Below are 72,089 nucleotides of genomic sequence, written 5' to 3'. Positions count from 1 at the left end.
GCACTGAGTACTCATTTAGGATCGTATCATACACTGCAACTGGCGATTTAGGTCACTCAGAGGCCAAGTGTTTCACTGGGAGTGTAGAGTTACTTCACAAGAACCCTAACGATGCTACAGTTCCTCATGACGAAGGGACCTCTGGTGCAAAAGACGTTGAATCCGACTCGGGATTCAAAGTTCGAGACCTCGGGAAGATCCTCCGTTTAGCTTGGGTCGAAAAACGCGGTTACCTGGAAGATATTTCAGGTGCAGAGATGAATGGGATTAGTCAAATGGTCAACCCCGAAACAATAAAACCTGATGTGTTGCCATCTACTTCTCGTGGTCTTGACTTGAATGTGGCTACAGTGCCTGATTTGAACGAAGAGTTAGCTCCACCAAACGAATCCTCTAAGGATGAAAACAATGGCGATGCAGATCATGGTAGTGGTGGATCTGAAAACTGGGCCCATCATGGGCCCAATGGGGAAGTGCCAGCTGTTGATTCCCAGGCTGAGATGTCACGAAAGAGGCCTGCTAGTACAGAGACCCATGATTCTGATAGCGCATTAATAAACATCTCATCACCTTTTACTACCCATAAAGGTGGGCCCGGTAGCTTGGATGAAAACTTTGAATATTGTGTGAAGATGATACGTTGGCTCGAGTGTGAAGGCTACATCAAGCAAGAATTTAGATTAAAACTGCTAACATGGTTTAGTTTGAGGTCAACTGAACAGGAACGTAGAGTGGTTAACACCTTCATTCAAACACTCATAGATGATCCGAGTAGCTTAGCTGGACAGTTGGTTGACTCTTTTGGTGATATTATAAACAACAAGAGGCCTAGAAATGGCTTCTGCAGTAAGCTGTGGCATTAAACAAGAGGACGTAGATGTCATTTCAACTTTTATCGTGTTCGAGCTCGTTTATTGGTATATGCATTTTTTTTACCCTCACTGGTAGAGCAGCTGGACCTCAAGAGGGCATCTTATTATCGTAGCCAATTTAATCAATTCATGAACTTATTTCATCATTTAATATTTCAAAGTTATCGAATTATTTCATACATTTATGTAGCAGACATAAGTTTATTATTTCTGAATGAATGCCCAATTTCTTTAGTAAGTTGCTCTTGTTCTTTTTAAATGTGTTTTGTCATGGTTATTTAGGAATGCTTGTTTTATTGAATTGGATCATATATTAAAAACGGTGATATTTCTACATTTTCAACCTCAAAAAATGAAACAATGTGATTACAAACTAAACTCAACTGTGGGTCACTGATTACAAACTAGTCAATTTAGTGCTTAGAACTTAGAAGGGTACGTGATTGAAAAACGGTTGTGATTGAAAAACGGTTATAATTAAGGTATAAGTTGACACCTTGTAATTTCTTTTACTACCTTTATTGGGAAAATGTGACTTTTAATATAATTTAATCTTGAATAATTGTTTATAAGTATCATTATCTAGGAAAATAATCAGTAAGTCCATAATTTAGTTACAGTATAGTAAAATGATCACAAGTTTGAAATTCAAAGAAAAGTACCCAAACTGCATGTCAAATTTGTGGATACTTTTGCCTTTTGGTCTATTTTTATGTTAAAGTACTTCATCTTTCTATACTATTAAACTCGCACCCCATTTTTACTCTTATCCATATTTACAACATATCTGTTTGTATAACATTTAAAAAGACGATTGATTGATACATTACACTTTTATCCATTTACCGGTAAGTTAGTAAATTTTGATATTATAATATCAACACTTTTAAATGAGTTTATAAATTTGATATTTAATTATTGACTTGAATTCATATTTTTATATTTTTTCAAATCAACCATTAATTTTTTCTAAAGACGTCAAATATTATCCAATATATAGAAGGAGATTATTACCGTTCACTTTGGATAATTCTATTAGCCAGGATAATAACAAGTCTCTATTAAGATGAGTCGTTAATATTGTAGGCTACCTAAAGGTATAGCTTAGGTTCGAATCTCACTTCTGAATATTTATTATTTATTTTTTATTTTTTATTTTTTAGCCCTCTCATTTTCTTTTTTCATTTTCAGCCCTCTCACAATTAAATTTTATAACTCTTTTCTCAACCTTTAATTTCACTTCTACCTCTTCTACTTTCTAGTTTTTCAATTTCTACCCTGAATTTTTTTTTTTTCATTTCTTAAAAAAAACAATACCAATGACTCGCTATTCTATTCCAAGTGCTTACAGCAAAACACGATTAACCATCCGCTTGTTATTAATCAAACATGAGAAAACCGTAACAAAAAACAATCCTCGTGCACTGAGCCATTCGAAGGTAGTCAAAATGATAATGAGCAAATCAATAAACAAACACAACCACGAGCAATAAAAAACAAGTTAAAAATAGAGTATTGAATGCATGATCAATGAGGAAACTACCTTCAACACAAAAACTACATGAATTAAAGCGGAAAGCTGCAGTCGTAGATGATATGGGCCAAGTCAATATGAACTCGTGTTTATCAACCATTGGTGTCACAACTATAGATTTTAACTCTAACAATTAATTTTATTTTAAGCACTGATTTGGTAGTTGGTAATGCAAAGAAAATTTACCTTTATATTCTTATTATTGTATTAATATTAATATTAATTATAATACTTATTATTAGTTATTACTCGTATTAATTATTGATTCTACAAACATTGAATTGTAGCTCAGCTGGTAGTGACATGTCTCTATGAGCGAGAGTTCAGGAGTTCGACTCTGCTGCCTGCAACATTGCACTTAATGTTATCTCTGACCTGGATTATCCACTCAGGTCGCCTTTCGCTTAGTGCGGGAGCAGCGGGGATGGGGGTTTTACCGGCCATGTCCTCAGATTGGTCAAGGTTTTTTTCCATGACAGTAGTTGGGGCGGGTTATGAAACTACGGAAAATGAACGCGTGAGTAATTATGTCCCTCTGATTAACCCCAAACTAATGTCCAAAAAAATTAATTATTGATTCTACAGAGTCGCATGTTAAAAACTACACAACAACAACAACAACAAAACCCAATACCACATGAGTGGTGTATGGAGGAGGTGATATGTAGATGATGTGCGAGCGGAGGGATACGAAATACTATTATTTTTATTGCGAAATATTATACAAGTTTTATTATTTTATTTACAGATGGGATATACCTAAACCTTGCTACAACACTATAGGCAGTGTACCTAATCGTAGAGTAGTATAGTTTTTAGTAAGTTCGGTTCGTTTCACAGGGAGCGGACTTATTGTACACTATATTTTAATTAACTATATTTGTACAAAATATTTATAATTATATATAATAATATATAAAAGGGGGTTTACCGTTTAATGACCGGTTTGTCGATTTTAAAACTTTAGTCGCAGTTAAAACCTAATGTAAAATATTAAATAAATAAAAGACTTAATTTAAAGCGTAAAATAAATAACGATAATGAAATTGCAATAAATAAAAGTGCGATGAAATAAAATTGCGATAATTAAAAATGTGATAATTAGAAGTGCAATTAAAAATGAAAATAAAGGAATTATGCTTATTTAAACTTCCGTAATCATGATGTTTGACGTGTTGATTTTATTTTATTCCCATGGGTTAATTGTTCTTTGTCCTGGATTATTCAATATGTCCGTCTGGTTTTTGTCCATAACAGTCCATCAGTCATAAATATAAAGTGCGAGTGTCCTCGTCAAATTATCCTTATACCCGAAGTCAAATATTCCAACTAATTGGGGACTTAAACTGTAACAAGGTCTTAATACTTTGTTTAATAATTACACCAGGATATCGACTGAGTGTAACCCAAGGTTTTAATACTTTGTTATCAATTATGCCAAGTGTCCTTGTACATAATTTCACCCCTGTTTTAATAATTCTAGTGGCTATTAATCCATTCCCGTGTCCGGTTAAATAAACTATTATTCGTACATATAAATACCCCGCCCATCGTGTCCGATTTGAGTGTATATGGTTATTTATAGGTACGTCCAATTGTAAATCTTTATATTAAAATTAACAAACTATCATTTAGTTAAACAAATATAAAGCCCATTAATAGCCCATAGTCTAATTTCCACAAGTGTCGTTCTTTTGTCCAAACCCCAATTATGGTACAAAATCCAATTACCCAATTTTAATATTTTTAGCCCAACATCATGATTACTTCGTCTTAAATAAGCATAATAATAACTTAAGTACGAGACATCAATTTAAAAAGGAGAACATAGCTTACATTGATTATTTATCGCGTAGTGTTACACGGATAGAGCTTCGACTTTAAAACCCGTAAAATAACCTTTACATAACCCAAACTAATCTAATATAAAACTACCCTATAATATATATATATATATATATATATATATATATATATATATATATATATATATATATATATATATATATATATATTTATTATTATTATTAGAGGAGTATTATATATATATATATATATATATATATATATATATATTTTACTCGTCGAATTCGTTGGTTATTTATAGATGTGGCCAGGATTTTGGCCCCATGCGATCGCATGGCTTTTTGCCTTCCAGGCCATGCGATCGCATGGCCAGCTGGATCCAGCCACATTTGCTTGTTTTCTTCTTTGTCTACATAATATATAAATATATATAATTTATATAATTATATATATATATTATATTATATTCTTGTGCATAGTAGACTCATAATTTTTGGTCCGTTGCGTCGCGCGTTGATAGTTGGCTCGGGTACCGGTTCCGGATTTTCGAACGTCCTTTCGTATAATTTAATATCTTGTACTTTGCATTTCGCGATTTGTAACTTTGCACAAAAATTATTTTCCTTAACTTCCAAAATCCGTGCGAGTCTTTTACTCACTTTTTAGTGGCACTTTTGAGTGCACTATGGCTTTAGTGGCACTTTTCCAGCTTTAGTGGCACTTTTTCTCCAATTCTTTAATCTTCATGCTTTTCGTTTCGTAACTTGCACTCTTGTCAATTTTAGACGTTTCTCATCATTAAATTGAACCACTTGGATTGTATCTTGTACATTTGAGCTTTTTGGACATTTGCGTCTTCAATTCTTCGTTTTCGCCTTTTGTCTTCGCACTTATTTAATATAAACGATTACAACTTAAAATAGGACAATTACAACGAAATAATTTACATATTGGGAGGATATTGCTACTAAATATATGTTCATTTGGAGCACTATCAAATATCCCCACACCTGAACGTTGCTTGTCCTCAAGCAATACAGAACTTGAAATTAAATCACACTAATCACTTCTTTATTCTTCACACTTTATACATTAGTGATTTTGATACGGCGGTATAAACAATGATAGTAACGATGTGGTTTACAGTCCCACATGACTATAAAAATTTAGATCCTTAAGGAAATTGGATCTTTATGAAAACATTTGATCTTTTGAAAATTCATTCTAGCTTTTACCCTAGATAAGTTTTCCGGAATAACCCTTCACCGGTGTTTGCAAAATATTTTTGTGAGTTTTGTGGGTTTCAGATTTTAAAATTTTAGCTCAGAACTTACGGTTTTGTGTCACCCACTTGCTAACCTTATATTAGGAAAGCAACACGTCCAGTATACTTGCTCCGTATATTACCTTTCGGCAAACTACCGTCCGGTTGTAAAGGAAAGCGTTGAACAAGCAACTGTTAAGGCAATGTCTAATGACATGCATTTGTTCATGGCCTAAAACGTGTCGGATGCAATTACTATCCTTTGTAGGAGCAATAGTAAAGATCATCCTATGATTTTTCGGTCTGGCACAAGGTCCTGTCTCCGACCATGCTATGCAACCACCGTTCTTACGGTTGACACCCGATTTGGTTCAGGTGACCTAATGAATTCCAGGTGAATTCCTAGGATTTTACGTTCAATGGTAATGAACGCATTGAAAATGGGTTTTAAGAAAATAAATCGGTTTGTAATTTTGATCAAAATATTTTCTCGTTCAAGCTCGAGTTTAGATATCATTGAATTCCATGAGTTTTTAATTCTCAATCTTTAAGGTCAATCTCTAGGATTGAGTAATATCAGGCTTAAAAGCTGATTTTTGATCTTTTAAGGAGATTATCCTTTCTGGGGATCTGATTTATTAGTATTATCAAGCTAATTTGCACGGTGCCCCCCATTGTACGAGATAAATCCTTCTCATGGTTAGGATAAATCTGACCACTTGGCGACCCTGTTTTATGCTGAGGTCCGTGGATTTTCTGCTGATTTTAGAGATGACTTTTCTAGATTTTTCATCAACCTACAGCTAGTCTGGACGACAACTTCATGACCTAAATCAAGAAGCGCGTGTCTTTTTCGAAAGACTTTACTTCCTTTTAACGATGGAATTGATTCATCGTGTAGATCCATCTTTTCTTTCAAAAGTATTACAATAAATCGGGTAAAACAGTTAATTTAGTCCAAAACAAAAGCACCTGCAATAAACTTTACAGAAACATGTGATAGATAGTTTTTAATTGAATAACTTGGTACATTCTCCCCACACTTGGCTTTTTTCATGCGTCTTTTTATATCTTAATAAATAAATTCAAGCGTTTTAGTTGTTTCTCAATTTATGTCATTTCCGAGGTAACAATAATTTCGGCATTAACACCTAGTTTTATCGTTCATAAATATGTATAAACATAATTTTTAATTCATTTAGTTGAAAATTTTTCAAATTTTCATAAAATTTAGAAAATAAGCCAAGTATAAACCCGAGAGAATTTATAACCCTTCCCCACACTTGAGATCATGCAATGCCCTCATTTGCATGAAATCAGACTCTAATTATAAATTCATAAGGGTGATTAGTGTAGAAAAGTGATTAATAATACCCAGTTTGTAATTACAAAGCTCGTCGAATGATAGATGGTGCACCTCATCGTTCATTCCTTCTTGTTTTATCACACATATTTTTCTTCAAAAACGGTTGCTTTTCTGAACTGTTTGCTAATTTTTGAAAATGCGTCTTTTACCCTAATCGTGCATTTTTATTAACGAGTTATGCACTAACCCGATGAAATGTCCCGTTCTTATTGATTAAAAACGTTCCATATTAATTGATTTCGTTGCGAGGTTTTGACCTCTATATGAGACGTTTTTCAAAGACTGCATTCATTTTTAAACAAACCATAACCTTTATTTCATCAATAAAGGTTTAAAAAGCTTTACGTAGATTATCAAATAATGATAATCTAAAATATCCTGTTTACACACGACCATTACATAATGGTTTACAATACAAATATGTTACAACAAAATAAGTTTCTTGAATGCAGTTTTTACACAATATCATACAAGCATGGACTCCAAATCTTGTCCTTATTTAAGTATGCGACAGCGGAAGCTCTTAATAATCACCTGAGAATAAACATGCTTAAAACGTCAACAAAAATGTTGGTGAGTTATAGGTTTAACCTATATATATCAAATCGTAACAATAGACCACAAGATTTCATATTTCAATACACATCCCATACATAGAGATAAAAATCATTCATATGGTGAACACCTGGTAACCGACAATAACAAGATGCATATATAAGAATATCCCCATCATTCCGGGACACCCTTCGGATATGATATAAATTTCGAAGTACTAAAGCATCCGGTACTTTGGATGGGGTTTGTTAGGCCCAATAGATCTATCTTTAGGATTCGCGTCAATTAGGGTGTCTGTTCCCTAATTCTTAGATTACCAGACTTAATAAAAAGGGGCATATTCGATTTCGATAATTCAACCATAGAATGTAGTTTCACGTACTTGTGTCTATCTTGTAAATCATTTATAAAACCTGCATGTATTCTCATCCCAAAAATATTAGATTTTAAAAGTGGGACTATAACTCACTTTCACAGATTTTTACTTCGTCGGGAAGTAAGACTTGGCCACTGGTTGATTCACGAACCTATAACAATATATACATATATATCAAAGTATGTTCAAAATATATTTACAACACTTTTAATATATTTTGATGTTTTAAGTTTATTAAGTCAGCTGTCCTCGTTAGTAACCTACAACTAGTTGTCCACAGTTAGATGTACAGAAATAAATCGATAAATATTATCTTGAATCAATCCACGACCCAGTGTATACGTATCTCAGTATTGATCACAACTCAAACTATATATATTTTGGAATCAACCTCAACCCTGTATAGCTAACTCCAACATTCACATATAGAGTGTCTATGGTTGTTCCGAAATATATATAGATGTGTCGACATGATAGGTCGAAACATTGTATACGTGTCTATGGTATCTCAAGATTACATAATATATAATACAAGTTGATTAAGTTATGGTTGGAATAGATTTGTTACCAATTTTCACGTAGCTAAAATGAGAAAAATTATCCAATCTTGTTTTACCCATAACTTCTTCATTTTAAATCCGTTTTGAGTGAATCAAATTGCTATGGTTTCATATTGAACTCTATTTTATGAATCTAAACAAAAAAAGTATAGGTTTCTAGTCGGAAAAATAAGTTACAAGTCGTTTTTGTAAAGGTAGTCATTTCAGTCGAAAGAACGACGTCTAGATGACCATTTTAGAAAACATACTTCCACTTTGAGTTTAACCATAATTTTTGGATATAGTTTCATGTTCATAATAAAAATCATTTTCTCAGAATAACAACTTTTAAATCAAAGTTTATCATAGTTTTTAATTAACTAACCCAAAACAGCCCGCGGTGTTACTACGACGGCGTAAATCCGGTTTTACGGTGTTTTTCGTGTTTCCAGGTTTTAAATCATTAAGTTAGCATATCATATAGATATAGAACATGTGTTTAGTTGATTTTAAAAGTCAAGTTAGAAGGATTAACTTTTGTTTGCGAACAAGTTTAGAATTAACTAAACTATGTTCTAGTGATTACAAGTTTAAACCTTCGAATAAGATAGCTTTATATGTATGAATCGAATGATGTTATGAACATCATTACTACCTTAAGTTCCTTGGATGAACCTACTGGAAAAGAGAAAAATGGATCTAGCTTCAATGGATCCTTGGATGGCTCAAAGTTCTTGAAGCAAAATCATGACACGAAAACAAGTTCAAGTAAGATCATCACTTGAAATAAGATTGTTATAGTTATAGAAATTGAACCAAAGTTTGAATATGATTATTACCTTGTATTGGAATGATAACCTACTGTAAGAAACAAAGATTTCTTGAGGTTGGATGATCACCTTACAAGATTGGAAGTGAGCTAGCAAACTTGAAAGTATTCTTGATTTTATGAAACTAGAACTTTTGGAATTTATGAAGAACACTTAGAACTTGAAGATAGAACTTGAGAGAGTTCAATTAGATGAAGAAAATTGAAGAATGAAAGTGTTTGTAGGTGTTTTTGGTCGTTGGTGTATGGATTAGATATAAAGGATATGTAATTTTGTTTTCATGTAAATAAGTCATGAATGATTACTCATATTTTTGTAATCTTATGAGATATTTCATGCTAGTTGCCAAATGATGGTTCCCACATGTGTTAGGTGACTCACATGGGCTGCTAAGAGCTGATCATTGGAGTGTATATACCAATAGTACATACATCTAAAAGCTGTGTATTGTACGAGTACGAATACGGGTGCATACGAGTAGAATTGTTGATGAAACTGAACGAGAATGTAATTGTAAGCATTTTTGTTAAGTAGAAGTATTTTGATAAGTGTATTGAAGTCTTTCAAAAGTGTATAAATACATATTAAAACACTACATGTATATACATTTTAACTGAGTCGTTAAGTCATCGTTAGTCGTTACATGTAAGTGTTGTTTTGAAACCTTTAGGTTAACGATCTTGTTAAATGTTGTTAACCCAATGTTTATAATAACAAAAGAGATTTTAAATTATTATATTATCATGATATTATGATGTACAAATATCTCTTAATATGATATATATACATTAAATGTCGTTACAACGATAAACGTTACATATATGTCTCGTTTCAAAATCATTAAGTTAGTAGTCTTGTTTTTACATATGTAGTTCATTGTTAATATAATTAATGATATGTTTACTTATCATAATATCATGTTAACTATATATATAACCATATATATGTCATCATATAGTTTTTTTACAAGTTTTAACGTTCGTGAATCACCGGTCAACTTGGGTGGTCAATTGTCTATATGAAACCTATTTCAATTAATCAAGTCTTAACAAGTTTGATTGCTTAACATGTTGGAAACATTTAATCATGTAAACATCAATCTCAATTAATATATATAAACATGGAAAAGTTCGGGTCACTACAGTACCTACCCGTTAAATAAATTTCGTCCCGAAATTTTAAGCTGTTGAAGGTGTTGACGAATCTTCTGGAAATAGATGCGGGTATTTCTTCTTCATCTGATCTTCACGCTCCCAGGTGAACTCGGGTCCTCTACGAGCATTCCATCGAACCTTAACAATTGGTATCTTGTTTTGCTTAAGTCTTTTAACCTCACGATCCATTATTTCGACGGGTTCTTCGATGAATTGGAGTTTTTCGTTGATTTGGATTTCATCTAACGGAATAGTGAGATCTTCTTTAGCAAAACATTTCTTCAAATTCGAGACGTGGAAAGTGTTATGTACAGCCGCGAGTTGTTGAGGTAACTCAAGTCGGTAAGCTACTGGTCCGACACGATCAATAATCTTGAATGGTCCAATATACCTTGGATTTAATTTCCCTCGTTTACCAAATCGAACAACGCCTTTCCAAGGTGAAACTTTAAGCATGACCATCTCTCCAATTTCAAATTCTATATCTTTTCTTTTAATGTCAGCGTAGCTCTTTTGTCGACTTTGGGCGGTTTTCAACCGTTGTTGAATTTGGATGATCTTCTCGGTAGTTTCTTGTATAATCTCCGGACCCGTAATCTGTCTATCCCCCACATCACTCCAACAAATCGGAGACCTGCACTTTCTACCATAAAGTGCTTCAAATGGCGCCATCTCAATGCTTGAATGGTAGCTGTTGTTGTAGGAAAATTCTGCTAACGGTAGATGTCGATCCCAACTGTTTCCGAAATCAATAACACATGCTCGTAGCATGTCTTCAAGCGTTTGTATCGTCCTTTCGCTCTGCCCATCAGTTTGTGGATGATAGGCAGTACTCATGTCTAGACGAGTTCCTAATGCTTGCTGTAATGTCTGCCAGAATCTTGAAATAAATCTGCCATCCCTATCAGAGATAATAGAGATTGGTATTCCATGTCTGGAGATGACTTCCTTCAAATACAGTCGTGCTAACTTCTCCATCTTGTCATCTTCTCTTATTGGTAGGAAGTGTGCTGATTTGGTGAGACGATCAACTATTACCCAAATAGTATCAAAACCACTTGCAGTCCTTGGCAATTTAGTAATGAAATCCATGGTAATGTTTTCCCATTTCCATTCCGGGATTTCGGGTTGTTGAAGTAGACCTGATGGTTTCTGATGCTCAGCTTTGACCTTAGAACACGTCAAACATTCTCCTACGTATTTAGCAACATCGGCTTTCATACCCGGCCACCAAAAATGTTTCTTGAGATCCTTGTACATCTTCCCCGTTCCAGGATGTATTGAGTATCTGGTTTTATGAGCTTCTCTAAGTACCATTTCTCTCATATCTCCAAATTTTGGTACCCAAATCCTTTCAGCCCTATACCGGGTTCCGTCTTCCCGAATATTAAGATGCTTCTCCGATCCTTTGGGTATTTCATCCTTTAAATTTCCCTCTTTTAAAACTCCTTGTTGCGCCTCCTTTATTTGAGTAGTAATGTTATTATGAATCATTATATTCATAGATTTTACTCGAATGGGTTCTCTATCCTTCCTGCTCAAGGCATCGGCTACCACATTTGCCTTCCCCGGGTGGTAACGAATCTCAAAATCATAATCATTCAATAATTCAATCCACCTACGCTGCCTCATATTCAGTTGTTTCTGATTAAATATGTGTTGAAGACTTTTGTGGTCGGTATATATAATACTTTTGACCCCATATAAGTAGTGCCTCCAAGTCTTTAATGCAAAAACAACCGCGCCTAATTCCAAATCATGCGTCGTATAATTTTGTTCGTGAATCTTCAATTGTCTAGACGCATAAGCAATCACCTTCGTTCGTTGCATTAATACACAACCGAGACCTTGCTTTGATGCGTCACAATAAATCACAAAATCATCATTCCCTTCAGGCAATGACAATATAGGTGCCGTAGTTAGCTTTTTCTTCAATAACTGAAACGCTTTCTCTTGTTCATCATTCCATTCAAATTTCTTCCCTTTATGCGTTAATGCAGTCAAGGGTTTTGCTATTCTGGAAAAGTCTTGGATGAACCTTCTGTAGTAACCAGCTAGTCCTAAAAACTGGCGTATGTGTTTCGGAGTTTTCGGGGTTTCCCACTTTTCAACAGTTTCTATCTTTGCCGGATCCACCTTAATACCTTCTTTGTTCACTATGTGACCGAGGAATTGAACTTCTTCCAACCAAAATGCACACTTTGAAAACTTAGCGTACAATTTTTCCTTCCTCAATACTTCTAACACCTTTCTCAAATGTTCACCGTGTTCTTGGTCATTCTTTGAGTAAATAAGTATGTCATCAATGAAAACAATGACAAACTTGTCAAGGTATGGTCCACACACTCGGTTCATAAGGTCCATGAACACAGCTGGTGCATTAGTTAAACCAAACGGCATGACCATAAACTCATAATGACCGTAACGTGTTCTGAAAGCAGTCTTTGGAATATCATCTTCTTTCACCCGCATTTGATGATACCCGGAACGTAAGTCAATCTTTGAATAAACAGACGAGCCTTGTAGTTGATCAAATAAGTCGTCGATTCTCGGTAGTGGGTAGCAGTTCTTGATGGTAAGTTTGTTCAACTCTCGGTAGTCGATACACAACCTGAATGTACCATCTTTCTTCTTGACAAACAAAACAGGAGCTCCCCACGGTGATGTGCTTGGTCGAATGAAACCACGCTCTAAAAGTTCTTGTAATTGGCTTTGCAGTTCTTTCATCTCGCTGGGTGCGAGTCTGTAAGGAGCACGAGCTATTGGTGCAGCTCCTGGTACAAGATCTATTTGAAATTCAACGGATCGATGTGGGGGTAATCCCGGTAATTCTTTCGGAAATACATCGGGAAATTCTTTTGCAATGGGAACATCATTGATGCTCTTTTCTTCAGTTTGTACTTTCTCGACGTGTGCTAGAACAGCATAGCAACCTTTTCTTATTAGTTTTTGTGCCTTCAAATTACTAATAAGATGTAGCTTCGTGTTTCCCTTTTCTCCGTACACCATTAAGGGTTTTCCTTTTTCTCGTATAATGCGAATTGCATTTTTGTAACAAACGATCTCCGCTTTCACTTCTTTCAACCAGTCCATACCGATTATCACATCAAAACTCCCTAACTCTACTGGTATCAAATCAATCTTAAATGTTTCGCTAACCAGTTTAATTTCTCGATTCCGACATATATTATCTGCTGAAATTAATTTACCATTTGCTAATTCGAGTAAAAATTTACTATCCAAAGGCGTCAATGGACAACTTAATTTAGCACAAAAATCTCTACTCATATAGCTTCTATCCGCACCCGAATCAAATAAAACGTAAGCAGATTTATTGTCAATAAGAAACGTACCCGTAACAAGCTCCGGGTCTTCCTGTGCCTCTACCGCATTAATATTGAAAACTCTTCCACGGCCTTGTCCATTCGTGTTCTCCTGGTTCGGGCAATTTCTAATAATGTGGCCTGGTTTTCCACATTTATAACAAACTACATTGGCATAACTTGCTCCGACACTACTTGCTCCGCCATTACTCGTTCCGACACCATTTGTTCCTTTCGTTCTATTAACCCCTGGTCCGTAGACCTCACACTTCGCCGCGCTATGACCATTTCTTTTACACTTGTTGCAAAATTTGGTGCAGAACCCCGAGTGATTCTTTTCACACCTTTGGCATAGTTGCTTCTGATTGTTGTTGTTGTTGCGGTTATTATTGTTGTTGGGATGATTGTTGTAGTTGCTGTTGTTGTTGTTGTTGTTGTTGTTAGGCCGTTTGTTGTAGTTACGATTGATGTTGCGATTGTTGGGATAATTGTTGCGATTATTGTTGTAATTGCTGTTGTTGTTGTATTGGTGATTCTTATCACCGTTTTCCTCCCACTTTCTTTTGACTTGCTTCACATTGGCCTCTTCAGCAGTCTGTTCTTTAATTCTTTCTTCAATCTGGTTCACTAGTTTGTGAGCCATTCTACATGCCTGTTGTATGGAGGCGGGCTCGTGTGAACTTATATCTTCTTGGATTCTTTCCGGTAATCCTTTCACAAACGCGTCGATCTTCTCTTCCTCATCTTCGAATGCTCCCGGACACAATAGGCACAATTCTGTGAATCGTCTTTCGTACGTGGTAATATCAAATCCTTGGGTTCGTAACCCTCTAAGTTCTGTCTTGAGCTTATTGACCTCGGTTCTGGGACGGTACTTCTCGTTCATCAAGTGCTTGAATGCTGACCACGGTAGTGCGTACGCATCATCTTGTCCCACTTGCTCTAGATAGGTATTCCACCATGTTAACGCAGAACCTGTGAAGGTATGCGTAGCGTACTTCACTTTGTCCTCTTCAGTACACTTACTTATGGCAAACACCGATTCAACCTTCTCGGTCCACCGTTTCAATCCGATCGGTCCTTCGGTTCCATCAAATTCCAAAGGTTTGCAGGCAGTGAATTCTTTGTAGGTGCATCCTACACGATTTCCTGTACTGCTAGATCCAAGGTTATTGTTGGTATGTAGCGCAGCCTGTACTGCGGCTATGTTTGAAGCTAGAAAAGTACGGAATTCCTCTTCATTCATATTCACGGTGTGTCGAGTAGTCGGTGCCATTTCCTTCAAAATAGTTAAATGGAACAAGTTAATCATACAGAATATTAAGAGTAGTTAATAGTATTTCGTAGCATAATATGAACTCATTTATAAAAGCTTTTTCTTCATATTAGCGTTTTATAAGTTTAAATTCGGGTAGTACCTACCCGTTAAGTTCATACTTAGTAGCTAATATACAATTCAACTACTACAATTCTATATGAAAAACTGATTATAATAATATTTCGCGTTCAAACTTTTATACAATATTTTACAAACTTACAATACCGCTTATTTTACATAAAGCATGAAATATAGCACACAATAACTTTGATACAAGATAGTTGTGAAGACAATTCTAGCTAGTACACAAGTCGTTCAGCAAAGGCAATAAAGACACGTAATTCATACGTCCAGAAACAAGTCATGCATTCTGGTTTTACTAGGACTACTTCCCATCCTTGGTCTTGTGCAACATAACCGTTATGGCCGTTGATAAGACAGCGTGTTGTAACGTCATCAAAGGGACGAGGGTTACGTAATGTCCAACAGTCCCGTAATAATCTAAAAACCTCATTTCTTACCCCAATTACCGACTCCGTCACTTGTGGAAACGTTTTGTTTAATAGTTGTAGCCCGATGTTCTTGTTCTCACTTTGGTGAGAAGCGAACATTACTAATCCGTAAGCATAACATGCTTCTTTATGTTGCATGTTAGCCGCTTTTTCTAAATCACGAAGTCCAATATTCGGATATATTGAGTCAAAATAATTTCTTAACCCGTTGCGTAAAATAGCATTTGGGTTCCCCGCAATATATGCGTCAAAGTAAACACATCGTAACTTATGGGTTTCCCAATGTGATATCCCCCATCTTTCAAACGAAAGTCTCTTATAAACCAAGACATTCTTGGAACGTTCTTCGAATGTCTTACAAACTGATCTCGCCTTAAATAGTTGTGCCGAAGAATTCTGGCCGACTCTAGACAAGATTTCATCAATCATGTCTCCGGGTAGGTCTCTTAAAATATTGGGTTGTCTATCCATTTTGTGTTTTTAAACTGTAAAATAGACAAGAGTTAGATTCATAAAAAAAATACTTATTAATACAAGCAATTTTTACATATATCATAAAGCATAAGAACACTATATTCCATATATTACACCACACGAATACAACTATCTTATTCCGACTCGCTCGTTTCTTCTTCTTCGGTTTTGGTTCGTTTTGCCAAGTTTCTAGGGATATATGATGTTCCCCTAATACGAGCCGTCGTTGTCCACATTGGTTTAGAAAAACCTGGTGGTTTAGAGGTTCCCGGGTCATTGTTACAACTTAAGGACTTCGGGGGTTGACGATACATATAAAGTTCATCGGGGTTGGAATTAGATTTCTCTATTTTTATGCCCTTTCCCTTATTATTTTCTTTTGCCTTTTTAAATTCAGTTGGGGTAATTTCTATAACATCATCGGAATTCTCGTCGGAATCCGATTCATCGGAGAATTGGTAATCCTCCCAATATTTTGCTTCCTTGGCGGAAACACCATTGACCATAATTAACTTTGGTCGGTTGGTTGAGGATTTTCTTTTACTTAACCGTTTTATTATTTCCCCCACCGGTTCTATTTCTTCATCCGGTTCCGATTCTTCTTCCGGTTCCGATTCTTCTTCCGGTTCCGACTCTTCTTCCGGTTCCTCTTCGGGAACTTGTGAATCAGTCCACAAATCATTCCAATTTACATTTGACTCTTCATTATTATTAGGTGAGTCAATGGGACTTGTTCTAGAGGTAGACATCTATCACATAATATCAAACACGTTAAGAGATTAATATATCACATAATATTCATATGTTAAAAATATATAGTTTCCAGCAATCATTTTTAAAGAAAATACGGTCGAAGTCCAGACTCACTAATGCATCCTAACAAACTCGATAAGACACACTAATGCAAATTTTCTGGTTCTCTAAGACCAACGCTCGGATACCAACTGAAATGTCCCGTTCTTATTGATTAAAAACGTTCCATATTAATTGATTTCGTTGCGAGGTTTTGACCTCTATATGAGACGTTTTTCAAAGACTGCATTCATTTTTAAACAAACCATAACCTTTATTTCATCAATAAAGGTTTAAAAAGCTTTACGTAGATTATCAAATAATGATAATCTAAAATATCCTGTTTACACACGACCATTACATAATGGTTTACAATACAAATATGTTACAACAAAATAAGTTTCTTGAATGCAGTTTTTACACAATATCATACAAGCATGGACTCCAAATCTTGTCCTTATTTAAGTATGCGACAGCGGAAGCTCTTAATAATCACCTGAGAATAAACATGCTTAAAACGTCAACAAAAATGTTGGTGAGTTATAGGTTTAACCTATATATATCAAATCGTAACAATAGACCACAAGATTTCATATTTCAATACACATCCCATACATAGAGATAAAAATCATTCATATGGTGAACACCTGGTAACCGACAATAACAAGATGCATATATAAGAATATCCCCATCATTCCGGGACACCCTTCGGATATGATATAAATTTCGAAGTACTAAAGCATCCGGTACTTTGGATGGGGTTTGTTAGGCCCAATAGATCTATCTTTAGGATTCGCGTCAATTAGGGTGTCTGTTCCCTAATTCTTAGATTACCAGACTTAATAAAAAGGGGCATATTCGATTTCGATAATTCAACCATAGAATGTAGTTTCACGTACTTGTGTCTATCTTGTAAATCATTTATAAAACCTGCATGTATTCTCATCCCAAAAATATTAGATTTTAAAAGTGGGACTATAACTCACTTTCACAGATTTTTACTTCGTCGGGAAGTAAGACTTGGCCACTGGTTGATTCACGAACCTATAACAATATATACATATATATCAAAGTATGTTCAAAATATATTTACAACACTTTTAATATATTTTGATGTTTTAAGTTTATTAAGTCAGCTGTCCTCGTTAGTAACCTACAACTAGTTGTCCACAGTTAGATGTACAGAAATAAATCGATAAATATTATCTTGAATCAATCCACGACCCAGTGTATACGTATCTCAGTATTGATCACAACTCAAACTATATATATTTTGGAATCAACCTCAACCCTGTATAGCTAACTCCAACATTCACATATAGAGTGTCTATGGTTGTTCCGAAATATATATAGATGTGTCGACATGATAGGTCGAAACATTGTATACGTGTCTATGGTATCTCAAGATTACATAATATATAATACAAGTTGATTAAGTTATGGTTGGAATAGATTTGTTACCAATTTTCACGTAGCTAAAATGAGAAAAATTATCCAATCTTGTTTTACCCATAACTTCTTCATTTTAAATCCGTTTTGAGTGAATCAAATTGCTATGGTTTCATATTGAACTCTATTTTATGAATCTAAACAAAAAAAGTATAGGTTTCTAGTCGGAAAAATAAGTTACAAGTCGTTTTTGTAAAGGTAGTCATTTCAGTCGAAAGAACGACGTCTAGATGACCATTTTAGAAAACATACTTCCACTTTGAGTTTAACCATAATTTTTGGATATAGTTTCATGTTCATAATAAAAATCATTTTCTCAGAATAACAACTTTTAAATCAAAGTTTATCATAGTTTTTAATTAACTAACCCAAAACAGCCCGCGGTGTTACTACGACGGCGTAAATCCGGTTTTACGGTGTTTTTCGTGTTTCCAGGTTTTAAATCATTAAGTTAGCATATCATATAGATATAGAACATGTGTTTAGTTGATTTTAAAAGTCAAGTTAGAAGGATTAACTTTTGTTTGCGAACAAGTTTAGAATTAACTAAACTATGTTCTAGTGATTACAAGTTTAAACCTTCGAATAAGATAGCTTTATATGTATGAATCGAATGATGTTATGAACATCATTACTACCTTAAGTTCCTTGGATGAACCTACTGGAAAAGAGAAAAATGGATCTAGCTTCAATGGATCCTTGGATGGCTCAAAGTTCTTGAAGCAAAATCATGACACGAAAACAAGTTCAAGTAAGATCATCACTTGAAATAAGATTGTTATAGTTATAGAAATTGAACCAAAGTTTGAATATGATTATTACCTTGTATTGGAATGATAACCTACTGTAAGAAACAAAGATTTCTTGAGGTTGGATGATCACCTTACAAGATTGGAAGTGAGCTAGCAAACTTGAAAGTATTCTTGATTTTATGAAACTAGAACTTTTGGAATTTATGAAGAACACTTAGAACTTGAAGATAGAACTTGAGAGAGTTCAATTAGATGAAGAAAATTGAAGAATGAAAGTGTTTGTAGGTGTTTTTGGTCGTTGGTGTATGGATTAGATATAAAGGATATGTAATTTTGTTTTCATGTAAATAAGTCATGAATGATTACTCATATTTTTGTAATCTTATGAGATATTTCATGCTAGTTGCCAAATGATGGTTCCCACATGTGTTAGGTGACTCACATGGGCTGCTAAGAGCTGATCATTGGAGTGTATATACCAATAGTACATACATCTAAAAGCTGTGTATTGTACGAGTACGAATACGGGTGCATACGAGTAGAATTGTTGATGAAACTGAACGAGAATGTAATTGTAAGCATTTTTGTTAAGTAGAAGTATTTTGATAAGTGTATTGAAGTCTTTCAAAAGTGTATAAATACATATTAAAACACTACATGTATATACATTTTAACTGAGTCGTTAAGTCATCGTTAGTCGTTACATGTAAGTGTTGTTTTGAAACCTTTAGGTTAACGATCTTGTTAAATGTTGTTAACCCAATGTTTATAATAACAAAAGAGATTTTAAATTATTATATTATCATGATATTATGATGTACAAATATCTCTTAATATGATATATATACATTAAATGTCGTTACAACGATAAACGTTACATATATGTCTCGTTTCAAAATCATTAAGTTAGTAGTCTTGTTTTTACATATGTAGTTCATTGTTAATATAATTAATGATATGTTTACTTATCATAATATCATGTTAACTATATATATAACCATATATATGTCATCATATAGTTTTTTTACAAGTTTTAACGTTCGTGAATCACCGGTCAACTTGGGTGGTCAATTGTCTATATGAAACCTATTTCAATTAATCAAGTCTTAACAAGTTTGATTGCTTAACATGTTGGAAACATTTAATCATGTAAACATCAATCTCAATTAATATATATAAACATGGAAAAGTTCGGGTCACTACACCCGAACCCCTAATTTAACGTTAAGTGGGGTTAGACTTCCCCACACTTAGCTGACGACATGTGTAGTCGGTAGAATAAGTTCCACGAATTAGAATAGTGAGCCAGTTATTTACATCTCGGGTGGTGTATAATATATCAATGGGTTTAAAGTTTAGAACCACCCGATCGTCACTACTTAATTCTTTTTTTAGTATAGCTTTTAGTAAATGGAAATGTCTCTTTTCTGGTTCTTGGTCAAATGGATCGATATACACCGACATACTTATTTCTATAGGGTGGACAATTCCTAAAATTTCTTTCCGTTCATTCTCGGGATCAAAGGTTTCACCTCTATTACCCAATTGGGTGAAATCCGAGGTGTCATTATCTATTACAGCTCGTAGTTCATCTTCAGTAGATGACTCGTCTATTGAGAATATTAGATTGTAAGGTTGTGGAATGGTGAATTTCGGGATCGAAGCAAATTCTTCTTCATTAATGGTACTTATCGGTCCCACCACTTTGGTCTCGGGAGTAAAATTTTTAACGTTATCGTTTTTCCAAGAGTACCAATTTGTCACCCTTACTTCTTCTTCATTTATTGATTGATTGATGATTTCGTTGGTAGAGGCTAATGTGTCGATATGTTGTGAAATTGGTAAAGCTGAATAAAAAGTATCATCGGGATAATTGGTGATTTCGGAGCTCTCGAATTCATCAAAATTCGATGATATGAGATTTTCTTGCACAATACTCCTCAGATCAACAGGTGTGTAATCTGATAGAGTTTCAGCTTGCCGATTTACAAACTCTCTCATTTGTTCATTTTGAGCATCGAGTTCTTCGAGTTTGATTTTCATATAATCTAAAGAATTTTCAGGCACATAATTTTCCTCGTCTTCTGGTTGTTGAGTTTGGATATATTCTTGGGAATAATCCCAATTTAAATTGTATTCTTCATAATCATTCCATTCAGGTTTCATGGGTGCATAATTTTCCATAGGAACGTAATAATAACATTCCCATGTTGAGTGATAATCTCCACAGATTTCACAACCAGTTATTGTTTCGTCATTCGTGATCCAAGATTGACCGAACGAATTGTCATCAACACTCGGTTGAGAGTATTGATTTCGTATGTCGTAAAGAGTTTCCAAAATATCTTCGAGACTTTTCATAATGCGCTTATTACCAAATTTTAATTATCCTATTAGTTATAAATATAAAAATTATATAAGTTATCAAATTAATAGACTTTTCTGCTTTTGCCCACGTTTCGAATAGCCAATAGATGCAGCAGGGAGCCAGAACCCTTTAAATCGGAAGCTCACAACTCAGCCACTAACAAATCCAACTATTACTACGAAGTAGAAAATTTGGATGTCTATCAATTTAACCGCTTAAAATAATTTTTCGTTTTGAATTATTAGAGAAGAAATAGAGAAAATTCTAAGTCCTAAAAACTAGAATGGCGAGAAATAAGAAAGAAAAAGAGCGCGTCAAAAAATGTTGACAAATAAAAATAAGAAAATAGCGCGTCGTAACTTAAAAGTCTAAAAATTAAATCTAAAAAGTTACGCCTAAAGGTATTAAAGCTTAAAGGAATTCAATATCCAAAACGGCAATAACTTAATTAGGCACTAAGATCTAAAAACGGCGTCGCAAAATTCTAAAGCATCTAAATCTTAGTCTAAAGAAAAAGCACTTAAGGGATTTTACGGCAATGCCTAAAAATCTAGAAGTAAAAATAACTACGGCAAAAACTAAGTTTAAAACTAAGTACGAGCGATAAAATACAAATATTACGCTAAAACAAACAAAAAGATACAAAATATAAAAATAATTTTAAAGTTGTAAAAAGTACAATTTTTATAAAAATATTATTTTTATATTATTATTTTTATAAAAGTATTAATTTTATAATTTATAAAACTAATTAAACTTAAAAATACAAATTAAATAAATAAAACTAAAGTAATTAATATTAATTAACTAATACACCCTAATTAGGGTTTTAATAATAATAATTAAAATATACTCCGTAATTAATGCAGTTGCAGAGTCAAACCTGGCGTGTCAGTTGGCTTCATGCGATCGCATGGTTTTACGGCACCCGGCTCATGCGATCGCATGGGTCTGGGTTCCAGGTTTTTTTTTTTTTTTTAAATTTTATATTGTTTTTCTAAAAATGAAATATAAATATATGTATACAAATATATATTAAAAATATAGCGTTTCGCCGAGTCCCCGGCAGCGGCGCCAAAAACTTGATGTGCGAGCGGAGGGATACGAAATACTATTATTTTTATTGCGAAATATTATACAAGTTTTATTATTTTATTTACAGATGGGATATACCTAAACCTTGCTACAACACTATAGGCAGTGTACCTAATCGTAGAGTAGTATAGTTTTTAGTAAGTTCGGTTCGTTTCACAGGGAGCGGGCTTATTGTACACTATATTTTAATTAACTATATTTGTACAAAATATTTATAATTATATATAATAATATATAAAAGGGGGTTTACCGTTTAATGACCGGTTTGTCGATTTTAAAACTTTAGTCGCAGTTAAAACCTAATGTAAAATATTAAATAAATAAAAGACTTAATTTAAAGCGTAAAATAAATAACGATAATGAAATTGCAATAAATAAAAGTGCGATGAAATAAAATTGCGATAATTAAAAATGTGATAATTAGAAGTGCAATTAAAAATGAAAATAAAGGAATTATGCTTATTTAAACTTCCGTAATCATGATGTTTGACGTGTTGATTTTATTTTATTCCCATGGGTTAATTGTTCTTTGTCCTGGATTATTCAATATGTCCGTCTGGTTTTTGTCCATAACAGTCCATCAGTCATAAATATAAAGTGCGAGTGTCCTCGTCAAATTATCCTTATACCCGAAGTCAAATATTCCAACTAATTGGGGACTTAAACTGTAACAAGGTCTTAATACTTTGTTTAATAATTACACCAGGATATCGACTGAGTGTAACCCAAGGTTTTAATACTTTGTTATCAATTATGCCAAGTGTCCTTGTACATAATTTCACCCCTGTTTTAATAATTCTAGTGGCTATTAATCCATTCCCGTGTCCGGTTAAATAAACTATTATTCGTACATATAAATACCCCGCACATCGTGTCCGATTTGAGTGTATATGGTTATTTATAGGTACGTCCAATTGTAAATCTTTATATTAAAATTAACAAACTATCATTTAGTTAAACAAATATAAAGCCCATTAATAGCCCATAGTCTAATTTTCACAAGTGTCGTTCTTTTGTCCAAACCCCAATTATAGTACAAAATCCAATTACCCAATTTTAATATTTTTAGCCCAACATCATGACTACTTCGTCTTAAATAAGCATAATAATAACTTAAGTACGAGACATCAATTTAAAAAGGAGAACATAGCTTACATTGATTATTTATCGCGTAGTGTTACACGGACAGAGCTTCGACTTTAAAACCCGTAAAATAACCTTTACATAACCCAAACTAATCTAATATAAAACTACCCTATAATATATATATATATATATATATATATATATATATATATATATATGTGTGTTTATTATTATTATTAGAGGAGTATTATATATATATATATATATATATATATATTTTACTCGTCGAATTCGTTGGTTATTTATAGATGTGGCCAGGATTTTGGCCCCATGCGATCGCATGGCTTTTTGCCTTCCAGGCCATGCGATCGCATGGCCAGCTAGATCCAGCCACATTTGCTTGTTTTCTTCTTTGTCTACATAATATATAAATATATATAATTTATATAATTATATATATTATATTATATTCTTGTGCATAGTAGACTCATAATTTTTGGTCCGTTGCGTCGCGCGTTGATAGTTGGCTCGGGTACCGGTTCCGGATTTTCGAACGTCCTTTCGTATAATTTAATATCTTGTACTTTGCATTTCGCGATTTGTAACTTTGCACAAAAATTATTTTCCTTAACTTTCAAAATCCGTGCGAGTCTTTTACTCACTTTTTAGTGGCACTTTTGAGTGCACTATGGCTTTAGTGGCACTTTTCCAGCTTTAGTGGCACTTTTTCTCTAATTCTTTAATCTTCATGCTTTTCGTTTCGTAACTTGCACTCTTGTCAATTTTAGACGTTTCTCATCATTAAATTGAACCACTTGGATTGTATCTTGTACATTTGAGCCTTTTGGACATTTGCGTCTTCAATTCTTCGTTTTCGCCTTTTGTCTTCGCACTTATTTAATATAAACGATTACAACTTAAAACAGGACAATTACAACTAAATAATTTACATATTGGGAGGATATTGCTACTAAATATATGTTCATTTGGAGCACTATCAGTAGACAATCTTTCCTCTATCTTTGAATAAGAGAAGTCATTTCTCCACCCAGAGTGATACAGTCCAAGATGTAGAGAAAGTCCTACATCTCTCTCTTCGACGGATAAAGAGATTGCTTCTAAATGGACCTCCAACCAATAACTAGTAAAATTTTAAAAAATAAAATAAATTAAATAACATGAGACGCCATGAAAATGATAGGATCAAAGTTCCATGGATTTTAAATCCTGCACATTCAATTTAGGCTATATGTGGTAGTCAAGTGGTCAATAAATTGACACTTGTTGTTGACTCAATTAATAGGAGCCATGGATAAAAATAGGTCATTTCTAAAACAAATAAAAGTTTAGTGGTCTAAACAGAAATTAGTTAAAGTTTGATGACAATGAAATATTGAAATGAACTGAACCAATCATCATAACGACTGAATTTTGAAATCGGATGATTTGAGCCTCACAAATCCTCTATCTTTCTCACACAACATGCGGTTTCTTCAAGCTCCAGCTTCAGTATATCTAAATTCTTCACAATGCTCAAAGCCTCAATTTACAGGTAATCTCTTCAATCTCTGTACAACTTCAATTGTACGATAATCACTTAATCGCATATAATTAATAATTGCAGGTGCGAAGTTTGTGGATAAACATATTCTTCAACAGTCTTCCGCCATTAATACTTCTCTTCGTTCCGATTACGAAACTACTGTATCACATATCACATGTAGGAAGAGGAGATTGAATTCTGTTTCTGCTACACCTGCTTCTCTTGAAGGTGAATTTTGTATCAATATCATATAGGTTTAGTTGCTGTAAGCAGGTTTTATTGAGCTGATGTGCAATATTTTTTACTGTGTTGTTTTGTAGCTGATGCGTCGAGTTTGTTAACAATTGAAGCTGAAAACGATGTGTTGAAAGCGTTGGCTCAAATTGTTGATCCGGATTTTGGGACCGACATTGTGTCGTGTGGATTCGTGAAGGATTTGCTTGTTGATGACGTTTCGGGAGAGGTGTTGTACAATAAAATGTGACGAGTTTAATAGACGATTGCGTAAAGATCTGTGATCTCACTTGATGTTTAACTTTGTTTTTCAGGTTTCGTTTCGATTAGAGCTCACTACACCTGCGTGTCCAATCAAAGAAGTGGTAAATTAAACAACAAAATCAATTGTGAATCCTTATCTGTGTGTAGTGTTTAATCTGTTGTGACATGTAACAGCATCCTTAAGAAGGATTTATTAGTTATTATTCTTTTCATTGATGAGGATCGATTGTTTGGTTGCAGTTTGAGAAGCAGGCAAATGAGGTGGTAGCAGCTCTTCCATGGGTCCAAAACGTCAAGGTGACAATGTCGGCACAACCTGCAAAGCAGCTTTATTCAGCCCAACTTCCTGCTGGTTTACAGACGATATCAAACATAATTGCAGTTTCAAGTTGCAAGGTCACATACTATCAAATTTAACACTTTAGTTACAAGCATTGGCTGTTTAACTTGTTTTTGAAAATTCAACATGGGACATCAAAACACTACTGCATTGACTAATTTTCTTTCTTTTAAATTTTAAGATCAATGTAAATCTCTTTTAGCCTAGGCACACTAATTGTTAATAAATTATTGATTTATTCACTTGTAAGTTGTAACCACCTATGCTAACAGAAACATCATTTCCTTTTCACATACAGCTAATCTTAATGGTAATCGTCAAGGATTAAAAGATAACAACTAATAAACTATCACTGATAAGATAAAATATTCACTATTGCTTAAACTAATATTATAATTCAATGGTTTCATGATGCATCATCCTCTAAGACTAAGGTGAATCAGATATGTGATTAAATAGTTATACGTATAAAGTTTAGGAGAAGTCATTGTACTACTTATAAAGAATATACACGACTGAGGACACAAGACTTTATTTGATACGCAGTAAAAAAATTATGTTTGCTGTAAAATCTTACTGTTACAAAGCCCGAAGGTACACAAACATGCTATTGATAATCAATCAGTTGGCATTATGTTACTTGTGACTTGTTAAGTTGTAGAAATTTAAGATTGAACACACCGTGTTTAACCATTAAACTAGGTGGCAACTCATTTGATGCTTGTTGATCTTATTCAATAATCTTTTGTTAAATTTTGGTGTTTCTATGGATTTATAATAACAGGGAGGAGTGGGAAAATCAACTGTAGCTGTAAATCTGGCTTACACGTTGGCTGGAATGGGTGCTAGAGTTGGTATATTTGACGCTGATGTTTATGGACCTAGTTTGCCGACTATGGTCTCCCCCGAAAATCGAATTCTTGAAATGGTAACTAATTTAGCATTATACTAATTCTTTTTGTGACAACTAATTTGTAACAGCTAATACAAGCTTAATCGAAAAATAACTTGTCAATCTGGTATGGGGAAAGATGGAAGTATTTTGTGATCAAAAGTTCTTACAACTAAAATGTGTAATTGTTTTTATTTTGTAGAACCCAGAAAAGAAGACCATTATTCCAACAGAGTACTTGGGTGTCAAGATGGTATCTTTTGGGTTTGCTGGTCAAGGGCGTGCAATTATGCGTGGTCCAATGGTATCTGGGGTCATCAACCAACTACTAACTACTACCGAGTGGTATTATATTCTTCCTATTTTGTTAAACTTCCAAATGTGATCTAAATCTATGGTGTGCATGAAGTGATCTTTGATTGAATTTAGTTCTAAACGATATAACCTGTTTGATAAGTTTAAAATCGATTGATGGTCTTTGGCATATATCGCAAATATGAAGTGATTAACGTCAAAATCATGTCATTTTGTACTCAAACCGACTCGAATGAGAAGGATAATGTAACGACCCGCACTTTTTCGATCGCTCTATACTTATAAGATTAATATTGACATAAATTAAACCGATAAGCAATCCAAATTGTTGAGACTTATGTTTTCGAAAAGAGTTTTACACAACGTTTGACCGTCTAGTTTGACCGATGATATCACGAACTGTACAATATATGATAATTATACGTTTGTGTATATATATGTATATATACATATTTAACATGATCTAAGAATGTTTTAATATCTTATTTTGTATTAATAACAATAAGTTATAAGTATATTTTGAAACTACTAACTTAAGTTTTCAAAACGATAACCATACGTAACGTTATTTGACATAAATACTTATAACATATAATGTTTATACATATATCGTATAAGTAATGTATTTAATCACTTTTAAAGACTTAAATACATAAAATCATATAAGTGTATTCACAAAAGATAGCTATATTTGAATCCTCATTCCATTTTTCACAAAATTTCTATACGTATACCTAGAGTATTTGTACTCGTATCATACCTAGCTTCTATACGTATTTACTATTGGTATATACACATCAAATCACCACCTAACCAGCCCTTGTTACTACCCTAGGTATAAGGTAATTGCTTTTGAATGATTGTAAGACTAATTACAAAAATACAAACTAAAATTTTGTCCATGTATCCTTATGAAACACGTTTTTATGTAGTATATATGTATCATCATTTTCATTCATTTTAACTTCAAATTTCTTAAGCTAAACACACACTCTTTCTTAACCTTTGAACTCCATAACAATCCAGCAAGAAACCTTAAAGATCTAGCCATAAAAACCTTACTTAAACACCATAAGAAAACCATACAAAAACACTTCAAGAAATCCTTCCAAGAACACAAACTTACATCCAATCTTTCATCCACTTCCATCACCCTTTTGATTCTAGCTTCTTACTCCTCTTTTACAGCAATCTTGTCCAAAGAACTTGAGGTAGTAACTATGTTCATAACCTTATTCGATTCATATATATATAGCTATCTTATTTTGTGGTATAAAATTTTAACAACAAGAACATAGTTTGAATGTTTTCAAACTTGTTTGCAAACTAAATAGATCCTTCTAACTTAACTTTTAAAATACTCCAAGACCTGTAATATAACTTAAATATATGCTAATTTAACAAGGTATAACTTGGTTTTTCAAAGATTATCTTAAAAACTGTTTTTACGACGTCGGAGTGCCACCGGGGACTGTTTTGGGTTGGATAATTAAAAACTATCTTAAACTTTGAATTGGAGGTTTATGTTCTGGAAAAATGATTTTTACTATGGATATGATAACACATAAAAATTCCATGATTTAATTCAAAGTATAAGTATTTTTAGAAAAATAATCATTTAAGGTTGTTTACATAAAGGAAAATGTTTAACTTCATAAGTTTCACTAAAGTTTCACCTATGCCGTGTGATTTTGAATACAAACCAAGGTATTTTCAGTTCATAGTCTTAAAGAGGGACTCGATCGAAGGAGATGGCAAGTTGAATCAACGAAAACGGATTTGTAACGAAGAAACTATGACCGAAACAAAATTGGTTATCCAAGACTTGTTTAACTTCGGGATTAATTGGGAAAAATTAAATAAAATCACATCTTTCTAAGATAACATGATATTTTATATAATTCAATTTTATATGGTTCAGGATCACCCGTAAACAACACGAGAAGATTAATCATAAGATCCCATGATTGTACGCAACACGTCATTTGACAACACCGGTACTTTATGTACGCAACACGTCATTTGACAACACCGGTACCGTGGGTCAAGATTAATCTCGACCAATACATATACGATGGGGTTTTATTTATTTCGTTGGGGGTTTTATTTATTTCATTGCGGGTATATTAAACATCTAAAAATGAACCATTAAAATTGAATTACTAACAACGAACTGCTAACTACGGACTAAGGAATTATTCAAAGTATTAAAAGTATAACAAGTATATATATGTGACGTTTGTTTAAAAAGAAAAGGTATTGATATATTATATATGGATAGGTTCGTGATATCAACCGGAGACCAAGTCAAATTATATATATATATCTTCAAGACGAAAGTGAGTATATAGTCTCACTTTTAAACTCTAAATATTTCGGGATGAGAATACATGTATTTTATGTTTTACGATATGGACACAAGTAACTGAAAAATATATTCTACGTTGAGTTGTACCACTGGCATACTTCCCTGTAGCTTGGTAACTGTTATTTACAGCGGTATTGTAAACGCGAATCCTGTTGATAGATCTATCGGGCCTGACAACCCCAACCGGACTGGACGACCAGTATTCAACGGTTGCACAGTACTTCGTTTCGTGACTACACTTGGTACGGTGTAGTAAGATTTCATAATAAAGGGAATATGCGACGTGATTAATTGTTAAGTATGGGTACCAAGTGCTCAACCACTTAGAATATTTTTATTAAACTGTTTATATACGAAATCTTGTGGTCTATATATATATTGCTGCCGGCACTAAACCTATATCTCACCAACTTTATGTTGACCTTTTAAAACATGTCTATTCTCAGGTGATTTTTAAAAGCTTCCGCTGCATTATGTTGAATTTGAGCAGGATCTTGCGTACGCATATTTGTGTCAAAAATAAGACTGCATATCCAAGAACTTGTGTTGTAAAATATGCTAGAAATCGTGTTGTTATCATCATTTGTAAAGTTTGTAAGTCGAAGATTATCGCTAAACGATAATCATCTTTATTTCGTCCAAAGCTTGTATCAAAAATAAGAATCATGGTTTGTAATGTATAATATATGCAGTTTTTCTTTTAAAAATGTCGCATATAGAGGTCAATACCTCGCAATGAAATCATACGTTATCTAACACGTTCTTACGGTTAAGGACGGGTTATGACATGTGGTATCAGAGCGGTGGTCTTAGCGAACCAGGTTTGCATTAGTGTGTCTAACTGATAAGTCGTTAGGATACATTAGTAAGTCTGGACTTTGACCGGGTCTGATTTAAAAACCATTGCTTATCATTGTTGGTTAAAATTTATATGTAAATATTATGTAGTACTAATGGGTTAGTTGTTATGTGATAGATGTCGGGCTCGAAACTTATTATCACATTCAGCGACTCCGAATCAGAATCTTCAGATGGCGTTTCAGTCATTAACCTATCCGATGACGAAAATAATATCTTTGGGGAAGACTCACAAATTCCGGATGAACCGACTATAGAGAACCCGGAAAGTGAACCCGAGGAGGAAAGTGAACCCGAGGAGGAAAGTGAACCCGAGGAAGAAATACAGGAAATTACAAAAGAAGAGTTCGAACTAGGAAAGAAACGAAAGGCTAATGAATTAGAAAATTCAAATCCCGAGTTTAGTAAGGATGATGTGGCACCAACTCCACTAGACACTACCACCCCTATTCCCGCTATTCCTATTCGTTCTATCCCGGCATCCAGTTCTTCAGTCCCACAGCCAAAATATAGGCAGACAACCAGGATAAGCGTTAAGCGATTCTTTGAACCTAAACGTCCTAGAAAATAGACCAAACGATGCGCTGCCGTATTAAACCATGGGATCATATAATGTTTTGTATAATATTATTAGTGTGGTTTGTTTAATGTTCGATGTAAGATAAGCATATGTAAAATAGTGAAGTGTGAAATGCAATAATTTTCCATGGTTAAGTATTATTTAGATGGTAGTAATTGATTCTGTACTAAGCTATTAAGTATGGACATTAACGGGTAGGTACTACCCTAGATATAATTATAAAACGCTAATAAGAAGAAAAGGCTTTTATAATAATACCTGGTTCATATTATTAATAAGCTATAATGTACTGTAAATATACACTACATCTATAATATTCCATGTGAATAATTATTTTCTTTTCATTCTTATAGAAGAATATGGCGCGATTGAACCGAATGACGGAACAAGAAATCCAGGAACTCATCAATCAGCGAGTGAACGACAGAATGTTATGGGTCGAGGCTGCAAGAGGTGCTGCAGTTAACCCAAATCCTCGTGTGGGGTGCACTTACAAAACTTTTCAAGCTTGCAAGCCCTCATCATTCAGTGGAACAGAAGGACCGATCGGTTTAACCCGGTGGATAGAAAAGATGGAGACTGTGTTTAAAATCAGTGGTTGTGTTGAAAAGGACATGACCAAGTATGCATCGTGCACTTTACAAGATAGTGCACTCACGTGGTGGAAAAATTATGTGAAGGCTGTAGGAGGAGATGTAGCTTATGATACTCCGTGGGAAGAATTCAAAACAATGTTAATCAACGAATATTGTCCAAGGAACGAGGTTAGGAAGTTGGAAGATGAGTTACGAAGTCTGAAGGTTATTGGTACTGAAATCACCAACTACAATCAGCGATTCATGGAATTAGTTTTGCTATGTCCTGAATTGGTTCCAACCGAAGAACGGAAGATTGAAATGTACAAAGATGGTTTGCCCAAAAAGGTCAAGGCAAATGTTACAGCATCGAAACCCAAGACAATTCATGAAGCTATAACCATGGCAAACGAGCTAATGGATCAGGTCATCATGGATAAGAAAGTATCCAATACTGATGTGAAGGTATCAGGTAACAAAAGAAAGTGGAATGGAAATTATGATCGAGGTAACCAACAACAATCTTTTAAGAAACAAGAAAACACGCAAGGTGCGGGTAGTGGTTTAAGCTTTGGTTATAAAGGACAAAATCCTTTATGCAACCGATGCCACAAACATCACTTTGGTTACTGTAATGTGGTATGCAACAAATGTAATCGAAAGGGTCATCTTGCTGAAGATTGTAGGGCTCTCGTTACAAATACAAATGGTACCAAGACTCCTGCCACCAATGCAAATAGAACTGCTTTGGCTACCATTACTTGTTTTGGGTGTGGAAAACAAGGTCACTATAAGAGCCAGTGCCCGAATCCAGAGAAGAATATCGGACCTGCACGTGGGAGAGCATTTGTTATTAATGCTAGAGAGGCATGTGAAGACCCGGAGCTTGTTACGGGTACGTTTACCATTAATAACTTATCCGCATCTATTATATTTGATACTGGTGCTGATAGAAGTTACGTGTGTAGAGACTTTCACGCTAAATTGAATTGTTCATCATTACCTCTAGATGCTAAGTACATGATTGAGTTAGCTAATGGTAAACTAATTAAAGCCGATAAAATTTGCCGTGATTGTAAAATAAATTTAGCCGGAGAAACATTTAAGATTGATTTGATACCCGTAGAATTAGGAAGTTTTGATGTAATAATCGGCATGGACTGGATGTCCAAAATAGGAGCTGAAGTTGTGTGCGCCAAGAAGGCAATTCGCATTCCTCGTAAGGATAAAACGCCAGTAATGATTTATGGAGAGAAGGGTAACTCAAAGGTAAAACTCATTAGTTATTTGAAAGCTCATAAGTGCTTGAAGAAAGGGTGCTATGCTATCTTAGCACATGTTAATAAAGTCGAAAAGAAAGAAAAAGAGAAGTGCATCAATGACGAGCCTGTGGCAAGAGATTTTCCTGAAGTATTTCCGGAAGAGTTGCCGGGATTACCTCCATTTAGATCTGTAGAATTTCAAATAGATCTTGTACCAGGAGCTGCACCGGTTGCCCGTGCTCCATATAGACTTGCACCGTCCGAGTTAAAAGAACTTCAGAGTCAGTTAAAAGAATTATTGGATCGTGGATTCATACGACCAAGTACTTCACCGTGGGGAGCTCCAATTTTATTCGTCAAGAAGAAAGACGGATCTTTCCGAATGTGTATAGATTATCGTGAATTAAATAAGTTAATTATCAAGAATCGGTATCCACTACCGAGAATTGACGACTTATTTGATCAACTCCAAGGATCATGTGTGTACTCGAAAATTGACCTAAGATCGGGCTATCATCAATTACGTGTCAAAGAAGAAGATATACCGAAAACTGCTTTTCGGACACGCTACGGTCATTACGAATTTTTGGTCATGCCGTTTGGATTGACGAATGCGCCAGCTGTATTCATGGACCTCATGAATCGAGTTTGTAGTCCATATTTAGATAAGTTTGTTATCGTTTTCATTGATGATATTCTTATCTATTCCAAGAGTGAGCAAGAGCATGAGCAGCATTTAAGGTTGATATTAGAGTTGTTAAGAAAAGAACAGCTATATGCTAAATTTTCTAAATGTGCTTTCTGGTTGAAAGAAGTGCAATTTCTTGGCCACGTTGTTAGTAGCAAAGGAATTCAGGTTGATCCAGCAAAAATTGAAGCCATTGAAAAATGGGAGACTCCTAAGACACCAATGCAGATACGCCAATTTTTGGGTTTAGCCGGTTATTATAGAAGGTTTATTCAAGATTTTTCCCGAATAGCTAAGCCGTTGACAGCGTTAACGCAAAAAGGGAAGAAATATGAATGGACTTCTGAGCAGGAGAGTGCATTTCAATTACTGAAAAAGAAGTTGACTACGGCGCCTATTTTATCGTTACCAGAAGGGAACGATGATTTTGAAATATATTGTGACGCTTCGCGACAAGGTTTTGGTTGCGTTCTTATGCAACGGAAGAAAGTTATTGCATACGCATCCCGACAATTAAAGATTCACGAGCGGAATTATACGACGCATGATCTAGAACTGGGAGCAGTCGTGTTTGCATTGAAGATATGGAGACACTACTTGTATGGGGTTAAATGCACTGTGTTTACTGATCATAAAAGCCTTCAACATATTTTCGATCAAAAACAGCTGAACATGAGGCAACGTAGGTGGGTTGAGTTAATAAATGACTATGATTGTGAAATTCGTTATCATCCCGGGAAAGCGAACGTGGTGGCCGACGCTCTAAGCAGAAAGGAACGAGAACCAATTCGAGTACGAGCGATGAACATAAAAATTCGCATGAATCTCAACTCACAAATCAAAGAAGTTCAACGAGAAGCACTTACTAAAGAAAATATAGGAAATGAAATAATGAAGAAGTATGAGAAGCAACTCGTTATACGGGAAGATGGAATTCGATATTTTGCAAACCGTATTTGGGTACCAAAGTTGGGTGGATTAAGGAAGTTAATATTGAATGAGGCACATAAGACAAGATACTCGATACATCCTGGAGTTGGAAAGATGTATCAAGATCTTAAGACGCATTATTGGTGGCCTAATTTAAAGACAGACGTTGCAACATATGTTGGGGAATGTTTAACTTGTTCCAAAGTCAAAGCAGAACACCAGAAGCCGTCAGGGTTACTTCAACAACCAGAAATTCCAGAATGGAAATGGGATGGTATTACCATGGATTTCATCACGAAGTTACCAAAGACTGCCTGGGGTTACGACACCATTTGGGTGATTGTTGATCGTCTCACCAAGTCTGCACATTTCTTGCCTATAAAGGAAACGGATAGAATGGAGAAACTATTACGATTGTATATAAAGGAAGTTGTTTCAAGGCATGGAATACCTATTTCCATTATATCTGATCGTGATAGTAGATTTACCTCAAAGTTCTGGCAAGCACTACAGGAGGCACTAGGAACTCGTTTAGATATGAGTACCGCATATCATCCGCAAACGGACGGGCAGAGTGAAAGAACAATTCAGACTCTTGAAGATATGCTCAGGGCATGTGTGATCGATTTTGGAAACGGATGGGATAAGTATTTACCGTTAGCAGAATTCTCGTATAATAATAGTTATCATGCGAGCATTGGAGCTGCGCCATTCGAAGCATTGTATGGAAGGAAGTGTAGATCTCCTATCTGTTGGAATGAAGTAGGAGATCGACAATTAACTGGTCCCGAGATCATACACGAAACGACTGAGAAGATAGTACAAATCAAGGAGAGATTGAAAACAGCCCGTAGTCGCCAAAAGAGCTACGCCGATGTCCGAAGGAAACCATTAGAGTTTCAGGTCGGGGACATGGTTATGTTAAAGGTGTCACCTTGGAAAGGTGTAATACGTTTCGGCAAAAGGGGTAAGCTGAACCCAAGATATGTAGGCCCGTTCAAGATTATTGAACGCATTGGACCGGTAGCTTATCGACTTGAGTTACCGCAACAACTCGCCGGGGTATATAATACCTTTCACGTCTCAAACCTTAAGAAGTGTCTTGCAAATGAAGACCTCACTATTCCTCTTGAAGAAATCCATATCGACGAGAAACTACAATTCGTTGAAGAACCAATCGAAATCATGGACCGTGAAGTTAAACAGCTCAAACAGAGCAACATACCGATTGTTAAGGTTCGTTGGAATGCTCGAAGAGGTCCCGAGTTTACTTGGGAACGAGAGGATCAGATGAAACAAAAGTATCCACACTTGTTTCTCGATGACGCAAAATAGGTACAATTTTAAAATTTCGGGACGAAATTTATTTAACGGGGAGGTAATGTAACGACCCGCACTTTTTCAATCGCTCTATACTTATAAGATTAATATTGACATAAATTAAACCTTACCAACATGATAAGCAATCCAAATTGTTGAGACTTATGTTTTCGAAAAGAGTTTTACACAACGTTTGACCGTCTAGTTTGACCGATGATATCACGAACTGTACAATATATGATAATTATACGTTTGTGTATATATATGTATATATACATATTTAACATGATCTAAGAATGTTTTAATATCTTATTTTGTATTAATAACAATAAGTTATAAGTATATTTTGAAACTACTAACTTAAGTTTTCAAAACGATAACCATACGTAACGTTATTTGACATAAATACTTATAACATATAATGTTTATACATATATCGTATAAGTAATGTATTTAATCACTTTTAAAGACTTAAATACATAAAATCATATAAGTGTATTCACAAAAGATAGCTATATTTGAATCCTCATTCCATTTTTCACAAAATTTCTATACGTATACCTAGAGTATTTGTACTCGTATCATACCTAACTTCTATACGTATTTACTATTGGTATATACACATCAAATCACCACCTAACCAGCCCTTGTTACTACCCTAGGTATAAGGTAATTGCTTTTGAATGATTGTAAGACTAATTACAAAAATACAAACTAAAATTTTGTCCATGTATCCTTATGAAACACGTTTTTATGTAGTATATATGTATCATCATTTTCATTCATTTTAACTTCAAATTTCTTAAGCTAAACACACACTCTTTCTTAACCTTTGAACTCCATAACAATCCAGCAAGAAACCTTAAAGATCTAGCCATAAAAACCTTACTTAAACACCATAAGAAAACCATACAAAAACACTTCAAGAAATCCTTCCAAGAACACAAACTTACTTCCAATCTTTCATCCACTTCCATCACCCTTTTGATTCTAGCTTCTTACTCCTCTTTTACAGCAATCTTGTCCAAGGAACTTGAGGTAGTAACTATGTTCATAACCTTATTCGATTCATATATATATAGCTATCTTATTTTGTGGTATAAAATTTTAACAACAAGAACATAGTTTGAATGTTTTCAAACTTGTTTGCAAACTAAATAGATCCTTCTAACTTAACTTTTAAAATACTCCAAGACCTGTAATATAACTTAAATATATGCTAATTTAACAAGGTATAACTTGGTTTTTCAAAGATTATCTTAAAAACTGTTTTTACGACGTCGGAGTGCCACCGGGGACTGTTTTGGGTTGGATAATTAAAAACTATCTTAAACTTTGAATTGGAGGTTTATGTTCTGGAAAAATGATTTTTACTATGGATATGATAACACATAAAAATTCCATGATTTAATTCAAAGTATAAGTATTTTTAGAAAAATAATCATTTAAGGTTGTTTACATAAAGGAAAATGTTTAACTTCATAAGTTTCACTAAAGTTTCACCTATGCCGTGTGATTTTGAATACAAACCAAGGTATTTTCAGTTCATAGTCTTAAAGAGGGACTCGATCGAAGGAGATGGCAAGTTGAATCAACGAAAACGGATTTGTAACGAAGAAACTATGACCGAAACAAAATTGGTTATCCAAGACTTGTTTAACTTCGGGATTAATTGGGAAAAATTAAATAAAATCACATCTTTCTAAGATAACATGATATTTTATATAATTCAATTTTATATGGTTCAGGATCACCCGTAAACAACACGAGAAGATTAATCATAAGATCCCATGATTGTATGCAACACGTCATTTGACAACACCGGTACTTTATGTACGCAACACGTCATTTGACAACACCGGTACCGTGGGTCAAGATTAATCTCGACCAATACATATACGATGGGGTTTTATTTATTTCGTTGGGGGTTTTATTTATTTCATTGCGGGTATATTAAACATCTAAAAATGAACCATTAAAATTGAATTACTAACAACGAACTGCTAACTACGGACTAAGGAATTATTCAAAGTATTAAAAGTATAACAAGTATATATATGTGACGTTTGTTTAAAAAGAAAAGGTATTGATATATTATATATGGATAGGTTCGTGATATCAACCGGAGACCAAGTCAAATTATATATATATATCTTCAAGACGAAAGTGAGTATATAGTCCCACTTTTAAACTCTAAATATTTCGGGATGAGAATACATGTATTTTATGTTTTACGATATGGACACAAGTAACTGAAAAATATATTCTACGTTGAGTTGTACCACTGGCATACTTCCCTGTAGCTTGGTAACTGTTATTTACAGCGGTATTGTAAACGCGAATCCTGTTGATAGATCTATCGGGCCTGACAACCCCAACCGGACTGGACGACCAGTATTCAACGGTTGCACAGTACTTCGTTTCGTGACTACACTTGGTACGGTGTAGTAAGATTTCATAATAAAGGGAATATGCGACGTGATTAAATGTTAAGTATGGGTACCAAGTGCTCAACCACTTAGAATATTTTTATTAAACTGTTTATATACGAAATCTTGTGGTCTATATATATATTGCTGCCGGCACTAAACCTATATCTCACCAACTTTATGTTGACCTTTTAAAACATGTCTATTCTCAGGTGATTTTTAAAAGCTTCCGCTGCATTATGTTGAATTTGAGCAGGATCTTGCGTACGCATATTTGTGTCAAAAATAAGACTGCATATCCAAGAACTTGTGTTGTAAAATATGCTAGAAATCGTGTTGTTATCATCATTTGTAAAGTTTGTAAGTCGAAGATTATCGCTAAACGATAATCATCTTTATTTCGTCCAAAGCTTGTATCAAAAATAAGAATCATGGTTTGTAATGTATAATATATGCAGTTTTTCTTTTAAAAATGTCGCATATAGAGGTCAATACCTCGCAATGAAATCATACGTTATCTAACACGTTCTTACGGTTAAGGACGGGTTATGACAGATAACACCTCTTAAAATATGTATATATTAGGCGATGTTAGTGTATTGTCTTTTAAATCATATAGAAGTTGCAGCTACTTCATATATTTGAACAGGTTTCATATATAAAACCAATAACCAATGAATGTTTGCATATAAACAGGGGAGAGCTTGATTATCTTGTTATTGACATGCCCCCTGGAACCGGTGATATTCAGCTCACTTTATGCCAGGTTCTGCTTCTAAACCCGCGCCGTTTAATACCATGTTCTATTTTTCTATGCTTCAAAGATAATCCAATGATAAACAAACATAAATATAGAAGTAATATTTTGAATTTTAATCTGCACTTACAGGTGGTTCCTCTAACTGCTGCTGTTATAGTAACTACTCCTCAGAAGCTTGCATTCATCGATGTCGCGAAAGGAGTCCGCATGTTCTCAAAGCTGAAAGTCAGTACCCCGTTTGAAATATACGATTTGATATTTTCATGTATGTAATCATTCGAACCTTTGTACATGCTGTCAGGTACCATGTGTCGCTGTGGTTGAAAACATGTGTCACTTTGATGCCGATGGGAAACGGTTTTACCCATTTGGTAGAGGATCTGGATCGCAGGTAAGAAACAAAAGGGTAACCGACCCTCAAAGTGGGTGCAACACTAGGACTTAAGAAACACTTAAGTAAATAATATTAGCGGTGGTAAGATGGGCAGCTGGATTGGGTTGGTAATGGGTCAGAAATTCAGAATAGTTGTTTTAGTTTACCTACAAACACTGTTTTGTCATATAAAACAAGATTAATTAATGCAATAATTTTATCAAAAAGCAATAGTATTACAGTAATGAATCATACCTTCGTATACAAACTAGATGGGAGGTTGTTTATATGCGCATGTCAAACAATTATAGCCATGTTCGTTTAGCATCTTCAATCCATTTTTGCTGCAGGTTGTGGAACAGTTTGGAATCCCTAACCTGTTCGACCTTCCGATCAGGCCAACTGTAAGTAGCCTATTTAATTTCCAGTTATCAACGAAGTCTAATACAATATGTCTGCAATTTTATTATAAATATTAATTTTTTTTTACATATATATGCTTTTTATTTCTATTTTGGCAGCTATCTGCTTCTGGGGATAGTGGAATGCCGGAAGTAGTAGCTGATCCTCAAGGTGAAGTCGCCGAGATCTTCCAAAACCTAGGAGTTTGTGTGGTACAACAATGTGCGAAAATCCGGCAACAAGGTTTGTTTATGCCCGCTTTTTGATACACATATGTTGGTTAATTTACAAGAAGTTAGTTAAAATAAAAGGCGTTCCTTTGCAGTATCGACGGCTGTGATGTATGACAAGTCTATCAAGGCAATCAAGGTGAAGGTGCCTGATTCAAATGAAGAGTTTCTTCTAAATCCCGCAACTGTCAGACGGAATGACCGTTCAGCCCAAAGTGTGGTATGTAATCTCATTAATTTTCTATATGTCAGAAACTCACTCTATGTGTCAGAAACTCATATGAGCATAATTATAATCATAACTCTGAATAAAAAGACAAAATTAAGCGGTTGGTCCCTAATGTTTGTTCAAATTGCACGAATGGGCCTAATGTTTTTTTTTATGTGCAAGCCCCTAATGGTTGCACTTGTTACGCAGTTGGTCCCTGACAGTGACGACTATTAGTCATATTCTATTAAGTTGTGTCATATTGAATTTGACTAACGATCTTAGGCAGGTACGAAAGTAAGAGCACTTAACGAAAGTTGACTAACGCTCGTCAATTTTCGGGACCAACCACGTAAAAAGTGCAAACATTAGGGGCATCCGCGTAAAAAAACTTTAGTCCCATTTGTTCAATATTGAACAAACTTTAGGGACCAACTGCGTAATTTTGTCGAATAAAATTGTAGAAGTAGAGGGCATAACATTGAACACCATTTATAGATGAGTGGACATCTTTGATATATAATATATACTTAAAGCAGCATTCTGATTTGATTATCAAAATATTTGTTCAATTTTAATTGGTTAATTATTAATGTCATGAACAGGATGAATGGACTGGTGAGCAAAAATTGCAGTACGGCGATATCCCAGAAGACATAGAACCTGAAGAAATCCGACCCATGGGAAACTATGCAGTTTCAATTACATGGCCAGATGGATTTAGCCAGGTACTTCGACTTTTTGTAAAAAAAATTAAATTCTTGAGAAATTTGAAATTGGAACCATAAACAATGAAACACTTTTCATCGGTTGTTCAATTGGTTAACTACTAGTTCTTCACCTGTTAGATACTGATAATGTTTAATAAAATGACGGTTCATGTTTTTATTTTTATTGCTTTTATGCGATGCAGATTGCTCCCTACGATCAGCTACAATCAATGGAACGGTTGGTTGATGTACCTCAACCCATACCTGCATAAGTAAGCAGCTGCCTACTACTCAACGCCAAGTCTTAAACCTTAATACGACATGAGAAACCTACTACTTGCATGCACTGACACACACGTATATAATTTTGTGTATTTATACATGAATTTGAACCGCATTTGCAAAGTTTCTTGCAGATCAGATGAAATTCAGATAGATGTAAGAAGCACAGTGGATTATTTAAATATCGGAGGTTTAAACCACAAACATACACGACGTGAACGCTACAATAACAGATTACATGTTGATGATATTAACGTTCGATATGTACATATATTTTGTCTTCATAGCTCCTAATAGTGTACTATCAGAACCCCTACGCAGTTCACATCATTACTCAAGTCTCATGTAGATGTGAAATCACGAGTTATTTAAAGGAAGGACAATGGTACTCTAGAAAAGTATTTAAAGAAATGTGGTACTTATAAAAGTTGTTTTAAAAACATAGCTAATCCATGTGATATACGAGTACATAGGAGTAGAGAATACTCCTATTTAAACACAACACAAATACACAATTAGCTTGACATTTATATATTTTTTTAAAACTGAGTTTCTGTTAGAATCGGAAATTAAACTATCCCATTTAGAGAGATCAAAACCGATAGTGACACATTTTAAAGGAAATAGAAATAGAAATTAACGATAATTCCTTTTCGACATATCGATGGACTCTGATCGAATATAAGTAATTTTGTCAAACTTGTCTGTTTCATTTATGTTAATTTGTTAAATTCATTAGTCATAGGTGAAACTTTCAATTTGTTTAGGTAACATATGTTAGTTCTAACGAGGTATTCGTGTCCGATCTTCGCTGCCGGTGGTCTTTTTATTGTTGCACACTTGTTTACGTTAAATTATGTAAATTGATGCTTAGAAGGCTCAGTTACATGATGCTAGTTGCGTGGTGTTTAGTGGGTGGTATGCTAACTGTTAGCTACATCTTTTGCTACATGCTAACGTAAACCAAGATTGACTGTATAAGTTAACTGTTAGCTACATGTTTAGTGGTATGCTAATGTAAACCACGTGTAATAACTTAACCTAAACCAGTATGCATCAATATACATAATTTAAACCAGTTGCATAATTATTGTTATATTATATTTATTATTAATTATTAAATTATTAATCTCTAATAAATCACCACAGCCACTTTCTATATAATCAAAACAGGTGGCGCCCTAAAGATTAAAAAGGCATATGTTCAAAATTTTGGTAAAAAAAAACTTTAAAAATCAACCAACATGATCGAATCTTCACCCATTCAAAACTAAACCGAAAGGATGACCATCCAAGCTATTAAACATTTATAAATGTAACGAACTCATGATATATATACAAATAAGGTAAAACAGAAAAACGCTACACAACTGTCGGCCAACAATAAAACAATACATAAATAAAATAGGTAAAAAGACAACTTTGCCCTCGTGAACAACATCAGGCTCATCATGATTAGTGTTAGTTGATAATTATATTAAAAGTTTTATTTATGTTAAGTTTTAAGCTAAGACGCTCAGTTAATGTGGACACTGTTACGTGTCAATTAGCATCCACGTGCTATGCACGTGAGTTGGTCTTAGGATGTAAAATAGTTAGTTCAGTTCGTTTAGACTATAGACATCATCAGTTAGGAGGAAATTAGATTATGAATTCAGTGTGTGTAAACACTCATCTCCTCCCCCTATTTCTATAAAAATCTTCAGATTGTATGGGCAGACACCAAATCAACCTTTGATGTATGAGCAAATTGCCCAAAAAGGTAACGTAAAAGACCAAATTTCCCAATAAAGGGAATATCGCTTTTTTCATTGGCCGTAAAGGTCTCTTGTTCCAATTTGGTGCGTAGAAAGGATTATAATTTAAAAAAGTTGCAATTAAGGTAATATAAGACCACGTGTGCAGCCACATTGACTCCATCTCATCACATCTGATGAGGTGGACGACACGTCATCATCTTCTCGAAAAGAATGAGTGCCACGTCATTGTATTTTTCCAAAAAAATTCCACATTTTCCCGCCGAATAATTCTGGCCAAATTTGAACGAACACTTTCCAAACTAATTTACTACACACGAGTGCCTCAACAAAAGTGCGAGCTATTCCCCTTCATTTATCATTTTACTACCGCATTAATAGATTACCGAGAACATAATTCTATGCACGTAAATTGGTATCAATTAGGTGGCAATTAATTTCAACCTATAAATATAAATAGATGGAAGGTAGAATAAATCAGGTGCAACATCGATAATTTAGTCCAATTGACTTTCGATGATAAAATTATTACTAAAAACCTGTTATAAAAAGCAATTGCATCTGATGTGTTCTTTGTATGTTTGAAATTATGTGAATAAACCATAAGTCCCTAACAACTACACGATTGACTGGAGATGTCATTTCACGGGCAACATTCAGTAGCATTATGATGAAGCACAACAAATGAAAGCGGAGGAGATCGATTAAGCACTAGTGTGTAAAAAATAAAAATATAAAAGTGTTGGTTTATTTGGCCGGAACACTTGACCAGAAATATTCATCGTAAAAATGACAGGATTTTTTTTTTTTGGAGAAGAGGATGATGTGGCGGCCACCTTATCGAATGTGATGAGGAGGAATCTATGTGGCTGCAAGCATGGATATAAATTACCTTTATTGCAACTTTTTCAATTTATAATCCTTTCTATGCACCAAATTGAAATAAGAGTTGCTAAAAGTGATATTCCCTTTATTGGGAAATTTGGTCTTTTATGTTACATTTTTGGGCAATTTTCCCTTGATGTATACACAAGGGAAAAACACATTAGATGTAGTTGATAGATCATTGCCTCATTGGTAGCTAGAGAATATGCTATTGTTATGCTTAGAGGGCTCAAGATAGAATGAAACACTTTGCTGATAGAAAAAGAACAGATAAGGAATTTGCTAGTAAATGATTAGGTTTATGTTAAGCTTCAGCCATATAGAAAATCACAGTATGGGGTGTAAGACAGCACAAGCTAAGTCCAAAGTACTATGGACCTTTTCAAGTTGAAGCTAGAACAGGAAAGGTGACATACAGATTGAACTTGCTAGTGACTTCACAAGTTCATCATGTATTCTGTATCTCACAATTGAAGCTGCACAAGGGTGAACCACCTTCTACCATGGGAATCATGCCAACAATCGACCATTTAGGTCAGTTGACTCCAGAACCAATCAAAATTTTAGATTGAAGGATTGCAGAAAGAAACAATGTTGTTGCAGTGTATATTTTGGTCCAATGGTCAAAATGGTACTTAAGGAGATGCTACATGGGAGTTAATTGGAGACATTCAGATATAGTTTCCACAATTTTTGTTTTGGGTAACCATTCTTGAGGTCAAGAATGATTTTTATAGGGGAAAGGAATTGTTATGGTCTGTAATATAGTCGTTAGAGGTTTGAATATATTCAATTAAGCTCAGTTAGAGTTCGTTAAGTGGCACGTGCATTGCACGATCTTCTTTTAAAACATAACACGTGGTTGGCACGTGTTCAGTACCAGAGATCACATTGCATCTGGAGTTCGTTACCGAAGGTGGCTCGATTGCAATCAACGGTGCAATTGAATTCTGTTACGATTTGTAGTACAAATGTAGATGGTTAAAGTTATTATAATCAGTTTTTCAGATGCCCAATTGTATTTCCTCTCTTTTTCAATTCTAATTTCGATTTCGTCAATAAAATCAATTTAGATCTCGATTCCATTGCTTGTTCTTATTATCAAGCTTTTACATCGTTATCTGGGCTTAACTTTGATTTGTAATACAGATCAAGTCATATCAATTTGTTTAAGAATTCGAAAGTGTTTTTTTCATGTTTTGTTGAAAATGACATTAGAGAAGAATGGTTTAAATTGTATATATATAAATGTATATGTACATACATATACATCAAGCAAAGGCGTAACCTTTTTATACCGTAAGAGGGTCATCGCTTATGGCCATCTCAATTTTTGGGCCAGTAATATCAAGTTTTTTTTGGCTATCTCATTTGTTTGTCCTGAGCTTCTCACCTTAAACTTTCCTTTCTCATCCGGTCGTCATTCCCATGAATTCAAAGTATCAAATAAGGCAACATACACCAAAGGGTTATTGGCCTAGCGGCATTGAGGTGTCCACTGACCTTGAAGTCATAGGTTCAAGTCTTGTGGTGCACATTATTATATATTCATGTAAAAATCGTGTCTGGTGTATGAGTTTGTCTTAAAAAAATAATAATAAGGCGACAAATATCCAAGGGCGAATATAGTAATATGCCCGTGGGTCAGGGGACACAACTAGTTTGCAAATTTTTAGTAGAACATACTCTTTAAATTGTATAGAAGACCACTAAATTTAATTACAGGACCCCGTATATCTTTCAAATTTATAGTTTTTTATTAAAGCGTATAAGACATCACTAAATTTAACTACTCATACCCCATATATTTTTCGAATTTGTAGTTTTTTGAATGTAAACTACCATTAAAATAGCATTCAAATATAGGTAGTAGTGAAAAAAAATCGGGACCCCATTGACCTATAATCCTGGAATCGCCACTGCAAATATCAACAACTAAATTATTAAGCATGCCAATATTTCTTGCTCAGTTGCTCCAGTATCTCCAGCTCCAAGATAAAAAAATATAGTGCTAAACTCGTACCCTACGAAATACACATACACACAAGTTTATATTGTTGTTCACGTGTATTAAAAATCGTTGTGTTCATATTATGTGTTTTGTAGATAGATGTCATTCCATAATTGACTTTAAAGGAATAATTTAGTCAAATTGCGTGTACCTTTGCATTAAAAATCAACTAGTTAGCCCCAAAAGTTAGAAATTTATTAGATAAATATTGAGTAAATTTGATAGGAAAATAATATCATAAAGAGCCATAATAACAGTTACTGTTTATGTCTAATATACATAAACAGAAAAAGAACTAAAAACAATTAATTATGTAGAATGCACTACAGTTATTTTTGAATTTGACTTAGACCCTTGTTACGCAACGTTAACAAATAATTTAACGCATGTTACATGACGTTAAAATTGACATTTTGAGGGCGTTAGTTATGACTGCAACGGAAAATGAAAAAAATTTAACACTCAATTAAAACTTGACAACTCATTTCACTTTCTTTTTTTTCCACTCAACTTTCAATTATATTTTACTACACTACCCAAAACCTCTCACCCAAATTTAACGCCTACCATGACTCTTCAAATTAATATGCCACATCATAGTAAGGATCACCTATCTCTTTCAAAAAGTGCATAATTTGACTACACGTCACCGCTAATAAACCAATACCATAACAAGTGGTCATAATGAGCTTAATAAAATGAAGATAGTCACTAGTGGTGTTTGTCTTTTACTTAATTAGACGTGTTTTAATGAATAAAATTTAAGTAATTTTGAATTTATATTGGGTCATTGTTTTTAAAAATTTATTAGTAATTGCTATTTTAACTAGCTCGCATGAAATACTAAACAATTTTAACTATTAGACAGTTTTTTAGCATTTAAAATAAATAAAACCCGCAATTAAAATAACTTGTACCTAATTAATACTGAGTATGTAATTAACACCCTTAAATTTTGGGAGATATCAGTATGTAATTAACACCCTTAAATTTTGGGAGATGATATTGTAGCAAAAAACTTGTGTACATTGTTGTAAAAAACATGACAACTCCTCGATTAATTTACGATTACTCGTCTGTTCTGCTTTTCTAAAATCTGTTTAATTAATTGGTCAATATTGATTAGTGGGTCAAAATCGAATTTGGTAATCAAAGTAAGTTAAGGTCAAAATTGGTCACCATTTTAACATGAATTTAAACTATAATATTAGAGTTTTTGAACACAATGAATAGCTTTACTGCGTTAAAGTTTGTGTTATATTTATGATTTTCTTATAAATTTTCACATTATTTTTAAAATTTAAATGTATAAATTACAATCAAATCCATCTTCCATAAATTCTAAATTACCTTCCAACCTATTAATTCCCAAATATTTTTGCAACCTTGACTGTGTAGCTAAAAATAAGAAGTCAAAAAACTGCTAAAAATCCTTAGCTCTCTACTTACTGTCACTCCACTTCACCTGAATTAAAAAAAAAAAAAAAAAATGCGAATTCTGATCGGTGTTTCTCATCTTATTGTCAAATCATCATCATCATTTAATTCAATTTTCCCCAAACTTAATCACAAACTCAGTCGATACAGCTCCGATCACTTTCTCTCTCTTAGAAATTTCACGGCAATGGCCAGTTCCGGCTCCGGTGGTGATTATGTCAAGGGGAATGTGTTCCCCAACGGCGTAGCTGTTTTAACTCTCGATCGTCCAAAAGCTCTGAACGCCATGAATTTAGGTTTTTATTTTAATTTTTATTTTTTTTCTGCAGTTATATACTGGATTATGATTATCATAAACTAATAAACTAATAATTCTGGCTTTAATTCAGGTCAATCATATAGTGACTATGAGCTTATAAGATTCACTTTATTTTTCATTTGAGCTTTTAAGCTTAAATTGGTGACTTTATTATTTTATTTTATTTTATTTTCCAAATTTTGATAAGCCCTATAAAATAAGCTCAAGCTGATTGCCTCGTTATTATAATGTCTAAATATTATACGTAATTTGTTTTCGTATTAACGAATTGTGAATTTGTTAGAAAACAAGGTTGTAATTGATAATCCGATTGGTTCTTGAATTGTGAAATCACTTTCTCAATTTAGTATTTTGACCCAACAAGCCTCGGGTATCCCGAAATTCAAATTGGAATAAGACAAGAATGTGATTGGATTGCAAGCAAGAGCAATATGAATCTAAAGTATTAAAGAGGATGTGTGTTTCTGTGTTTGAGAATGAAAAGCCGGTCAATGATTTTCTGGAATGAAAATATTAGTTATAGTTCGGTTGATAAACCAAAGGGTATAACCCTTCATTTTGGCGGGAAATGTCGTTAACCGAAACGTCACGACTTTTGGCGGGAAAATCGGTTGGCAGACAACTATTGCCTAAAAATTTCAGTCGCAGGGCGCTGCCTCTTGACACCTCGAGGGGCGGCTTTTCCTCGACCCCCGCCCACTCATTTGGGACTGGGACCCCAACCAGGGGCGCTGCCCCTTGACCCCCGTAATCTACGTGATAGTATCTAGTCAACTCTAACGGGTGTGCACTCCACACTCTTCAAACCCGTTGTTAAGTATAACTAGTTAACTCTTGCTTTTCAAGTAAATCCAAATTACCTAAAATGATTGTTAGATGACACTAACGTCACCAACCGAATTGACACTTAAGATAGGTTCTTAGGTGAGCGTTTGTATGCACATCTGGTTCTGCTTTTAAAAATATTCAGTTGTACCGCGCAGATATGGATTTGAAGTACAAACAATTTCTTGAGGAATGGGAAGTAGATCCAAATGTCAAATGTGTTTTGGTTGAGGGAAGCACGCCACGTGGTTTCTCAGCAGGTAAGGAAACCAAGATTTCCGTACATATATTATTGTACTGTAGTTAAGTTGTTGATGATGATTGAATTTATAGTTTTTTACTTTATTTTATGCAGGTGGTGATGTGAAGCATATATCAACTATCAAACAATTCTCGCATATTATTGAGGTGGTGACGAGCTTTGACAGATCATATCAGTTTAACTTTAATGGCTGTTTTTTTTGTTCCTCAACTTTTTTGTTGGGGTACCAGTATCTGCCTTAATTATAGTTAAATATCATGAAACTTTATGCCATGTTCCTGAAATATGTACAAAGCTTTGTTCGACAGATAATTTCTTGATGTTACAATGATCACCACATCTCAAGCTTGTTGATTTGGTATTGACTGTATACATCGTGTTCTTATCAGTATTTCACCTCTAAATATCTAGAACATGGAAAAAAGGAGAAATATATGTATTCGTATTTGTATATGCTATCCTTATCCGTAGGTAATCTTATTCATATAAGTTCGCCATACAATGTGAAACTTTACATATATATTTACTTAGGAAGATGGGAAGCAACCCTTAGATTGTAGGGCTAACCCTTTGCAAATTTCACTATTTATGACATTTTACTATATGTATACTGTGACAAAGTTTTGAGTACGTGCAAGACTCGGTGGCCTTCAATTCAACTTGCATTTACATTTTTGTTCTCTAGTTTTCAATTGAGCCCATTTTGAGGATGTGGCTTTGATTAATTTGCTTTAAACTAAATGTCTATTGACTGTCCTAGGGATTTACTTTTTTTCTTCCAGGTGTTTACTGCTGAATACTCCCTTGTTTGCAAAATCTTTGAATACAAAAAACCATACATAAGCTTAATGGATGGCATAACAATGGGTTTTGGGATAGGCCTATCAGGTCATGGCAAATACCGAATCATAACAGAGGTATACTCTATCAATTAATAACAACTTTGGCTGTATTGCTAATATAAGTTTTAATCATATATCTTATTACATTGATGGTCACTCTACAGAGGACTGTTCTTGCCATGCCAGAGAATAAAATTGGGCTGTTCCCGGATGTTGGGTTTTCTTATATAGCTGCACAGGGTCCAGAAGGATCTATTGGTAAGTACCTTAAACTATAGGCTCATGTTTATTTATAGCTCTATGGCGGAGTTACATCTTGTATTTATTGTAAAATATTATTCAGCTACAAATTAGAGTCAAACTGGAAAAATAGTTGTCATGATCACTGTTGTGAACGTCGGCCGAGTCTGCTAACGGGTCGGTTTGGGGACTAGCTTATCCCAACTCGCCCAACGCCGTAAAGTCGGTCAACACTAAACAGTCGTGTCAAAGTTGGGCTGGGTCAGCCGAGTCGGTGTGAGTCAAAGTTAGGTCAAAATTTTTTATATATATTTTTTAAAATTAGATTTCCATATATCTATGTTTGAAATATTTATGTACTAATATATCTGTGTGTAATATATACGTGTTTAATTTGTTTATTACTAAAAGTCAACGTTTGGTCAATGCCCGACTCGTCTCCGACTCGACTGACTCGTCCCTCCAAGGTTCCAACGGACTCGTCCCCGACTCACGACTTTTAAAACCTTGGTCATGATACCTTTCGGTCATATATTCTAACATGATAAAAAATTTAGACTTTTCATGTCAAACATAGCACATATAACATAGTAACAATAAACCTTCATAGAAATATAGAATAATTAACCATTGTCATTTAATTAGTGCCCAATCTTAAAGTGCAGTTACGAATCCTCTTACAAGAAAGGTAAGATTCGGTGAAGACTATTATTTTTTTTTTTTTTTAAAAAAAAGGGTAAGATTCGGTGAAGACTATTACTCCACGTTTAAAAGAGATCTTTATAAATATTCTTAAAAAAGAGGGTGGAGTTACCTATCTTCTCGCAAGTTATCTGATAACATTTGTCTTGGGCAGGTGTTTATCTTGGTATGACCGGAAACAAGGTGTCCACGCCAGCTGATGCACTGTATTTAGGTGTTGGAAACCACTTTGTTCCATCTGAAAATCTAAGGTCACTAAAGGAAAGTCTCTTGTCAACTACTTTGTACGTCTCTAATAAATCCCTTTATCCTCATACGGTTCTATCATCATATTATATATTAATGCATATATCCTTTGTATAATATAACCAATACTTAAATTTGGGTAAAAAATGTCTGAATCATTTATGCCTAAATGACATATGTATGCCAGTTCAGAGGATCCGCATCATCAAGTCCAATCAATATTGGCAAAGTATAACTGCAATCCTGATTCTGAGCCCCAATTGAAGTTGCTTTTACCACACATAGTTTCAACATTTGGTGGAAACAAGCCTATTAAAGAAATAATGAAAGAGCTAGAAAAGAATCAGCAAAGTGCTGATGCTACAGGTAAGATTTTCTCCTTTTAAATAACGGTATTTGAATGTACAAAAAACCTTCCACCATCGCATAAAAATTACGCCTTTTTTTAAATAGATTACAAGGTAAAGACCGATTTTGCAATTGCAATATCAATGGAATGGTAGGATCACTTGATCCACTTGTTCTTCTTGAAGGACATAAGATATTTGAAAAATAGAGAAATTATTTACTTGAATTATATGCCAAATGAAGCGTTACATTTTTATATGAGAGCATATGGTGAAGGATATAAGATATTTGGAAAATGTGTATTTTCTTTCTGGTAGTGATTGTAACTTTAACCTATTCTATTAATGCATCAATTCGCCTCACATTTTATCATTTACGAGTCAAATGAGTAAAATAGAAAAAATCATTTATGGAAATGGGTCAAATAGATCAACAACAACAACAACAGTACCCAATCCCATAAGAGTGGGGTATGGGGGAGGTGGGATGTAGACAATCCTTCCTCTATCCTAGAATAAAGAGAAATCATTTCTCCACCCTGAGTTAAACACTCACAAGAGCGGAGAAAGTCCTCCCTCTCTCTATTCGACGGGTAAAGAGATTGCTTTCAAGGGGACCTCCAGCCATAAAGAATGAGAAAAAACAATAAAAAATAAATTAAGTAAATTAAAAAAAAAAACATGAAATAAATAGCTAAATATATAAAAAATAGTAATAATAAATAAGAAAATAAAAAATAAAAAAATAAAATGAACAGAGACGCCATGAAAATGGTAGAATCAAATTTTCATAGGTTTTACATCGTGCTTGGAGTTCAATTTAGGCTCTAAGCGACAGTTAAGTCGCCAATAAATCGACGCTTGCTAAGCCTCGCTTAACAGAACCGTGTATGAAAAAGAAAAAAAAAACTAATAGTAGGAGTATATATATTTTTTTTTTTTTTTTTTTTTTTTTTTTTTTTTTTTTTTTTTTTTTTTTGAAAGGCAATGTTAGTGGTTAGCTCACGAAGTTAATTCACGAAAATCCCCCCCCCCCCCGAGACTCGAACCCTGGTCTCCTCGAACACCATGTTAACATGGTGACCAATGAGGCAAAGCCCCATTGGCAGTAGGAGTATATATATATATATATATATATATATATATATATATATATATATATATATATATATATATATATATAGTGGTAGGATCAAGAGGGAAGTAACTAATCGGGGGAAGCAAAAACTTTTTTTTTTCTTTCGTTTTTTGAAAAAACTTTGTTCACAAACATTATAGATGGGATGAAAATATGAACATTTAGTAGAGACACTTTGTGGTAAATGTTTTTATTTTGGCGGGAAAACGCTCGAAGAAGTAATATATAACAATTATCGTGTTTTTCGAGCGTATGTTGAGGTTTTAGCTATTGGGGTTTAGATATTAGGGTTTAGATATTAGGGTTTAGAAATTTAGGGTTTAGATTTAGGGTTTAGATTTAGGATTTAGATTGAGTTTTTAACACGAACGGTTTAGAGTTTAGGGTTTAGGGTTTAGGGTTTAGGGTTTGGTGTTTTGGGTTTATGGAATAAACCCAAAACACCAAACACTAAACCCTAAACCCTAAACCCTAAACTCTAAACCGGGCTAAATTTTACTTCACAAAACATGAAGAAAAAAACGTTCATATTCTTCACGAACAATATTATCTTTAATGTTATTTTTGCCGATCGTTTTCCCGCCTAAATAATAACATTCATCACGAAGTGTCTCTTCTAAATGTTCATATTTTCGTGTGATCTTGATGCCGGAAAAAAAAATTCCAAAAAAAGCGAATTTTTTTTTTTTTGCTTCCCCCGCTTCCCCCCGATTGGTTACTTCCCCATTGATCCTGCCCCTATATATATATATATATATATATATATATAAGGGAAAAAGAAGACGTACCTTAGACAGTAGGGCGGAGCTCAGGACCAAACGAGAGATGCTACAACTAAAAAACAAAAAACATATATGACCGCAAACAAGCAACCCAAAACACAACAAAACATACAAACCTAGAAACACACATACACACACACACACACACACACAAACATACATATATACATACATACATACAAGAAACTGTACGTAACCAAACAAAAAACATGAAAACCTGAAACGTACCCACGAGCAAACATACAACAACAACAACAACAATACCCAATCCCGCATATGCGAGGTATGGGGGAGGTTAGATGTAGACAATCCTTCCTCTATCCTAGAATAGAAGAGAAGTCGTTTCTCTATCCACGAGTCGAGAAAAAATTCTCTACCCGCATGAAGAGAACGTCATCCCTCTCCCTACCCCAGAGTAGAGAGATTGCTTCCGTGTGGACCTCCGGCCTATATATTAAAATAATAATAATAATAATAATAATAATAATAATAAAAGTAAAAAATAAAAATAAAAAATAAAAAATAAAAAATAAATAAATAAATAAATAAAAATAAATAAATAAATAAAAGTGAAAGTAAAAAATATAGGCCATGGAAATGGTAGGAATCAAATTTCCATGGGTATTTAAACCTGCCTGAAAATTAATTTAGGCTCTAATCGGCAGTCAAGACGCCACAAAATCGACGCTTGTTGTTGCCTCGAATAATAGAGCCAAAAGACCTTGTGAACATAATACGAGAGGCATGCCAGGTGGAAGTTGTTGCGCACGCAAAGAGCCAACCACCTAGGACAAACCAAACACCACTCATGCACCTTTACGGTAGACATCCCCGAAGCCACACAACTAAAAGAAAACCAACGAAGCTCAAAAGCAAAGAAGGTCGTCCTCCGTCCTAATGGCCCCAAGATGCACCGAACGATGCGAAACGCACTCACACACACACACACCCCACCCCCACCCACCTTCCCACACCCACAAGTACACACCCACCATACACACACCCCCACACCCTCACACCCACACCCACACCCACACCCACACAAACACCCCGAAAACACACACCACACAACATTCCCAAAACACCCACACGCACAAAAAACACACCTACATACATACCTATATACATCCGTACATAAGCAAAACTACATACATACATGAAACTTGTACGTACATACATACCTATATCCACACATACATGCAATCATACATACATATCTACATAAGCATACAAATCTACGTACGTACCATTTACATATACACTTAGATACATACATCCTTACCTACATGCAAACGTACCTACATAAGCAAACATACAAGAAAAGCATACCTCCATAACATAACAACAAACAACCATAAACAAGAGTTCATACAAACAAACGTTTAAACATACATACAAAAAAAAAAAAAAGTCTACAAGTAATACTACAAGTACATAAAACGGATAGTAAAGATAGAAGTAATAATACAAATAATAGTAGCTATTAAAAGTTACTAGAAGAAATAATAATATTAATATTAATAAAACTAATAATAATAATTTTAATAATTTATATTTATATTAAAACTACAACAATTATGAATATAATAGTAAATAATAGTGGTGAAAGTAAAAAGAAATAATAGAAATAATATTAATAGTAATAATAACATAAAAATAATACTAGTAATAATCAATACTAATAAAAATGGCAATGAAACCGGTAATAATCCTAATAAAAATACACTAATAATAATAATAATAATAATAATAATAATAATAATAATAATAATAGTAGTAGTAGTAGTAGTAGTAGTAATAGTAGTAATAAAGTAATAATAATAGTAATACTAATAATAATACAAATAATAAAATAGAAAGCAACCTTACTCGACAATTCTTATTCTAGCCCTCCACGCATTCCTATCTGAAGTCATGTCCTCGGTCAACAAAAGCTCTCTCATGTCGAGCTTTAGTCTATCCATCCACCTACGAGTAGGTCTACCCCTTCTCCTTACGCCGTCAACCGTGAGTGCCTCTACTCTCCTGACAGGGGCACTATGTGGTCGCCTCGTCACGTGCCCATACCATCGAAGTCGTTCTTCTCTTAGTTTGTCGATGATGCTTCTAACTCCAAGGTTTTCCCTAAACACACCATTTGGAATCATGTCTAACATGGTTTTACCACACGTCCACCTAAGCATTCTCATTTCAGCCACTTCCATCCTTCTCTCATGGGCTTTCGTCATTGGCCAACATTCTGATCCGTACAACATAGCAGGTCTAATCGCCACTTTGAAGAATTTCCCTTTCAATTTGAGCGGTATCTTCTTGTCGCACAAAACCCCTTTCGCTGCTCTCCACTTCAGCCAGCCTACCTTAATACGATGGGTCACGTCCTCGTCGATCCTCCCCGATTTGTGAAGGACCGAGCCTAGATATCTAAACGAATCTTGTGGATGCAAGATCTGGTCCCCAATGTTAATAAGTACTCCAACATTTTGTTCATCCTCTGTCTAGGCGAAATCACACCTAAGGTATTCCGTCTTTTGTGTACTGATCCGTAGTCCGTTTTGTTCTAAGGTCTCCCTCCATTGCTCTAGTCTTCTATTAAGATCCTCTTTGGATTCTGGTACAAGCACAATATCGTCGGCAAAAATCAAACACCAGGGGACGCTCTCTTATAATCCCCGAGACAACTCGTCGAGGATCAAAGCGAAAAGGAAAGGGCTAAGGGCAGATCCCTGGTGCAGGCCTACATCTATCGGAAAATACTCTGTGTTTCCCACAGGAGTTCGAACGCAAGACTTCGCCCCTTCATACATATCCGTAATAGCTCTAATGTATCTACTTGGGATACCTCTAACATTAAGTGTCTTCCAAATCAGCTTTCGCGGAACACAATCATATGCCTTTTCTAAGTCTAAGAAAACCATCTCTAGGCTCTTTTGCTTTTCCCTAAACTTCTCTATAAGACTCCTTATAATATGAATTGCCTTCATCGAAGAGCGCCCTGGCATGAAGCCAAATTGGTTCTCCGAAATAGTAGTTTCTCGCCGAAGTCTAGTCTCGATCACTCTCTCCCAGAGCTTCATAGTATGACTAAGTAATTTTATGCCTCTATAATTACCGCAAATTTGGGCATCCCCTTTATTTTTGTAGATGGGGATAATCTCACTAAGTCTCCATTCCGTAGGCATTTTATAGCATCTAAACGTCTTGTTAAAAAGACACGTCAACCACCTAACACCATCCTCTCCGAGGCACCGCCACGCCTCTATCGGAATCTGGTCTGGACCAACCGCTTTGTTTCTCCTCATCTTTCGTAGTGCCGATCTTACTTCTTCCTGGCAGATCCTCCTACAAAAATTGTTGTTCTGGAATTGTCCTATACCCAAGTCTTGCATATCCTCTCGATGCACAGGTCCTCCACCAACGAAAAGAGATGAGAAATACCCTTCCCATCTTTTTCTAATTTCGTTTTCCTTCACTATGGTTTGACCGGCTTCATCTTTGATAAACTTGATGTTATCTATATCCCTCCTTCTACGCTCTCTAGCTTTTGCAATCCTGTAGATATCATTTGCTCCTTCTTTAGAGTCTAGTTTCTTATACAAATCTTCATACGCTTTATCTTTTGCACGTGCAACAACCTTTTTAGCTTCTCTCTTGGCTTCTTTATATCTCTCTTCAGCCATAGTTCTATCCTCGGTTGTTCCCTCCCGACATCCAGTGAGCTCCCTAAACCTCAGTTGCTTAAGCGCGACTTTGGTTTGAACCTCGTCACTGATCCACCATGATTCTCTACTAGGCCTATGTCCTTTCGAAGTCCCTACTGCTACCCCTAAGGATTCCTTAGCTGCCTCTCTAATAGTGGACGCCAGACTCTCCCACATCTGATCCGCATTAACATGAGTATCCATCTCCACTCCTGCCTCAACTCTTTCTAAAACTAAAGCTTTAAATGTTTCAGCCTTCTCTTCATTCAGATTCTTCCATAGAATTCGAGGTTGAGCGGGTCTCGCACTCCTGAAAACTCGTCTCTGAAGAACTAAGTCCATGACCAATAATCTGTGTTGAGTGGAACATGCCCATGTAGTTAGGGCCCTACAGTCTCCGCATGACCTAAGGTCCCCTTTGCGAAGCAATAAATAGTCAATATGGGTACTATTCCCCCCACTATGGAAGGTTGCAAATTAAGCCTCCGTCTTCTTGAAGAAAGAATTTGCAACAACCAAATCGTGGGCAACAGCGAATTCGAGGATAGAGCGCCCTTCTTCATTTCTAACTCCGAATCCAAAGCCCCCATGGACTCCATCATAACCCTCCACATCAGTTCCTATATGTCCATTAAGATCTCCCCCAATGAGCAATCGATGGTCAGCAGGGCACCTCCTCACAACTGCATCCAACGATTCCCAAAAACGTCTCTTTTCGTCTTCTCCTAAACCCGCATGAGGTGCGTAAGCGCTAATGACCATGAAAGTCTCCTCCTGGACAACTAACCTAACCGACATAATCCTATCGCTAAACCTATCCACACCCACAACATGGTCCCTATAGGGGCGTCCTATAATGATTCCTACCCCGTTTCTAGCTACGCTAAAACCAGAAAACCACAACTTGTAGTCATCAATACAAACCGCCTCTTCACCTCTCCATCTAGTCTCTTGAACACACAAAATGTCCACTTTTCTCTTAAGTAAAGTATCTACAAGCTCACGTGATTTGCTAGTCAAAGATCCTACATTCCAACTCCCCACTCTAATCCTAACACGGTTCGCTAGCCTATCCCCTCTTCTAAACCCTCTAGACCTACCCGCCGCAAAGCTAGAAGGACATGACCTCAAGTAACCATCTCTACGAGAAGCGTCTATTCTTACTCAAAAAATAAAACTAAAATAAAACCAAATATATTTATACAAGTAGGTCTAGATGGAGAGGTGACCCACATACACATACAAACATACAAACATACATAATAGCAGACCCACATACACATACAAACATACATACAGAAACAAACGTAACAAGCCCGCATAAGCAACAAACGCAACATACTTAAAGCAAACAAATAAACATACAAACAAACATACCCGCAACCCCAACCTAATCCCTAAACATGTAAGCACACACATACATACCCAGTAAAAAGAAGAGGCCCCGGTAATAAACAAAGCGCAGAAAAACACGCTACATGACGAAACAAACAAACAAGAACAAACACACGAAAAACACATTAAAAGAAGACACAAATACACAAACACACAGACCCACGAACACACAACACACATACACACAAACACACCAACACCAAACAAACAAAAACCTACTCTTCTATTCTAATTCTAGTCCTCCACGCAATCCTATCTGAAGTCATGTCCTCGGTCAATAAAAGCTCCTTCAAGTCGAGCTTTATTCTATCCTCCCACCTACGAGTAGGTCTACCCCTTCTCCGTACGCCGTCCACCGTAAGTGCCTCTACTCTCCTAACAGGTGCAGTCAGAGGTCGCCTTCTCACATGCCCAAACCATCGTAGCCGTTCTTCTCTTAGTTTGTCGATGATGCTTCTAACTTTCAGGTTCTCCCTAAAAACACTATTTGGAATCATATCCAACATGGTTTTACCGCATGTCCACCTAAGCATCCTCATCTCTGCCACCTTCATCCTCCTCTTTTGCGCCTTCGTCATTGCCTAACACTCCGATCCATATAACATGGAAGGTCTAATTGCCACCTTGAAGAATTTTCCTTTCAGCTTAAGGGGATCTTCTTGTCGCATAAGACTCCAGTGGCTGCTCTCTACTTCACCCACCCTACTTTAATGCGGTGCGACACATCTTCATCTATCCTCCCCGATTTGTGAAGCTTCGAGCCTAGGTATCTAAACGAAGTTTGTGGATGCAAGATCTGGTCTCCAATGCAGATGTTCGCTCGATCACCTAGTTCATCATCATTCCTATCAAAATCGCAACTAAGATATTCCGTCTTTTGTCTACTAATATGCAGGCCATTACTTTCTAAGGCCACCATCCATTGCTCTAGTCTTCTATTAAGCTCCTCCTTAGAATCCGAAACAAGCACAATATCATCTGCAAAAATCAAGCACCAAGGGTTGCACTCTTGTATCCCTCGAGAAAGCCCATCAAGGATCAAAGCGAAAAGGAAAGGGCTAAGGGCCGATCCCTGGTGCAGGCCTACTTCTATTGAAAAAACTTCAGTATTTCCCACCGGCGTTCGAACACAAGACTTCGCCCCTTCGTACATATCCCTAATAACATTAATATACCTACTCGAGATACTTCTATCCTTAAGGGTCTTCCAAATCAAGTTTCGTGGCACGCAATCGTAGGCCTTTTCCAAATCTAAGAAAACCATCTCTAGGTTCCTTTGCTTCTCTCTATGCTTCTCCATAAGGTTCCTAATAATATGGATTGCCTCTATCGAAGAGCGCTTTGGCATGAAACCAAATTGGTTCTCCGAGACATTGGTTTCGCGTCGAAGTCTAGTCTCAATCACTTTCTCCCAAAGCTTATGACTAAGTAATTTTATGCCTCTATAGTTACCGCAACATTGAGCATCCCCTTGTTCTTATAGATGGGGATAATCTCGCTCAGTCTCCATTCCATGGGCATTTTAGAGCTTCGAAACGTCTTGTTAAAAAGGCAAGTCAGCCACCTAACACCAGCGTCGCCAAGGCACCGCCACGCCTCAATAGGAATCTGATCTGGTCCCACTGATTTATTTCTCCCCATCTTTCGTAGTGCCAATCTTACTTCCTCTTGGCTAATCCTCTCGTAGTCCATGTTGTTCTGGGATTGTTCTATATCAGAGTCTTGTACGTCTTGTACGTCCTCCAGGCGCTCTGGTCTTCCCCCCACGAAGAGAGATGAGAAATACTCTTGCCACCTCTACAATATACATGGCCCGCCCATCTAGCCACCTCTACATTCTGATGAAACTTATACTCTGGAATGCTTTATGTACTTCATTTTTTTTAAATGAGCAGTTGCAGAGTGGGCTAAGGATGCTCTTTCAGGGCTTAAGAGCGGTGCTCCTTTTTCTCTTGCCTTAACACAAATGCATTTTTCTAGAGTTGCCTCTGCACGTGGAAATAAGAAGAATGAGCTGTCCACGGTTTGTATTGCTTTAATATAAGTTTACATTAAGATACAATGTTAATTATTGGGATCCATAAAATCTTAAATATTGTTATGTCGAATGTTAATTGGTTGTATTTAGTTAAATGGCGTGATGAGAACTGAATACCGCATTGCACTAAGGATGTCATGTCGGACTGATTTTTCTGAAGGGGTTCGGGCAGTATTGGTAGATAAGGATCAGGTTTGCTATTCCCATTTGCTTCATGTTATAATTATAAAATTCTCTCAAGTGCATCGTTTATTTTTAAAAATTTTCCTTGAACCTTTACAGAACCCTAAGTGGAACCCATCATGCCTAGATGAGATTAAACCAAGTGATGTGGAAGCCATGTTCCAACCGTTGGGCTCAGAAGCTGCTGAACTGGACGTTTAAATCATGGTTCCATTGTTGGCTGGTTGCGGATCGATTTTTAACTATTAGAGACTCAACCAATCAAATTTGAAATCCAACATGACCTTGGCTTTGGCAAAGAGTGTTTGGTTACATTACGGAAGTATGTAACCAAACAGACTTTGTAATTCTAGTTTGAAATATGATATGATAAAATCTGTAAATTAAGAGCAATAAACTTTTGTTGGATGGAATAACATTAATAATCATATATTCTGTTGTATTTTAACAGAGATTCAAAGTGACCATTGTAGCTTATACGTTGCATTTAAAGGCTTCCTTTATGAAATTATATGGAAACGGGTCTTTCGGTTCATTTGTAAGCGAGGTTGGTACATTTAGAAACAATCTCCACTTTTCAAGCTCTGTATCAACTTCAAGTACCCAACGTCTTCAGCCTTAGCATCGTAATCAATAGCAGAACAGAGACTTTGGTTATGACCATCGTATATATGTTTACTATATATGTTTAACATATATGTTTTCTAGTCTATATGTATAAAGTATTAGTATTCTAGTCTGTGGGCCATGGTCGTAAAAATAATATGCGCTAGATGACAATTTTGACCCATTTACTTACAATGAGTCAGTTAGCTATGTTTTATCGGCTATGTTTTATCTTCAAGGCGTCAAACACGTAAAGTCAAAGAAGTGAGGTAAAAGGTGAACACGTCAAATGTCGCCCAAAGTGTGTTACTAAGACATAATATCTCTTAATCAATTTACTAACCGAAATAATACAATAGTTAACACACCAAGAATATGTTCAGATCAAAACGCGCATCTAAGAATCTAAGCTTACTTGTTCTCATGAACTCGATTTATCTTATATGCCTATTTGACCATCTTTAGTATGCACTATATGATGGTTCAATGAAGAACAATGTTGTTAAAAAATTAAGACCCTGTAACAATCAAATGTTCAAGTACATGTTGATTTTTTTTTTTTTTTTTTTTTTTGGGGACAACGATTGAGATCACCCAAGGGGACTAAACCACCTGTTGCGATCATCTCCCGTTTCGACTATGCCGATGCAGCGATAATAACCATGTTCCCATTGCTGCCCGGGAGAAAATCTTGAAACTGATCCAAGGGCACGCCATTTTGATGGTAGATATGTGATATGGAAATGCATCATAAATGTGAATATCATATGTTTAATCAGTCCATGTTTTTATTAATCTAAACTATACCAATTTGACTTTGACTTGGCTTAAAAATAAACCACCAAAAACTCTTCGTGAGGGTCACAAAACCACTAATTTCTTGCATTGTTTTTGGTCCTTTTTTTTTTTTTTTGAAAAGCAAGAAATTTATTATTCAAACGAAGCATTGTTTTTGGTCCTATAAAACGTCTATTCAACGTTTGCATTTTATAATTCATGCATCATCCTTGTCATCACCACATCCATGTCTTTTAGTTCCAGGTATTTCATAGAAAAAAAAAAACAAAAATCGTGTAGCTAAATATTTCTTGCTTCAAATAATCACGTTAAAAGTATATGATTTTTCTAAACGTAAGTCAATATCAATAGAATTGTTAATTAATGTTGATACATGCCTAATGTTGTAGATTGTGCTTAATTATTTAATTTAGGATGTTGATTATTTAATTGTAAAATTATTTCTCACGCGTTACCAATAATTTTCAAATTCTCTACAGAAATATCTTTAAAAATTTGACAACAATTTTAAATTTAATAGGATTTTTTTTTTTACAATAAATGACAATTTCATTAGAAAATTCAAATTTAATATCATGTGAAGCCGTTGTTTTCACTAACTAGCTAGTAACTGGCCCCACTTTCCGAATTTCAAATTAATCTGGATCTCTCTCTCTCTCTCTCTCTCTCTCTCTCTCTCTCTCTCTCTCTCTCTCTTCACATCGCCCAAAATCCAATTAAAAAAATCCTCAAATTTCGAATATATTCGTAACGGCTTCATTTCCCCACACTAAAAACCCTAACCTCATCCCCCAAAAATTGACACTCAAATTAATCGCCTCAAACCTCAATCCATCAAATTTCGATTCAAATGGCGTCTCTAACACCTGGAATCCTGTTAAAACTTCTTCAAACGATGAACACCAACACTCGTGTCACTGGTGACCACCGCTCGCCGCTTCTTCAGGTCATCGGAATCGTTCCTGCTCTTGCCGCCGGATCGGATGATCTCTGGCCGAACCACGGGTTCTATGTTTCCCTTTCTGATTCGGTTAACTCGACTTATGTTTCATTATCTGACAGGGATACAGATCTTATACTTAGTAATCGGTTGCAGCTCGGGCAGTTTGTTTATGTTGATAAATTTGAATTCGATACTCCGGTGCCTCGTGCGTCTGGATTGCGTCCTATTGCTGGGCGTCATCCGTCTGTTGGAAGTCCTGAGCAGCTTATTGCAAGGATTTCGAGTACGAAAAGAGAGTTTGTGATTCAGACTGTTTCGGATTCGAATGCTTCTGCTGATCCAATTGCTGCTTACTTGTCTAGTAAAAAGGTTGATGGAGCTGCAAATGAACGCAAGGAACTCAAAATTGAGGTTAGGTTTTTTTTTTTTTTTTTTTTTTTTTTTTTTTTTTTGTTGTTGTTGTTGTTGTTGTTGTTGTTGTTGTTTACTGAATTTGATAAATTTGTGAATTTTTGTTAACATACATTATCACTGTTGATTTTTTATTATTCCTTAGGGTTAGCTATTTATGTATTAGGTTTGACGATATTTGATGATAAAGGCTGTTAATTTTTGTTAAACAGGGTAGCAACAGACAGATACTTGCATCTAAAGAGATAATGTATGTTAACAAAAAGGCTGATGGAACTGCAAATGAACATAAGAATGTCAAAAATGAGGTTAGGGTCTTTTTCTATTTACTGAATTTGATAAACTTACTAATTTGTGAATTCTTAGTAAACGTATCTTATCGCTGTTGATTCATTATTAGTCCTTATGTTAGTTATTTGTGTATTTGGTTCGATTATATTCGATGATAAATAAATGTGGTTAATATTTGTTAAACAGGGTAGGAACAGACAAATACTTGCACCTAAAGAGAATGTAACCAATTTCGATGAATCAACAAAGGCTTGTGAAAAGCCTCCTAAAAGGTTTTCAAGCCCGGGTATGAAGCCACAGAGGTCAATATCAGCAGGGAAAAAGAACGTTGTTGAACGCGATCCTTCGCCAGCTGGGAAATTAAAAAGATCATCATCTCCCGTGCCTTCAAAATGTGTGGTTCCTAGCTTGGTTGTGGCTAAAGAGGAGAACCGAAACACTGCAAGAGAGCCGGCTATCATTGTGCCTTCAAGATACAGACAGCCTTCACCTAATGGGCGTAAACAAGCATCTCCATGTTCGAGGAGAATGTCAATGTCACCGGGAAGGAGATTATCGGGTGGTGTTAAAGTTTCTCCAGCAATGGATTCTAGTAACAAGAAAAAAATGGCAACTTTGGCTGCTGAAATTTCAAAGGTTTCAGAGGCACTTGTTGGGTCTTCTACAAAGTCAGTTGGATCGTCCACAAAGTCATTTGGATCATCCACAAAGTCGGTTGGATCGTCCACAAAGTCAATTGGGTCTTCTTCAAAGACCAGCAGGAAGAACTGGGATGAATCACCTGGAGCTCCAGAGCCAAAAGAGAGAAGTTTCACAAAAAAGACGCCTGATTTGCAAGCCATTTTGAAAACTCAGGTAAAATTTAAAATCCATTGTAGTCAAGCATAAAAAGTTTTTTTTTTTTTTTAGTCATTCATTTGTGACATGTTCATTTACAGGCTGCACTATCTAGACGTTTAAGTGATGCACATTCATGTGACACTCCACCCATCGTTGAGAAAGCTAAACCTAGCTCGTGTGACATGTCCCCCATGTCTGATATACAAACCACTACAGCACTTGGAATGACTCTTCATGAAAAGAAATGGACTGATGGTAGTGTGTCTCTAGACGCGGTTTCTTTAGACCTTGCAAGGCTTGGACAGGTATAATACCATAACACTACAAGTGCTAGAATCTATGTTTAATTCACTAATCACTAATGTTTTAGAATTTGGAAGTGTATTAATTAACTTGTTTACTCATTTGTAGAATGCTTTGCAAAGGAGAAATCTGGCTGCAGTAGCTGCAGCCGAAGCTTTGCAAGAGGCCCTTGCTTCTGAAGCTATGATTAGGAGTTTGAGGTAAACCATTACTATTTCTTGGATAACATTTAATTTAATTTGTTATGAAACTCCAAGTAAAATGTTATATTTGATATTCAAACATTGCATGTATTTTTCCCATCTACAGCATGTTCTCAAATCTCTGTTCAATGTCAAAGGCTGAGAATCCTTTACCAACAATTGATCATTTCATGTCTGTGTATAATGATGTTGTAAAAGCAACTGCAACAGCCAAATCAATTATCACCAAACACAATTATGACAATTTTCACAAAGATGCACCACCAACAGACAATTCAAAATCCCTAGCCCTTTGGATCGAAGCTGCATTAGCCACCGATCTCGAAGTCGTTTCACTCCTATCAAAAGAAGGTTTTGAGTCCCCATCACAACCACAAAAGACAACTCATTCAAAGAAACAATCTTTATCTGAAACGGTTAAAACCCATCTGATGATTTCCTCTTCTAACGTGTCGTTTAGTGGGCCATGGATGAAAGGCCATGGGATGAAGGAGACTGTTGAGTTAGGAATTAATTTGCAAAAAGAAATGCAAATATGGTTCTTGAAGTTCGTTGAGGGGTCTCTAGATGCTGGTTTTCAAGTGTTTGGGAAGAATAGTAGTAATAGCTATGAAGTGGGTTCGATTAAGGTGATCTTATCACAGCTTAAGCGGGTGAATGATTGGTTGGATCGTATGATCCCAAAGCAGGATGAGGCGTTGACTGGATCAGTTGACCGATTAAAAGGAAAGATTTACAGGTTTGTCATTCAACATGTTGGTACCACATATGACAACTCTTCTTGATGTTGAAAGGAACGCATGTTTTGTTTTTATTTCCTACAAATTATGATGCTTTTATAAATAAATTTGTTTATTGTTCAGTGCTATGACTTATGGTATTTAATTCCAATTCCAATTCCAATTCCAATTCCAATTCCAATTCCAATTCCAATTTCCAAACAAGGATTATGTACGTGCACGAAGGCAAGTTTTCTTGCCATATTGAATGAAATCAGATTAGAGTAATTTTATCAGGATCATTGGTTGGAAAATGGAAATACAATTGTTAGTGTTTAGTTATAAAATATCATACGGAATTATTGCCACATTTTTTTTTTTTTTACTTATTTTTTTTTATTAAATTTTTTTTTTTTTGTGGCAAGAAAAACAAAAACTATATAGAGATGTTCCAAGATGAAGATCCTAATCGAAAAACGAAAACTATATGAAACCGGATGAACTCGAAACTAGTAAACGTCATAAGTCGATGCTAACTCCAACCAAACCCAACTTTGACAACCAAAAACCCAACTTTGACAACCAAATCAAAAACTAATACATCCGAACCAAACTATCAAAAACCCAACTTTGTTTGATGTCTCATTGGTTGGAAAATTTACAATGCACTTATTGGCCGAAGGTCCACTCGAAAGCAAATGTCCATTCGAAAGCATTCTCTCTATCCGTCTAATAGAGGAGGCAGTGGCAAAGCCACACCATATCTAATGGTGTCATATGACCAATCAAAATTTGTATGTGCTAGTAAGTTTTATGAATTGTAGTGTGAAATTTATGGACTATTAAAATATGACACCATCCCATTTTCAATAAATAACCCACTCATCAAAAGTAAACAAGACTTTAGCAGCTGAGAATTTATTGAACATCAAAATTACGGAGTAATTATTTAGTGCACATTTCCACAGCCCATTTAAAAATATTGAATGCACAGAGCTCATATAAAAATATTGAAATCATTTAAGATGAACGCATTAGACAAAATTAGAGTTACCTGATCATCCTTTAGGGTATATGTTTGTTCATCCTTAAATAAATCATATGCTTTTTTTTTTATGATTTCTTAATTCATCCCTAAATCTTTTATCTCAAAGGGTCCAGGCTGTCTCAACAATTCGATGGCCCTGGGCGAAAATAAAAATGGGCTCTCATACTCTTCAAATTTTTTAACTCATATAAATTTTTTAATATTTAATTTTTCTATTTATTATTTACAATTTATTTAACTATTTAAAATTACACTATTATAACTTTGATTGATATTTTTTATTGAATTTAATTGAAAATTTTAAGAAAAGTATATGCATATTCAAAATTTTAGGCCCTTCAAAAATTTGGAGCCCTAAGCGATTGTTCACCTTGCCTTTGCTCAAAGACGTCTCTGAGAGGATCATCATTAAATTTCTTATAGTTTTTTTTTTTTTTTTCATGAGTGATATTAATAGTTTCCATTAGATCACATCAAGAGTGGGGAGGGGGTTTCACCGTTCATGCCTTCGGATTGGGGGAGTTTTCTCCAGGGTAGCAGTTGGGGGCGTGTTATGCAACTGCGGGAGATGAACGCATGTATGGTTTAGTCCCCTGGGTGATCCCAAACTACTGTTAAAAAAAAGAATGTGAAGCTATCTTTTATTTTTTATGTTTGTACCTGCTATAGCTTGTCGATTAATATTTTGAGACTTAATACAACCGATAATAAATTTTGACACCAACCATTCTAAATCCTAGTTACGCCACTGGAGAGAGGGATGACTTTCTCTACTTTTGACAGTGTTTTCACTCAGTAGAGAAATGACTTGTCTTTATTCTCAGATATGAGAATGATTGTCTACATCCCACCTCCCTCATACACCACTTATGTGGTATTGGGTTGTTGTTGTTGTTGTTGTTGTTGTTGTTGTTGTTGTGTTGTTAATGAGTTTCATATAATCAGTCGTATCATACCTTTTAACATATACATGTGCATATATGAAAAGTAATTGAATATTGTATCTTTTAGTGCAGTAGGTATTTTTTTTTACGTGAATAATCCTCGTGCTTTTCACTTATCACGCAGATAGTTCATCTCACTAACAATCGTTAATTTCCGGTTAAACACTCTTACACGCCAAGCAGGTTGGGGTAAAACAAGCATTCCAACTCTTTCTTTCTCACCTGACTTTATCCAAACCATATGAACTTGTTCAACCCTTTGATCTTCAACCTTGTGTACCTTTCAACTTTTTATCTTCAACCTTCTACATCTTCAAATATATCTTCAATCTTTCTGTTTTCTTCCTTTAGTCTTGTCCAATTACTTACTTTGCCTTCCAATACCTTTTATCTGTAGTGACCCGAACTTTTCCGAACCTTTCTATGATTATATGTTTAATGAAAACTATATTTACATGATTAAATGTTTCCAACATGTTAAGCAATCAAACTTTTTAAGACTTGGTTAATTGAAACGGAAATTTTGTAAACGCCTGATTACCCAGTTTGACCAATGATTCACGAACGCTATAAGTTGTATATGACATGATGATACATAAATGAATAAATATATATGTTTAACATGATATAATGATCATCAAGTATCTCATTAAAAATAGTAACAATAAGTTATATACTTAAAAAGGAGACTATTGACGTATGAAACTCGAAACGATACATATAACGATTATCGTTATAACCACGTCTTACTAAATATATATGAAGCATATTAATACATTGTTATATTATATATAACATTATAATATGATAATTAAATATATCATTAAGTGTATTAACAATGAACTACATAAGTAAAAACAAGACTACTAACTTAAGGATTTCGAAACGAGACATATATGTAACGATTATCGTTGTAACGACATTTAAATGTATATATCATATTAAGATATATTAATATATCACAATATCATGATAATATAATAATTTAAAATCTCATTTGATATTATAAACATTGAGTTAACAACATTTAACAAGATCGTTAACCTAAAGGTTTCAAAACAACACTTACATGTAACGACTAACGATGACATAACGACTCAGTTAAAATGTATATACATGTAGTGTTTTAATATGTATTCATACACTTTTGAAAGACTTCAAGACACTTATCAAAATACTTCTACTTAACAAAAATGCTTACAATTACATCCTCGTTCAGTTTCATCAACAATTCTACTCGTATGCACCCGTATTCGTACTCGTACAATACACAGCTTTTAGATGTATGTATTATTGGTATATACACTCCAATGATCAGCTCTTAGCAGCCCATGTGAGTCACCTAACACATGTGGAAACCATCATTTGGCAACTAGCATGAAATATCTCATAAAATTACAAAAATATGAGTAATCATTCATGACTTATTTACATGAAAACAAAATTACATATCCTTTATATCTAATCCATACACCAACGACCAAAAACACCTACAAACACTTTCATTCTTCAATTTTCTTCATCTAATTGATCTCTCTCAAGTTCTATCTTCAAGTTCTAAGTGTTCTTCATAAATTCTAAAAGTTCTAGTTTCATAAAATCAAGAATACTTTCAAGTTTGCTAGCTCACTTCCAATCTTGTAAGGTGATCATCCAACCTCAAGAAATCTTTGTTTCTTATAGTAGGTTATCATTCTAATACAAGGTAATAATCATATTCAAACTTTGCTTCAATTTCTATAACTATAACACTCTTATTTCAAGTGATGATCTTACTTGAACTTGTTTTCGTGTCATAATTCTGCTTCAAGAACTTCGAGCCATCCAAGGATCCGTTGAAGCTAGATCCATTTTTCTCTTTTCCAGTAGGTTTATCCAAGGAACTTAAGGTAGTAATGATGTTCATAACATCATTCGATTCATACATATAAAGCTATCTTATTCGAAGGTTTAAACTTGTATTCACTAGAACATAGTTTAGTTAATTCTAAACTTGTTCGCAAACAAAAGTTAATCCTTCTAACTTAACTTTTAAAATCAACTAACATATGTTCTATAACTATATGATATGCTAACTTAATGATTTAAAACCTGGAAACACGAAAAATACCGTAAAACCGGATTTACGCCGTCGTAGTAACACCGCGGGCTGTTTTGGGTTAGTTAATTAAAAACTATGATAAACTTTGATTTAAAAGTTGTTCTTCTGGGAAAATGATTTTTCTTATGAACATGAAACTATATCCAAAAATCATGGTTAAACTCAAAGTGGAAGTATGTTTTCTAAAATGGTCATCTAGACGTCGTTCTTTCAACTGAAATGACTACCTTTACAAAAACGACTTGTAACTTATATTTCCGACTATAAACCTATACTTTTTCTGTTTAGATTCATAAAATAGAGTTCAATATGAAACCATAGCAATTTGATTCACTCAAAACGGATTTAAAATGAAGAAGTTATGGGTAAAACAAAATTAGATAATTTTTCTTGTTGTAGCAACGTGAAAATTGGTAACAAATCTATTCCAACCATAACTTAATCAACTTGTATTGTATATTATGTAATCTTGAGATACCATAGACACGTATACAATGTTTCGACCTATCATGTCGACACATCTATATATATTTCGGAACAACCATAGACACTCTATATGTGAATGTTGGAGTTAGCTATACAGGGTTGAGGTTGATTCCAAAATATATATAGTTTGAGTTGTGATCAATACTGAGATACGTATACACTGGGTCTTGGATTGATTCAAGATAATATTTATCAATTTTTTTCTGTACATCTAACGTTGGACAACTAGTTGTAGGTTACTAACGAGGACAGCTGACTTAATAAACTTAAAACATCAAAATGTATTAAAAGTATTGTAAATATATTTTGAATATACTTTGATATATATGTACATATTTGTTATAGGTTCGTGAATCGACCAGTGGCCAAGTCTTACTTCCCGACGAAGTAAAAAATCTGTGAAAGTGAGTTATAGTCCCACTTTTAAAATCTAATATTTTTGGGATGAGAATACATGCAGGTTTTATAAATGATTTACAAAATAGACACAAGTACGTGAAACTACATTCTATGGTTGAATTATCGAAATCGAATATGCCCCTTTTTATTAAGTCTGGTAATCTAAGAATTAGGGAACAGACACCCTAATTGACGCGAATCCTAAAGATAGATCTATTGGCCCTAACAAACCCCTGGGCCTAACAAACCCCATCCAAAGTACCGGATGCTTTAGTACTTCGAAATTTATATCATATCCGAAGGGTGTCCCGGAATGATGGGGATATTCTTATATATGCATCTTGTTAATGTCGGTTACCAGGTGTTCACCATATGAATGAATTTTATCTCTATGTATGGGATGTATATTGAAATATGAAATCTTGTGGTCTATTATTATGATTTGATAATATATAGGTTAAACCTATAACTCACCAACATTTTTGTTGACGTTTTAAGCATGTTTATTCTCAGGTGATTATTAAGAGCTTCCGCTGTTGCATACTAAAATAAGGACAAGATTTGGAGTCCATGCTTGTATGATATTATGTAAAAACTGCATTCAAGAAACTTATTTTTGATGTAATATATTCTTATTGTAAACCATTATGTAATGGTCGTGTGTAAACGGTATATTTTAGATTATCATTATTTGATAATCTACGTGATGCTTTTTAAACCTTTATAGATAAAATAAAGGTTATGGTTGTTTTAAAAATGAATGCAGTCTTTGAAAAACGTCTCATATAGAGGTCAAAACCTCGCAACGAAATCAATTAATATGGAACGTTTATAATCAATATGAACGGGACATTATATGTCGCAAATGTTTATAATCAATATGAACGTTTATAATCAATAATCAAGCAGACACCTTGCATAAAATTTAGTCGCAAATGTAAGTCTCTTTCTTTTAGACATTATATGTCGCAAATATTAGATGCACGTGGCTGACATCTCCACTTTAGATCCCATGATTTCTTTTTTTTTTCTTTTTTTTTTGTCAATTTTGTAAGTTATTTATAGTAAAATACAACTACGTATTAAAATAGGGTGTTTGATGAAATGTCCCGTTCATATTGATTATAAACGTTCCATATTAATTAATTTCGTCGCGAGGTTTTGACCTCTATATGAGACGTTTTTCAAAGACTGCATTCATTTTTAAAACAACCATAACCTTTATTTTATCGATAAAGGTTTAAAAAAAAACATTATGTAGATTATCAAATAATGATAATCTAAAATATACCGTTTACACACGACCATTACATAATGGTTTACAATAAGAATATATTACATCAAAAATAAGTTTCTTGAATGCAGTTTTTACACAATATCATACAAGCATGGACTTCAAATCTTATCCTTATTTTAGCATGCAACAGCGGAAGCTCTTAATAATCACCTGAGAATAAACATGCTTAAAACATCAACAAAAAAATATTGGTGAGTTATAGGTTTAACCTATATATTATCAAATCATAATAATAGACCACAAGATTTCATATTTCAATATACATCCCATACATAGAGATAAAAAGCATTCATATGGTGAACACCTGGTAACCGACATTAACAAGATGCATATAGAATATCCCCATCATTCCGGGACACCCATCGGACATGATAATTTCGAAGTACTAAAGCATTCCAAATTCCAGAATGGAGCTTGTTGGGCCCGATAGATCTATCTTTAGGATTCGCGTCAATTTGGGGGTCTGTTCCCAAATTCTTAGGCTACCAAGCTAAAAAAGGGCATATTCGGCTTCGATCATTCATCCATATAATGTAGTTTCATTTACTTGTGTCTATTTCGTAAA

General features: G+C 34.7%; 4 protein-coding genes across 6 annotated transcripts in view; all 4 read left to right on the top strand.

Moving 5' to 3' along the window:
* The window catches only part of LOC139851847 (VIN3-like protein 1), a 6,063-nt gene extending 4,972 nt beyond the window's left edge, over window positions 1-1,091 (top strand). For both annotated transcript variants that reach the window (XM_071841024.1, XM_071841025.1), the window contains one exon: window positions 1-1,091. This exon is cut by the window's left edge and continues 213 nt beyond it. In XM_071841024.1, the coding sequence (XP_071697125.1) occupies window positions 1-863 (863 nt within the window). In that variant the 3' untranslated portion in view covers window positions 864-1,091.
* Window positions 1,092-24,886: 23,795 nt separating this feature from the next.
* LOC139851725 (fe-S cluster assembly factor HCF101, chloroplastic) lies at window positions 24,887-41,312 on the top strand. 2 transcript variants are annotated; one of them, XM_071840878.1, is made up of 16 exons: window positions 24,887-25,017; window positions 25,090-25,236; window positions 25,329-25,471; window positions 25,557-25,607; window positions 25,747-25,902; window positions 26,631-26,774; window positions 26,941-27,083; window positions 38,760-38,829; window positions 38,953-39,048; window positions 39,125-39,214; window positions 39,547-39,600; window positions 39,718-39,841; window positions 39,924-40,048; window positions 40,642-40,764; window positions 40,950-41,018; window positions 41,163-41,312. In XM_071840878.1, the coding sequence occupies exons 1-15, from the start codon at window positions 24,948-24,950 to the stop codon at window positions 41,016-41,018; spliced, it is 1,605 nt and encodes a 534-aa protein (XP_071696979.1). In that variant the 5' UTR covers window positions 24,887-24,947; the 3' UTR covers window positions 41,163-41,312. The 2 variants fall into 2 exon arrangements, with proteins under 2 accessions (XP_071696979.1, XP_071696978.1); XM_071840877.1 differs by having other exon boundaries at window positions 41,153-41,312.
* Window positions 41,313-47,117: 5,805 nt separating this feature from the next.
* On the top strand, window positions 47,118-60,646 carry LOC139852689 (3-hydroxyisobutyryl-CoA hydrolase-like protein 3, mitochondrial). Its single transcript, XM_071842018.1, has 10 exons — window positions 47,118-47,414; window positions 48,421-48,522; window positions 48,618-48,670; window positions 49,307-49,441; window positions 49,531-49,624; window positions 50,463-50,592; window positions 50,742-50,920; window positions 59,810-59,937; window positions 60,043-60,144; window positions 60,235-60,646. The coding sequence occupies exons 1-10, from the start codon at window positions 47,171-47,173 to the stop codon at window positions 60,334-60,336; spliced, it is 1,269 nt and encodes a 422-aa protein (XP_071698119.1). The 5' UTR covers window positions 47,118-47,170; the 3' UTR covers window positions 60,337-60,646.
* Window positions 60,647-62,284: 1,638 nt separating this feature from the next.
* Window positions 62,285-65,425, top strand: LOC139852671 (uncharacterized). Its single transcript, XM_071841993.1, has 6 exons — window positions 62,285-62,893; window positions 63,106-63,201; window positions 63,371-64,039; window positions 64,123-64,329; window positions 64,436-64,527; window positions 64,637-65,425. The coding sequence occupies exons 1-6, from the start codon at window positions 62,390-62,392 to the stop codon at window positions 65,313-65,315; spliced, it is 2,247 nt and encodes a 748-aa protein (XP_071698094.1). The 5' UTR covers window positions 62,285-62,389; the 3' UTR covers window positions 65,316-65,425.
* Window positions 65,426-72,089: the final 6,664 nt, after the last annotated feature.

Source organism: Rutidosis leptorrhynchoides, chromosome 6 (assembly GCF_046630445.1).
Source record: "Rutidosis leptorrhynchoides isolate AG116_Rl617_1_P2 chromosome 6, CSIRO_AGI_Rlap_v1, whole genome shotgun sequence".
NCBI lineage: Eukaryota > Viridiplantae > Streptophyta > Magnoliopsida > Asterales > Asteraceae > Rutidosis > Rutidosis leptorrhynchoides.
This window is presented reverse-complemented; position numbering and strand designations above follow the sequence as displayed.

Coding starts and splice junctions, on each gene's coding strand:
- LOC139851725 (XM_071840878.1), top strand. CDS start 24,948: ATGCGGTTTCTTCAAGCTCCAGCTTCAGTATATCTAAATTCTTCACAA. Junction 25,237..25,328: donor TACACCTGCTTCTCTTGAAG/GTGAATTTTGTA, acceptor GTTGTTTTGTAG/CTGATGCGTCGAGTTTGTTA. Junction 25,608..25,746: donor CGTGTCCAATCAAAGAAGTG/GTAAATTAAACA, acceptor GTTTGGTTGCAG/TTTGAGAAGCAGGCAAATGA.
- LOC139852689 (XM_071842018.1), top strand. CDS start 47,171: ATGCGAATTCTGATCGGTGTTTCTCATCTTATTGTCAAATCATCATCA. Junction 48,523..48,617: donor GCCACGTGGTTTCTCAGCAG/GTAAGGAAACCA, acceptor TATTTTATGCAG/GTGGTGATGTGAAGCATATA. Junction 50,593..50,741: donor AGTCTCTTGTCAACTACTTT/GTACGTCTCTAA, acceptor TATGTATGCCAG/TTCAGAGGATCCGCATCATC.
- LOC139852671 (XM_071841993.1), top strand. CDS start 62,390: ATGGCGTCTCTAACACCTGGAATCCTGTTAAAACTTCTTCAAACGATG. Junction 64,040..64,122: donor AAGCCATTTTGAAAACTCAG/GTAAAATTTAAA, acceptor GTTCATTTACAG/GCTGCACTATCTAGACGTTT. Junction 64,330..64,435: donor ACCTTGCAAGGCTTGGACAG/GTATAATACCAT, acceptor ACTCATTTGTAG/AATGCTTTGCAAAGGAGAAA.